The following is a 72,089-nucleotide window of genomic DNA, read 5'->3' as shown; positions in this document are numbered from 1 at the left end:
AAGTTTTTCCAAACAATATCTCCTTTTCCCTGGTTACGCCTGCGGGTTTGACTAATACCTGGAACAATCATTCCCATTCTATAAGGTTCTTATGCAATGCTAACGTTATTCCCTGCTCCAGGGAGTAGAAAGGACCTTAGATACGACTTGCAACCCTTAGCAACAGCTCCGAGCCAGAGAGCTAATGCTATGCTAGCAAGATCCTAAGTCAATAACATTGTGTACAGTTGGCAATCAGTAAAAATATTTGACAGTATGTTTAACTTCAAGACAAGCTAGCTATCCAGCCATGTCATTGTCCCTAAAACAATATAACGACTTTTACGAACAATGTTATCCGCGATGTGTAACGTTACTGTCGGCAGCAGCCTGAAGTAGCGACCTGAACAGCGAACGGGATGTGAGATAACGTTATTCGCTGTGAAACAAAGTCAGTTCAGAGGAGCAGTGTAACTTACTCCCTGCAGCGTGTGTTAGCGCCATCCGGTGGTGTTCAGAGGACGAGGCACTGAAGCACCACACAGTGTTGGAAATAACAGATTCACATTTACTTTTTGTTTTAATGTAGCGCATTCATTTAGAACAGTAAAAAGTCAGTTTCACTGGAACTCCTTTAGCAGGTGTCCTACATCACTTCTTTATGGACACCCTGCAGAATCGAGTATTCACCCAGACCATGGTATAGGCTAATAGTAGTTAATGAAACCGATAACCGATATTTGGAACCGATATGCATTTACAGTGAAAATGTTAATCTTTAAATCAAAATTAAGATTTTGGTATATGTTACAAACTCCAACACCAAACTTTGTTTAAATGCTTTAAGCAGTTATTTAATAAAGTAGAAACTTTCAACATAATCCCCAGTAACAGAGAGTCAGATAGAGTTGTGGTGTGGGGAGGGGGACATTAAGTCAGACTCAGTGGTGAGAGAAACCGAAGCAGAGGGACAGACACAGAGCTGTCGCCGAGCCAAAGTAGAACAATTTTTAATCCATTAACTTTATCGGTTATCAGGCAAATAAAACGCTGATACAGATCATCCGCAAACTGCCAAAAAACGTCCCAAAAATCGTCCAGGGCCGATAATCGTTCTATCCCTAGACATTTAATTTATGGGATTGTCCCGGTGCCGCTGGAGGTTCCGCCAGATGCCCCTAATTTTCATCCAGATGTCCGTCACGTTCTGCTTTCTTTGTGTTGGCATTCTAAGCTCCGGTCAATTCGGGAAACATCCTACGAGCTAGAACCGACAAATTGTACTTATAAATATTTTTTTGAGTAACGTTCTCATCACACACTCAACAGTAATTTTAATTCCAGAGCTCGCCTCCCTATGAGCACATGCGCCACCAAAACAATCTCCTTCCCTATTGTGCGTGCGTCCGGCGCTTAGCGTTACAGGTCTCAGATTGAGAACCCAGAAGCGGATAAGAATTCCTGTAAAACAGGGGAAAAGATGAGACGGGAGACGAGTGCTTCCATTCAGTACGGCTTCGCTCGGCAGAATCTTCATTTGCCAATATGTCAAAAACATCTCTTTTCCGTTTTTGTTTCTGTATTTTGCTTTTCCACATTTAGCATCAACACAGAGATCCAAAACATCAAAGATAACCAAAATACCTCAGCTAGTTAGCCTTCTCCTTAACTTTCAAATCAAACACAGATCCCGTTTCCAATTAAAATGATATGTACTACTACATTAATCCTCATTTAGTCCTTTAACTGAGCAAGTATTTCAATTTAGTTCACAACCACATCAAAGTAAACACCATTAAACATAGCATTTCTAGGTTCTTACCTAATTTAACCTCACTTCTTGTGCAAAATAAAGAAAACAGGCAGCGTTTTTTCAACTGCAACTCCGCTGTCTCGGTGCAGACAATCAGTTGTTGGTGTTGATATACGTTTTCTATTATTTTATATCTGGCCTAACACAACCGTTTGGTACGTTTTCTACTCCAGTCACACACTTTGCTGCTTAAAAAGTTGTGTTTAGTTTAGTTTGAATAACTTTATATGCCAAACAGCAAAGTGTGTGACTGGAGTAGAAAACTTACCCAACAGTTGTGTTAGGCCAGATATAAACTGATAGAAAACCAACGACTGATTTGTCTGCAAAACGCGTACACCGTCGGCATCATGTTGTGGTGACACAATTCGCTGTCTCGGTGCTGCAGTCGAAAAACGCTGCCTGTGGAAACCCAGCGTTACACATTGCCACTAACGGCTGTCAGTAGTGTACAATTGCGTTAGCTGAAAACTGGCAACCATAGCAACGTATAATTCCTCAAAGTCATCAGTTTCAATAATGTACATCAGATTACCACACCAATATATTGCATTTGAAACAAAGTGTTAGATCATGGAAAATAATAGGGGTGCACAATTCAGAAAATGTCACGATTCGATATTTTTTAGGCTCAAGATTCGATTCAAAATCGATTTTCAAGTTGTTGAGTAGACTAGAGAACTTTTCCCGCTTCGGTGCCCCTACAGGTTGGAAGCGGAATTGTCCATTACATTACATTACATTATGCAAGTTTGCTAGATCGGGTAACGGATCTGTAGTTCAACGGAACTGGACAATGTAATGTAATGGACAATTCCGCTTCCAACCTGTAGGGGGACTGAAGCGGGAAAAGTTCTATAGTGTTGCTTTAAAAGAAGTCCGCTAACAACGAGTGTCTGCGAGAGCGAAGCACAGCACCACACTGCCCCCTGCTGGCAGCACTGCACAGCAATGCCGTATTATGAAGAGCCTTGTACGCAGGCCCAGGGGCGATTTTAGCCCCTTTTTGATCCTGGCACCCCTAAAAAAATAATTGCTAAAAAAAGTCTGTGTTAATCTAGTGTGAGTTCTGCTCTGGGAATAAAACAGTATCGTTAAACCAAACCCAGAATCTGGATGCCTAGATCATTTAGAAAATAATTCTGAGCCATTGTTAGAAAATAGTGCTTGTCAGCCATTAGTCAAATTCAATCTAGTTTCCAAAAGTTATTGATACTGCCAGAGATGTATAATAACGAAGTAGAACTACTTCACTACTGTACTTAAGTACTAAAAGGCTGTATCTGTACTTATTTTTTTCCTTCTACTTCCATTTTTACTTCAGTACATATTTTCAATGAGTTTAATACTTTTACTCCGATACATTTCTTATGTGCTGCATCGTTACTCGTTACTCGTCACCAGGTTTGATGAAGCTGGCTCATCACTGAGCGAACCAAGCGATCAAGCCGTCTTATAAGAAGACCGCGCGTGCTACCGTTCTGCCTTTGGCTCTGCTGCCTGCCCGCTTTGAGAACACTTGAGCATTGTTAGTTTGTTTCGAGATGCAAGAACCAGAAACACCACCTTCAACACCTTTGACTTCGAGTGATCGTGGTGGTGAAGGTGAGCGTGAGGAAGGAAGCTGCCCCTGGCCCTGCTTCATTTGTCGGAGTGAAAGACAATTCATGTAGAATGAAGTGTCTACTCTGCCTCCCGAAAGATTGCGAAATAATGTCCTTCAAAAAATTCACCGCACCGTCAAATTTGAAGAAACATATCAAGGTAAGTACAAATATAATACACAAATGGGACACCAGCTGGAGCTATCAGTAAGCGCTAGCTAACTAGCTACCCGCGGTTCATGACATGCTGTGTTGTACATTCCCGTCCTTGTACTGCTGCTACAGCCAAAGGAACTGTGAGGGTCCTTTAGGCTAAACATTTGAAATAATATAAACAATATGATATTGATATAATATGAAACTTTTGACTGCTTTCTTTAGTAACTACATAACACTATACTTGTACTTTTACTTTCAATACTTGAGTAGTACATTTTTAAATAAACTACTTGAAATGGTTAAGTACAAAAAATGTTGAATACTTTAATACTTCCACTTAAGTGTGGTTCTTAAAGAGCACTTCAACTTCTACTCAAGTCACTTTTTTGATAGAGCACTTGTACTTTTACTCAAGTCTGGGTCTCTAGTATTTTATACACGTTTGGATACTGCATATTGGAAATGGTATATAACCATACAAATATAACCAGACAATCTGTATATTTAAACATAACATTTCAGGGGAAAAGACTCCTAATGTAAGTCATTAACTGGGAAAGTTCTGTGTCATGTTTTAATGTGTCAAATCATGCTTGATTTGACACGGTCACAGGCATTTTTGCTGTGCATACCCAACATTGGCACCAAACACTTCATTTTTCTTTATGTACAAAGCCTGTTATTTGAACAGACAACAGGCCCACCTGCCTCTAACTAAAGGAATTCACTGAGGGGGTTTCTCTCTGTCAAGGTTGCTGAAGTTTCTGCTGATATCAGCAGCTGAGCACCTGCAAACACAAAGACAAACTGTCCAGCTATCAGCTAGCACTCAACCTGGACCAAAAACACATCATCATCTGAAAGCATCCACAGCTGGCAGCGTCAACGAAGAACTGATCACGCAGAGTACACACTGGCACCTTGAACTGTCCAGGACACACCTCCACCCCAAGCAGAGAAACTATCAGCTACATTCTTCAGATTTTGTTTCAACATGCATCACCAATACAAAATCTTCAGATTTTCATCCTGGATCACTGCTGAAAACTGTAAAAAAAAAATAAAATTTTAATGTCATTTAATAATTGTAGCCAAAGAAAATTAAATGTTCACACATAAAGAGAAGAGTGCACACTGGATGAAATTAAGAAAGTAAAATGAGCACATAAGTTGAAGAAATGGACTCAAAATGCATCAGAACTGTGCTGGCATGGCTGTGGTAGGCGTGGTTCCCGTTATGCATTTATTGTAGGACTGTGCATTGGTAAAGAGATTTTGGACTGAGGTAATAGATGTTTTTAAAAATTATTCTGAATGTTCATATTCTTAAATGCCCTATTGTATGTATATTGGAGAGCAGATTGGAGAATATACAAGAAAGACCTGTACAATGGATAGTTTCGCTAGCTTTTTTATCTGTAATGAGGACTATACTCATGAACTGGAAAACACGCAAATTAGACTGCTATAATAAATATAACTCATTGAAGGAATTTCTTTGCTTTCTACGGAGAATGCAGCTGCAACCCTTGCAGATATGATTATGGGCTAGGCGCCCCTAGGACTCTTATTATTAGAGAATATATGAACAATAGAGCAACAACTTGACTGCGTAATGTTTGTGTTACATGAGTATTTCAGTATCTGGACCAATCCCCCTTCACTACCTCATAACTGTACTCAACTCTTTACATTTTTCCAGTTTGCACATGCATAACTTGCACTGTTAACATTTGCACTGTTTATTTTGGATAATGTAGATTTTACATTGTGTGCTGTCCACATTCAGTGGACAGCAAAGGAAGAATTTCATTGTACAAGGAAACATGTTTCTTTCCTGTGATATTATAATAAATAATAAGATAATGAAACTTTGAAACAATTATAACTATATATTTATGTTTCCAGTGGTGGCACCCTCTAGTGGCCGTTGTGGTGATGATGGAGCTAAGCAGGAAATAAGGTGACGAAGTATAAGTGCGCCAAATTTTTGCGTAAACACAGGACTTTCACCCAGGACTTTCACCCAGGAGACCGGGGTTTTGTGTCCCTTTTGAAAATAAAAATAAACAGCAAGTTTTTTTTAACTTTTTCGTAACAAACGGAGCCAAGTCACGTTCTACGTCACATGCGTTTCGAGGACTCCCTCGAAAACGAGATGCTTCATTTCAAGGGGTTATCCTCTTCAATAAACAATAAACAATAAGTGAAGTCGCATCTGATTTAAACCCAAACCACAATCTTTTTCTAAACTTAAAGGAATAATCCACCGTTTGTTGAAATAGGGTTATTCACAGTCTCCTCTATGTTTATATAAGTGGGCAAACGCATTTTGCTGCCCTGACTGAGATCCGTAGGGCTCGGCGGTGCTCCGTGGCAGGCAGCCCGCGGGGCTCTGCGGCCGGAGCAAAGTCACTGTTTCTGGGTTACTGGACGGGCAGTGGCCCGCCAAGCCCCACGGAGCTCAGTCAGGGCAGCGGCATTTGGTTGTCCAGCAACCCAGAAACAGTGACTTTGTGCCATCCTCAGAGCCCCGCGGGCTGCTGATATCTCTGTGCCTGTATAGTCCCAAATCAATATCTATCTAGGAAATTGTCTAGTCTTAATCTGCATTGCTATTTTTACTCATTGTTTATATGCAGGCCACAGGAAGTAATTAGGTTTTGTTTTTGTTGTTGTTGGGTCACTTTTACTAACGGCAACAAACGATTCCATTCCTTACACTAAGCTAAGCTAGCAGGGGCACCGCCAGACTAAGAGAATGCATGCACTGAGACAAAAAAGCGTTTGCCCACCTATAATAACAATATAACAATAACCCTATTTCAACAAACGGTGGCGTATTCCTTTAAGTAGTTTTTGTGCCTTAACCTGACCAAACTGCGACCGTTTCACAACATTTAGCACTGACGTTGTCCGGCTGAGATATGATGTCGTATTTCCTCCCATGGCCAGGGGTGTTAATTTATTAAACGCTTCTGTGGGTCGTATTAGAGCAGGGGTCTTCAACGTTTTAAAAGCCAAGGACCCCTTTACTGAGAGTGAGACGGAGCAGGGACCCCTACTACATATATTGTATGAAATGAAGTTACATATTAAACTGGGCCTACATTTACGTGTAGGGCGGCCTAAAGCTTTTATAAATACCTTTTTTTGCATAATACTAAGCTAGTAAAATAGCCTTATAAATGTTGCCATGATTTTATAAATCATGTTTTCATTTTAAAACATACATGTGGCACAGTGAAACCTCAGGATGAACTGTATCTGTGGATGGCTACCTTAGTGACAACTTTACCTATAGGCTAGTTCACCTGTCCTCAATGGAGATTTATATTTGCTAATAATATGTTGGATTCATGTTAAAACTTCAGACAGATTTAAATAAATTAACAATAATTTGGAGTCCCCCCGGCATTGACTCTGAGGACCCCCTGTTGAAGATCCCTAGATTAGGGGCAGGAACAAAGGACCGATCTAAACTTAACTACTTAAAGTTGGTGCCTTTAGATAATCAAGTAGTTTTGGTGCCCAAACTTAATCAAACTGCGACCGTTTCACAACGTTAACGAAATGTTTAAAACCGCCACCGTTGCGTTCCCTGGTTTAGATATGAGGTTGTATGTCTGCCACCGACCAGGCGCTTAGACCGGGCGCTAATTTATGAAATGCTCCTGTGGGTCATATTAGAGGGTGGGAATAAACGACTAATATCGTCGTATGGTTTGGAGGACTTGTCTGAATGTTTGAATTGAGTAAATCCTTTGCGGCCTATACAGTATCTGAAGTTACACTCATTAGACATGCTGAGTATCTATGGGTTTAGTCATCTCCAACAAACTTTACTTATCAAGCTAGTCATTGTCACCTCCTGATCCCCGTTTTGTTGTCTTACACAACAGAGTGGATATGACAGTGCAATAAATGTATAGTAGATTGTGATGTGTTTGGGTACACTGTTAAGATTAGTAAAGAAAGAAACACAGATGATTACTGAGTGTGACCTCTTGTAAACTTTTATTCAGCAGTATGTCTCTTCTTTTGGCCTTTCTTTTATCTGCTGATTGCATAAATTCTGCCAGACATAAACATAAAATAAAATGGAAGTGAAAGCTTAATTTTACAAGAACGGCTGCAAATCTTTCACCAATGGTTAAAAATATTGGGCCTCAAACAGGAATATTTTTTATATTCTTAATTTTATATTCTTCTTTAATTCAAAATTTTGTTCTGTGAGGATCATCAAATTCTCTCAGATAGACAAACGTGTTGTAAATTGCTTGTTTGAACCTGATGAATGGCACCTGTTCATGAGTTCAGTCAGATTTGATCTTTAGCAGAGTCAATGCCCCTAAATTGCTATTCAAGGATAAGTTTGTTCACAAAAATGTGACCGTGATGCACAGAAAGACACTTCTCTGTCAATTGGCAGACATGATGCACTTCACACTGATACAGTGAACTGTATATACAGTAAGTTTTAATGTAATCTAATCTACGTGGTTTGTAGCTGAACAAAGTGTTTTGTAATGTAATTTCGACTATCAAACCACTTTGTTTGTCTGTGACTTCATAAACGGTTACAAATCACTGTTGGAAAACAAATCTGTTTAACGATGTGGGGAGTACGTCTGCTGTTGCTCTCTAGTGGCCGTAGTAATTATGGCTTGAGCAAAAGAAGTCCATGATTGGAGGTTGTTCATTGTGAGTCAGTGCAATCTTTCTGGAGAGATTTGCAAAGCTAGCTATCTTCCTCCGACTGCGAAGACTATAAGTTTTGTGGTTATGTTGAGAAAACTTTGTTTAGTGCCATACTGTATATTAAGGAAAAGTTTTATACATACATGCAGATATTTAAAGACTAAACCATCCCTGAAACACTAGAGGAATGAGCTAAATCTCTTGAGTAAGTCACTGAAACTATTATTTATTATTATTATTTTATTTGAATTTTAATGAATATGCTCCTAGGTTTTTGATGTTTCAATGCTCAATCTGAGGCAGAAGCTCTTTGTTTCGAAGTGAATGTGTGAATGTGACTTGTTTGTTGGTATATCTGGAAGGTCAGGGTTGATGCAATTATTGAACTGTGTGTAAGTTCTCTGTTCAATTAGGGTGTAAAGTCCACACTAAACGATATGTTGAAACTAGTTAGTTTGATACTAAAGTTGTATTGATGTTTGGATGCACCATGGAGACGTGAGGTTCACTTTAGTTACACTGGCGTAAAGTCTACACTAGTCTATATCGACGACGTTCCACTTCCGGGATTGCTCCGGTGCCGCCGGAAATTCCACCGTATGCTCATATGTCCTGTACCTTCCTCTTTCTTTGTGTTGCCGTTCTAACCTCTGGTGGATTTGTGAGGACTATGTTAACTGCTCCTCAGATCTCTGCAGGGTAAATCCAGACAGCTAGCTAGACTATCTGTCCAATCTGAGTTTTCTCTTGCCCGACTAAAACAACCATGAATGTACACGCGCTCCACCAAAACAAGTTCATTCCCGAGGGTATTTTGCAGAGGCACCGTTGCTCTGTCCGGCGCTTAGCGCTGCCAAGACAATTGTGATTGGTTTAAAGAAATGCCAATAAACCAGAGCACGTTGTTCTCCCATCCCGGAAAGCTGTGTGGACTCACCAGACCTTCCTCCGCAGCACTGTGGACGAAAAGCTTGCAACACGAGACTAGTTTTTAACTAAAGTTGTGTTGATGTTTGGCTGCACCACGGAGATGTGCGTTTCATCTTAGTTACACTGCCGTAAAGTCCACACTAACCATTTTATTGTCTCAGAAAATGACATTTAACTTCCTGTGGCCAATCAGTGAAAAGCACTATTCTCGATGCAGTGTATATTATCATTATTAACGTGTTGGCTCACGTGCCCAATTGTCTTTGAAATTGTCTGCGAAGAGGTTAACAGCTAAAAATAGCTAATGTTGGTAACGTTAATGACCAAAACAAAAACAGACATGTACATAAACTAGGACAAAGCATTATGATTGGGTGATAATATACAACCTTCACCTACAGCTAACGTTGTAGCGAAAAATAGCATTAGTGACATCGAGTGGTAAAACATCGACCACAACATGGGGTAATATAACCATATCGTTAACGTTGCCCTATTATTGTTGGGCAGATGAAATTGTAAGTTATAACAGAGAACGTTCAGTTATATTTTCTTTAAAATGGAATCGTGTAGATCCAAAGAGTTTTTATTTTGGGGGCGGGGGGGGGGTCCAAGACCGTTATCTACCGGACCGAATTGCAACGTGGATTTCAGTGCCTTATTTAGATGCCACTTAAATGCGAGTGGGAAATGATGTGTCGTCTTTTTCAGCCCTTCTGAGTTTGCAGGTATGCTTTTGCGATGGGTTTGCGATGACGATAAAAAAAAAAGTTATATTGTGCAGCTCTATAAGGTAGTGAATGGGGAGAGATAAACGATCATTGGATCTCACTTGAATTGAGCCATATGATGTTCGTCATTTTGCGAGTCAAGAAAGTGTCAATCAAGAAATGAATCGACAGATTAATCAAGAATAAATATAATCGTTAGTTGCAGCCCTAAAAAGTAAAGATAAAGAGCAACACACTCTGGCATACAGGAGCTGTCTGCAGCTCTGCTGTCTGATGGGATCTGATGTATGAACTTGGACAAGCATTATGTCACAGATTTATCTCTGATGTACTCCTGGTCGTGCTTTTGGACTACAGATATCAACATGCATCACCAATATGGGACAAGGACTCTGTGATTAGTCCTTGTCTGTGACCCGTTTCTCTCACATGTCCAGACTGGGTGGCACTAAATGACGTCCTGATCCAGGATGAGTTGCAGGAAGGAACACATCAGTTTGAAGAGATATGACACTGGCATAATCATATTATTTGGATGTTTTTCATGGATGTATGATAAGACCTGGATACAGTGTTTAAGGCAGAGCCCTGTTCATTCTTATGAGAGTTTCTCAGTGGCGCATGAAGCCACAAAGTCCAACTGTCGCATATAAAATGACACAAATGATCGGCGCTGCTTCTACACTGAGCCGTCTACTTTCGGTTTAGCGCTCCACTAACTTGAATGGGGATTAAATGATTTAGTTGTGCAATTCTTCTTGACTTTCCAAAATATATCGGACCGGATTGATCAAATTATGATAGTGGAATGAAATGTATACACTGATTTAAAGTTGTCTCTTTCGCTATGTAAGTTTGTGGGATATAGTCTTTTTGGGCCAGAGGGCATCACGTGATGGACACGGAAGTTGTAATTCCAATGTTAAAGTCAGGCGCTTTTCTTGGGAGCCTGTTTTTTTCCAAAATACCACCATATGGGTTACCTTGAAAAACTGTAAACTGTTAATAAAACCCTGTTTGTCTTACATATAATCTGAGGGGAGGGTTTTTGAAGAGATATGGCTTTACTCTACTGTATTGTGAATCAAACCATAAGTTTTTTTTTTATTAAATACTCAACAAGACAGGAGGAAAGGTACACATACCTACACAACACTGAAGATAGACATTAGTAATAACGATGAAGAAATAGAAAGTATATCTGTGTTGGTGTTTATATCACTAATGTGAGAGCTCTGTGTCCCACATCAGCATCAAACAGTTGATCATGTCACATACTGTATGTAAAAGTTGATATGGCTGATGTGATCTACTGCAGTTTGTGAGGCTTATCAAAAAGGATATGATTGTTCATGATGTTCATTTTGCTGAACTTAAAGGAGAGAACTGTGTCAACTTTGGAATTTTTTTTTACAATGTTTGCTGTGAATCTGTTTGGTTTTTATTTATTTATTCATAAGAAATATATTAATGCAGATCTCCTTTTCTGTGTATCACAAAAGGTACGAGTGTTAACAACAGCCGTGTTTCCATCAACGTATTTTTATGCGCATTTTGAAGTATCGCATTGGAAAATGTTGATGGAAACGGCAAAATTCGATCTCTTGAGGTGGTTTTTTGTCTTTTTCGAAAAAGAGTTAATGCGCAAAATGGGAGATGGAAACAGCTTTGCCGAATAAGTTGTGACGTAGCGAACGTGTAAGTCACATGACTATAGTCGCGGTATCCATCGGATGGGGGAAGGATCGGGATACGGGTCCCCTCCAGTGCGCCGTAAACTTGTGGCACAAGGTGTGTGGTGGAGTTGTGGTGCGCTGTAGCCTGGGCCTCAGCCACGTCGGGTAAATTGACAAATTGGTTTAACAGCTTGAATCGTTTGGCCCTACACACCGTGTATACACAGCGGTGAACGGTTGTCTCGCTGACACCAAATGTCTCTGCCACAACCCTGGATTCTGCACAGGTGGCCAACTTGTACAAAGCTACCTCTCACCATTTAGTCAAGAGCTTCTAAACTCTTTGATTTAGCAAGCCGGTTTGCAATCTACAACCATGTGTAACCGCAAGCTGTGACCAAACTACTCTTTGCGCAGTCTTCGCTCTAAACCAGTTGATGGAAATGCTTCTAATTTGCGTTTTCTTTTTTTTTTTCTTAAAAGTTCGCTTAAAAATTCGCTTGAGAAAGTGGTTGGAAACATGGCTGTTGTTTGTATTGCAGTTTTTTATCCAAACTAGACAAACAATACCAGGTTTGCTTGTATCAACATTTGCACAATGTCTTTAAAAGCAGCTCAGCTGACAAAGAAATGCTTCCTCCAGGCTGTAAACCAGTTTGACCAGCTGTCGACATATGATCACTGCCTCGCATTTCTCCGCTGGCTTCCTCAAAGGTGCGTGATTGATTTTATGTTTTAAAATGCAAATGTTTACATCTTCAAAACTTCAGGACTCCAGTTATATTTCTGATGTGCTGGTTTCTGAGACCCAGATCATCAAAGCTCTTAACAAAACTTTAATAACTGAACCTTATATATACAGATTGACTTCTTTTCAGTGTCATTAAGTCAACTTCTTTTCCACTGCCACCAGCTGTCATGTCTGTATCGTACTGTAAATATGAAACTACAGCCAGCAGTTGTTTACTGTAGCTTATCTTAAAGACTGGCTGTTGTCTTAAATTTCATCTGCACCAAACCTCATTAAGTAAATTAGAAAAATGAATTTGACTGCAGTAAAATATCTTTAATTTTGTGTGTTTATGTTTTCCCTTTTTCATTACTGAAAAGCTAAATCTTTTATCAGCAACACTGATATCAAACTACTGAATCACTCCATCAGAAATCATCACTGCACAGTTTGATGTTCTCTCTCTGATCTGTGGACATTTACAGTGGTAAAAGATGGGCAACTCAGAGGAGGAAATGTTCTACCAATTAGATTACGACTACAACGACACTGATTTAGACTACCTGATTGAAGCACCTTGTTCATACCAGAACACGCACAGCGTTGAGCTGGTGGTCATACCGTATGTCCACATCATCATCTGCATCCTGGGCTTCGTAGGGAACAGCCTGGTGATCGTCACTTATGCCTTCTACAAGAGTACCAAGTCCATGACGGACGTCTACCTGCTGAACGTGGCCATCGCAGACCTGCTGTTCGTGGTGTCGCTGCCTCTTATCGTCTACAACGAGCTGTCGGCGTGGCCGATGGGGCCGGTGGCCTGCAAGCTCCTGCGCGGCTCCTACAGCGTGAACCTGTACAGCGGCATGCTGCTGCTCGCCTGCATCAGCGCCGACCGGTACATCGCCATCGTCCAGGCCCGCCGCAGCTTCAGACTGCGCTCGCTGGTGTACAGCCGCCTCATCTGCGCTGTCGTCTGGGCCTCCGCCTTACTGCTGTCCGTCCCAACCTTCTACTTCTACAGCTGGTACCAGCCGTCCTACAGCATGGACGCCTTCATAGAAGAGGAGGAGAGAAATCAGACCTCCGGGCCTACACAGTACATCTGCGAGTTCAGGTTCACAGACGAAACCACAGCGTTGAATACCAAGATGGCGGTCCCCAGCACCCAGCTGGCCGTGGGCTTCTTCCTGCCGCTGCTTGTCATGGTCTGCTGCTACACCGCAGTCATCGTCACCCTGCGTAAAGCCAGAAACTTCCAGCGGCACAAGGCGATGCGAGTGGTGCTGGCCGTGGTGGCGGTTTTCATCGTCTGCCACCTGCCCTACAACGTCACGCTGCTCTACGACACCGCCAACATGTTCGAGCTGCAGTCGTGCCAAGAGTCGGACATCCTGCAGGCGGCCAAGACAGTGACGAAGACCATCGCCTACCTGCACTGCTGCCTGAACCCGGTGTTGTACGCCTTCGTCGGGGTGAAGTTCAGGAACCACTTCAGGAGGATCTTCCAGGACCTGTGGTGTCTGGGGAAGAGCTACAGCGCCCCGCCGCTCGGTGAACCGATCCAGCAAAAAAACTGCTCGTCTTTCACCATGTGAGGACACCTGGCAGGTTCATGTGTTGACTAGAAACTTCCCTCCTTGGACCAAATATCCAGAAACTTTCCTCGTAGACCCAAAGGTCCAGAAACTTCCCTCCTAGATCCAAAAATCCTGAAAGTTCCCTCTTAGACCCAAAGATCCAGAAAGTTCCCTCCTAGACCCAAAGATCCAGAAACTTTCCTCCTAGACCCAAAGATCCAGAAACTTTCCTCCTAGACCCAAAGATCCTGAAAGTTTCCTCCTTCCTCCTAGACCCAAAGATTCAGAAAATTCCCTCCTAGACCAAACAATCCTGAAAGTTCTCTCCTGGATCCTGAAAGTTTCCTCTTAGACCCAACAATCTCTGCAGATCTCTGGAGGTCCAAACCTGCTCTATCTCTCTTTCAGTTAAGGGGTCCTGGGGTTAAAAAACATTGAAGACCCCTGATTTAGAGACTTTATTTTGGTTTCTGGTCAAAATTCTTCAGCCCCGAACATGAAGCTGTTTTATCTGCTGCGACTCTTCAGAAGCTTTTCTGTTTAAACCGAATCAGAAGATTTTCAGTATTAAAAACTGGTCGGCTTTAGATTTGCCAAATGTCAAATCAAATGTCAGATGAACTCTCTGTAACCTCCAGTAATGACTGTTAAGATTTTATTCTTCTGATGTTTCTTTTTGACCTTGCTTTAGACTTAGTTTCCTGTCATATTTAAGTTATATCCGTTTATTTTTTGTAACATTGAAAGCACAGTAGAGAAACTGATGAATGTAATATTGTTTATTTGTGCAGTAAAGATGTATATGAATACATTTTTTTATTGCAAGCTGTTCTTTTTATTGATTTATAAAGTCCAAAAATAAACAACAAAGGTAAATTGTTCTCTAAACTTGAGACCAACACTGTAATTCTGCGTGTCAACACCAGATGACAGCATCCTCAAAGATTGTGAAGAGGTCTCACTCTTCAGCTCTTTCAGGAAAACATGTTATCCTCCCAGATCACTGTTGTTTTAATTTGTGAAACCTAATTCACAGTTCATAATCTTCAGTGGTCTGAAGGAAATTGTTTGGCACAATTACTTGTTACGATGGAAATGTTCAGTGTAGGGGAGAGTGGGGTAAGATGAGCCAGTGGGTAAGTTGACCCACCCCGTTTCTAGGCAACTATGCACATTTGGTGTCAGGTGACCATACGTTCTGAAGGACTCCATCATTTCTATTTTGCTGAGAAGCACATGGGACAAGAGGTAAGTTGTTGTTTTTCACAAAAACACTTTTTTGCTTGTTAATTGCAGGTATACTAGCTATTGTGCCAAAGCAAATGTATCTAGGTCTAAAGTTCTGTATGGAACATGTTGGTGATTTGTCAACATATAAAACCATGTGAATCATTAAGCTAAAGGTTAGCCTGAATTGCTAAGCTAGGTCGTTTTTACCAAAATGGTGACTATGGGGCAAAGTGAGCCAGAGGATGTTACGAGAGCTACAGCCTTCAACAAAACTACAGTCGAGGGGATTCTTTGACAATCTGACCAAAAGTGATGGACAGGTGACAGAATTAATATATTCCATAATATTAATACAATTGAATGGCAACTATAGCAAGATACAAGAGTAAAGTACAAGAAATTGGCATTTGTATACTTATCAGCCACACTTACCAGGATATGTATTCAGGGCTGTTTAGTATGATTTTAGCATTGCTTTAAAAGCGTAACGATTCAGATTTCTTTCATCATGGCTCTTGTCTTTGTTTTATAGGTTTAAATTCCCTGAATGATGTGCTGAAGAAGCTTCCTAAACCTCAAAAGGTTGGAGAAACTGCAAAGAGGAAGTAACAACTCATATTTCTCTGCAACCTTGATGGATGGAATGTCCAGTTGTCATTTTCATTGTTCTGAGGTCTGGAAGTTCAAACTGTTCTTTTCTTCTCACAAGTTCAAAACTGTGGTTGGAAATTAGAACTGAGCACACTGGAGGGACGTTCTTTCTGCCAAACACTGTGTCTGTGTGTGTGTGTGTGTGTGTGTTTGGACATGACTTGATTAACAGCATAAGAAATACAACATAAAACCATTTGTCTTGCTCCTGAAAACTATGCTGGCAGTCCTTCACTTAGCATAAATGTTTTATAACTACTGTTCATCAATACAAAACATAAAAGATTAAAGGGAAAATTAAACTTTAATTGGTTTGTTTTGTGTTGTTTGAGGTAGCTTTATAAAAAATTAACATTGTTTGGAAAGGTATGTGTATTATTAAATTCTTTTTTTAAGAGCCAAGTTTTTTTTATACTTGCATTAAAACGTGAAAAAAAGGATGGTCAATTTACCCCCAGATGGCTCAATTTACCCACTGAGTGGGATCAACTTACCCCTAGCCTTTTATCTCAATCACTAACGTGAGAGCTTTGTGTCCCGCATCAGCATCAAACAGTTGATCATGTCACATACTGTATGTAAAAGATGATATGGCTGATGTGACCTACTGCAGTTTGTGAGGCTTATCAAAAAGGATACGATGTGTTCATTTTGCTGAACTTATGGGAGAGAACTGTGTCAACTTTGGAATTTTTACAATGTTTGCTGTGAATCTGTTTGGTTTTTATTTATATATAAGAAATATATTAATGTGTAATCTCCTTTTCTGTGTATCACAAAAGATACGAGTGTTAACAATAGCTGTCTTTCCATCAATGTATTTTTATGCGCATTTTGAAGTATAGCATTGAAAAATGTTGATGGAAACGGCAAAATTCGATCTCTTGAGGTGGTTTTTGCCTTTTTCGAAAAAGAGTTAATGCGCAAAATGGGAGATGGAAACCGCTTTGCCGAATAAGTTGTGACGTAGTGAACATGTAAGTCACATGACTATAGTCACGGTATCCATCGGATGGGGGAAGGATCGGGATATGGGTCCCATCCAGTGTGCACTTGTGGCACAAGGTGTGTGGTGGAGTTGCGGTGCGCTGTAGCCTGGGCCTCAGCCACGTCGGGTAAATTGACAAATTGGTTCAACAGCTTGAATGGTACGGCCCTGCACACCGCGTATACACAGCGGTGAACGGTTGTCTCGCTGACACCAAACGTCTCTGCCACAACCCCGTATCCTGCACAGTTGGCCAACTTGTACAATTCTACCTCTCTCCGTTTAGCCAAAGAACTTAGCTTCTAAACTCTTTGATTTAGCAAGCCGGTTTGCAATCTACAACCACGCGTAACGACACCTTGTGACGAAACAAGTTTATTTGCTCTAAACCAGTTGATGGAAATGCTTCTAATTCGCACCTTCTTTTTTTTTCCCTTTTGTGCAACATTTTAAAAGTTCGCTTAAAATTTGCTTGAGAAATTGGTTGGAAACATGGCTTTTGTTTGTATTGCAGTTTTTTATCCAAACTAGACAAACAATACCAGCTTTGCCTGTATCAAACAATGTGATTTGCAACTTGATTTAGGAATGCATGCCATTTGAAGCTTAGGTCATCCTGTAGGTCTCATCTTTCTTCAGTATGTGACAGATTCTAAAAAGTTAGACTATTTGTTTCTTTATAATAGGCATACATAAATCACAATCATACTAGGCTAAATATAGGCTACCATCTGAGCCTGCCCAGCGGTAGGAAAAAGACACAGAGATGTAAGACACCGGGTCTCCTTACAATGATTTTGGTACTCATCTGTAACCCCTCCCCCTTCCCTCAGGGCTCCTCCCACACACATACGTGCACAAGCACCACACGTCGCTGCTTCAGAGCAGAGCGGAGTAAGGACCGCAATTTCACTCATCAAAACTACATCATGGTCGTTTAATCCATTAGTCTTGGGAGCTGTAACTCAGTGAACTTGTTTCGGATGCGTTTTTGGGGCAACATTAACCAATGTCTGGTGCTCTTTGGATTCGGTGATCCATTTATTCCATGGACCCCTCGTGCGATCTAGCACCTTCCCAGGGTTGGGTCAGATTACTTTGAAATGTAATCCATTACTGACTACAAATTACATGGCAAGTTTTTTTAATCAGTAACGTAATCAGTTGGATTACCCAAAACATGTAACATAATCTAATTACTTCTATAAATATGCACCTTAAGTACTGATCTGTATTGAATTGGTCAATGAATTCTCATTTTATTTTTGTTTTTATTTCATTACATCTGTATGAACGTTACCTAACCTAACTAACAAGTCAAGTGATGTTACAATGAATCCCAGGATAACGTTAAGAGATCCATTAAAAAATCCAATATAACATTATGAGCGGTCGACAGAACGTTAAGCCTAACCATCGCTACCATGATCAATACTGATGTGGCAAATGCAAATTTAACCTTCACTTAATGGTGAAATAACTGAAACCATTAGTTTATCATCATTGGACCACCTGATAGCTAGCAATGTTTGAATGATGCCGAGCATGTTCCTGTAATGTTAAAAGGAACACGCCGACTTATTGGGACTTTAGCTTATTCACCGTAACCCCCAGAGTTAGACAAGTCGATACATACCCTTCTCATCTCCGTGCGTGCTGTAACACCCTAAAACTATCTCTAGTTTTCCCAGGCCAGTTGAGATGTAACTGGGGGGTGAAAGTCGTACAGGGAGGAGGAGGCGAAATGGCTCCGAGATGTCTCTTGTGTTTTTAGATTGCCTGTGAGAAATGCAGAGTCATGTTAAGCCAAGTGCGTGTGTGCTGTCACTCTGAAGATGTATTTAAGCTCAGTGTTCCTATTCACTCATTGAAGAAACTTTTCCACGCTGAGCTGATGTGCTTTTTGTGAAATCGTGTTCCTCCTGTATTTGCAAATACTGTATGTCTTATTACAAAAACCTAACTTGGTTTAGTCTTCGACTGTCTTATTTGTTTCACTTCTCTAAACTTTCAAAATTTTACTTCTGCAGCAAAAGAAACTTCCCCAACACATGATTAAAGTATTGTTTCAATTTCACAATGTCTTTAAAAGCAGCTCAGCTGCCAAAGAAATGCTTTCTCCAGGCTGTAAACCAGTTTGACGAGCTGTCGACATATGATCACTGCCTCGCATTTCTCCGCTGGCTTCCTCAAAAGGTGTGTGATTGATTTTATGTTTTAAAATGCAAATGTTTACATCTTCAAAACTTCAGGACTCCAGTTATATTTCTGATGTGCTGGTTTCTGAGACCCAGATCATGAAAACTCTTAACAAAACTTTAATAACTGAACCTTATGAAACTACAGCCAGCAGTTGTTTACTGTAGCTTATCTTAAAGACTGGCTGTTGTCTTTAATTTCACCTGCACCAAACCTCATTAAGTAAATTAGAAAAATAAATTTGACTGCAGTAAAATATCTTTAATCTTGTGTGTTTATGTTTTCCCTTAATATCAAACTACTGAATCACTCCATCAGAAATCATCACTGCACAGTTTGATGTTCTCTCTCTGATCAGTGGACGTTTACAGTGGAAGAAGATGGGCAACTCAGAGGAGGAAATGTTCTACCAATTAGATTATGACTACAACTACACTTATGTTGACTACCTGGATGAAACACTTCTTTCATACCAGAACATGCACAGCGTTGAGGCGTTGGTCATAGCGTTCGTCCACATCATCATCTGCATCCTGGGCTTCGTAGGGAACAGCCTGGTGATCGTCACTTATGCCTTCTACAAGAGTACCAAGTCCATGACGGACGTCTACCTGCTGAACGTGGCCATCGCAGACCTGCTGTTCGTGGTGTCGCTGCCTCTTATCGTCTACAACGAGCTGTCGCCGTGGCTGATGGGGCCGGTGGCCTGCAAGCTGCTGCGCGGCTCCTACAGCGTGAACCTGTACACCGGCATGCTGCTGCTCGCCTGCATCAGCGCCGACCACTACATCGCCATCGTCCAGACCCGCCGCAGCTTCAGAATGCGCTCGCTGGTATACAGCCGCCTCATCTGCGCTGTCGTCTGGGCCTCCGCCTTACTGCTGTCCGTCCCAACCTTCTACTTCTACAGCTGGTGCCAGCCGTCCTACAGCATGGACCCCTTCATAGAAGAGGAGGAGATAGACCAGACCTCCGGGCCTACACAGTACATCTGCGAGTTCAGGTTCACAGACGAAACCACAGCGTTGAATACCAAGATGGCGGTCCCCAGCACCCAGCTGGCCGTGGGCTTCTTCCTGCCGCTGCTTGTCATGGTCTGCTGCTACACCGCAGTCATCGTCACCCCTGCGTAAAGCCAGAAACTTCCAGCGCACAAGGCATGGCGCGAGTGGTGCTGGCCGTGGGGGCGGTTTTCATCGTCTGCCACCTGCCCTACAACGTCACGCTGCTCTACCGCACCGCCAACATGTTCGAGCTGCAGTCGCTGCCAAGAGTCGGACATCCTGCAGGCGGCCAAGACAGTGACGAAGACCATCGCCTACCTGCACTGCTGCCTGAACCCGGGTGTTGTAACGCCGTCGGGGTGAAGTTCAGGAACCACTTCAGGAGGATCTTCCAGGACCTGTGGTGTCTGGGGAAGAGCTACAGGCGCCCGCCTCGGTGAACCGATCCAGCAAAAAACCGCTCGTCTTTCACGCGTGAGGACACCTGGCAGGTTCATGTGTTGACTAGAAACTTCCCTCCTTGGACCAAATATCCAGAAACTTTCCTCGTAGACCCAAAGGTCCAGAAACTTCCCTCCTAGACCCAAAAATCCTGAAAGTTCCCTCTTAGACCCAAAGATCCAGAAAGTTCCCTCCTAGACCCAAAGATCCAGAAACTTTCCTCCTAGACCCAAAGATCCTGAAAGTTTCCTCCTTCCTCCTAGACCCAAAGATTCAGAAAATTCCCTCCTAGACCAAACAATCCTGAAAGTTCTCTCCTGGATCCTGAAAGTTTCCTCTTAGACCCAACAATCTCTGCAGATCTCTGGAGGTCCAAACCTGCTCTATCTCTCTTTCAGTTAGGGGTCCTGGGGTTAAAAAACATTGAAGACCCTTGATTTAGAGACTTTATTTTGGTTTCTGGTCAAAATTTCTGCCCCGAACATGAAGCTGTTTTATCTGCTGCGACTCTTCAGAAGCTTTTCTGTTTAAACCGAATCAGAAGATTTTCAGTATTAAAAACTGGTCGGCCTTTAGATTTGCCAAATGTCAAATCAAATGTCAGATGAACTCTCTGTAACCTCCAGTAATGACTGTTAAGATTTTATTCTTCTGATGTTTCTTTTGACCTTGCTTTAGACTTAGTTTCCTGTCATATTTAAGTTATATCCGTTTTTTTTGTAACATTGAAAGCACAGTAGAGAAACTGATGAATGTAATATTGTTTATTTGTGCAGTAAAGATGTATATGAATACATTTTTTATTGCAACGCTGTTCTTTTATTGATTTATAAAGTCCAAAAATAAACAAAAAGTAAATTGTTCTCTAAACTTGAGACCAACACTGTAATTCTGCGTGTCAACACCAGATGACAGCATCCCCAAAGATTGTGAAGATAGGTCTCACTCTTCAGCTCTTTCAGGAAAACATGTTATCCTCCCAGATCACTGTTGTTTTAATTTGTGAAACCTAATTCACAGTTCATAATCTTCAGTGGTCTGAAGCGAAAATTGTTTGGCACAATTACTTGTTACGATGGAAATGTTCAGTGTAGGGGAGTGGGGGTAAGATGAGCCAGTGGGTAAGTTGACCCACCCCCGTTTTCTAGGCAACTATGCACATTTGGTGTCAGGTGACCATACGTTCTGAAGGACTCCATCATTTCTATTTTGCTGAGAAGCACATGGGACAAGAGGTAAGTTGTTGTTTTTCACAAAAACACTTTTTGCTTGTTAATTGCAGGTATACTAGCTATTGTGCCAAAGCAAATGCATCTAGGTCTAAAGTTCTGTAGGAAAATTTTGGTGATTTGTCAACATATAAAACCATGTGAATCATTAAGCTAAAGGTTAGCCTGAATTGCTAAGCTAGCTCGTTTTTACCAAAATGGTGACTATGGGGCAAAGTGAGCCAGGGAGGATGTTACGAGAGCTACAGCCTTCAACAAAACTACAGTCGAGGGGATTCTTTGACAATCTGACCAAAAGTGATGGACAGGTGACAGAATTAATATATTCCATAATATTAATACAATTGAATGGCAACTATAGCAAGATACAAGAGTAAAGTACAAGAAATTGGCATTTGTATACTTATCAGCCACACTTACCAGGATATGTATTCAGGGCTGTTTAGTATGATTTTAGCATTGCTTTAAAAGCGTAACGATTCAGATTTCTTTCATCATGGCTCTTGTCTTTGTTTTATAGGTTTAAATTCCCTGAATGATGTGCTGAAGAAGCTTCCTAAACCTCAAAAGGTTGGAGAAACTGCAAAGAGGAAGTAACAACTCATATTTCTCTGCAACCTTGATGGATGGAATGTCCAGTTGTCATTTTCATTGTTCTGAGGTCTGGAAGTTCAAACTGTTCTTTTCTTCTCACAAGTTCAAAACTGTGGTTGGAAATTAGAACTGAGCACACTGGAGGGACGTTCTTTCTGCCAAACACTGTGTCTGTGTGTGTGTGTGTGTGTGTGTGTTTGGACATGACTTGATTAACAGCATAAGAAATACAACATAAAACCATTTGTCTTGCTCCTGAAAACTATGCTGGCAGTCCTTCACTTAGCATAAATGTTTTATAACTACTGTTCATCAATACAAAACATAAAAGATTAAAGGGAAAATTAAACTTTAATTGGTTTGTTTTGTGTTGTTTGAGGTAGCTTTATAAAAAATTAACATTGTTTGGAAAGGTATGTGTATTATTAAATTCTTTTTTTAAGAGCCAAGTTTTTTTTATACTTGCATTAAAACGTGAAAAAAAGGATGGTCAATTTACCCCCAGATGGCTCAATTTACCCACTGAGTGGGATCAACTTACCCCTAGCCTTTTATCTCAATCACTAACGTGAGAGCTTTGTGTCCCGCATCAGCATCAAACAGTTGATCATGTCACATACTGTATGTAAAAGATGATATGGCTGATGTGACCTACTGCAGTTTGTGAGGCTTATCAAAAGGATACGATGTGTTCATTTTGCTGAACTTATGGGAGAGAACTGTGTCAACTTTGGAATTTTTACAATGTTTGCTGTGAATCTGTTTGGTTTTTATTTATATATAAGAAATATATTAATGTGTAATCTCCTTTTCTGTGTATCACAAAGATACCAGTGTTAACAATAGCTGTCTTTCCATCAATGTATTTTTATGCGCATTTTGAAGTATAGCATTGAAAAATGTTGATGGAAACGGCAAATTCGATCTCTTGAGGTGGTTTTTGCCTTTTCGAAAAGAGTTAATGCGCAAAATGGGAGATGGAAACCGCTTTGCGCCAATAAGTTGTGGTGACGTAGTGAACATGTAAGTCACATGACTATAGTCACGGTATCCATCGGATGGGGAAGGATCGGGATATGGGTCCCATCCAGTGTGCACTTGTGGCACAAGGTGTGTGGTGGAGTTTGCGTGCGCTGTAGCCTGGCCCTCAGCCACGCGGGTAAATTGACAAATTGGTTCAACAGCTTGAATGGTAACGGCCCTGCACACCGCGTATACACAGCGGTGAACGATTGTCTCGCTGACACCAAACGTCTCTGCCACAACCCCGCATCCTCCGCACAGTTGGCCAACTTGTACAATTCTACCTCTCTCCGTTTAGCCAAAGAACTTAGCTTCTAAACTCTTTGATTTAGCAAGCCGGTTTGCAATCTACAACCACGCGTAACGACACCTTGTGACGAAACAAGTTTATTTGCTCTAAACCAGTTGATGGAAATGCTTCTAATTCGGCACCTTCTTTTTTTTTCCTTTTGTGCAACATTTTAAAAGTTCGCTTAAAATTTGCTTGAGAAATTGGTTGGAAACATGGCTTTTGTTTGTATTGCAGTTTTTTATCCAAACTAGACAAACAATACCAGCTTTGCCTGTATCAAACAATGTGATTTGCAACTTGATTTAGGAATGCATGCCATTTGAAGCTTAGGTCATCCTTTAGGTCTTATCTTTCTTCAGTATGTGACAGATTCTAAAAGTTAGACTATTTGTTTCTTTATAATAGGCATACATAAATCACAATCATACTAGGCTAAATATAGGCTACCATCTGAGCGCCTGGCCGGGTAGGAAAAGACACAGAGATGTAAGACACCGGTTCTCCTTACAATGATTTTGGTACTCATCTGTAACCCCTCCCCCTTCCCTCAGGGCTCCTCCCACACACATACGGGCACAAGCACCAACGCCGCTGCTTCAGAGCAGAGCGGAGGTAAGGACCGCAATTTCACTCATCAAAACTACATCATGGTCGTTTAATCCATTAGTCTTGGGAGCTGTAACTCAGTGAACTTGTTTGGATGCGTTTTTGGGGCAACATTAACCAATGTCTGGTGCTCTTTGGATTCGGTGATCCATTTATTCCATGGACCCTCGCGCGATCTAGCACCTTCCCAGGGTTGGGTCAGATTACTTTGAAATGTAATCCATTACTGACTACAAATTACATGGCAAGTTTTTTAATCAGTACCGTAATCAGTTGGATTACCCAAAACATGTAACATAATCTAATTACTTAACTATAAATATGCACCTTAAGTACTGATCTGTATTGAATTGGTCAATGAATTCTCATTTTATTTTTGTTTTTATTTCATTACATCTGTATGAACGTTACCTAACCTAACTAACAAGTCAAGTGATGTTACAATGAATCCCAGGATAACGTTAAGAGATCCATTAAAAAATCCAATATAACATTATGAGCGTCGACAGAAGCGTTAAGCCTAACCATCGCTACCATGATCAATACTGATGTGGCAAATGCAAATTTAACCTTCACTTAATGGTGAAATAACTGAAACCATTAGTTTATCATCATTGGACCACCTGATAGCTAGCAATGTTTGAATGATGCCGGCATGTTCCTGTAATGTTAAAAGGAACAACGAACTTATTGGGACTTTAGCTTATTCACCGTAACCCCCAGAGTTAGACAAGTGCGATATACATACCCTTCTCATCTCCGTGGGTTGCCCAAACACACAAAAAAATTTTCTCTTTTCCCCCCTTTCCTTTTCCTCTCCCACAACAAACAAAAAAAACTCTTTTTTCCGCCAGTTGAGATGTAACTGGGGGGTGAAAGTCGTACAGGGAGGAGGAGGCGAAATGGCTCCGAGATGTCTCTTGTGTTTTTAGATTGCCTGTGAGAAATGCAGAGTCATGTTAAGCCAAGTGCGTGTGTGCTGTCACTCTGAAGATGTATTTAAGCTCAGTGTTCCTATTCACTCATTGAAGAAACTTTTCCACGCTGAGCTGATGTGCTTTTTGTGAAATCGTGTTCCTCCTGTATTTGCAAATACTGTATGTCTTATTACAAAAACCTAACTTGGTTTAGTCTTCGACTGTCTTATTTGTTTCACTTCTCTAAACTTTCAAAATTTTACTTCTGCAGCAAAAGAAACTTCCCCAACACATGATTAAAGTATTGTTTCAATTTCACAATGTCTTTAAAAGCAGCTCAGCTGCCAAAGAAATGCTTTCTCCAGGCTGTAAACCAGTTTGACGAGCTGTCGACATATGATCACTGCCTCGCATTTCTCCGCTGGCTTCCTCAAAGGTGTGTGATTGATTTTATGTTTTAAAATGCAAATGTTTACATCTTCAAAACTTCAGGACTCCAGTTATATTTCTGATGTGCTGGTTTCTGAGACCCAGATCATGAAAACTCTTAACAAAACTTTAATAACTGAACCTTATGAAACTACAGCCAGCAGTTGTTTACTGTAGCTTATCTTAAAGACTGGCTGTTGTCTTTAATTTCACCTGCACCAAACCTCATTAAGTAAATTAGAAAAATAAATTTGACTGCAGTAAAATATCTTTAATCTTGTGTGTTTATGTTTTCCCTTAATATCAAACTACTGAATCACTCCATCAGAAATCATCACTGCACAGTTTGATGTTCTCTCTCTGATCAGTGGACGTTTACAGTGGAAGAAGATGGGCAACTCAGAGGAGGAAATGTTCTACCAATTAGATTATGACTGCAACTACACTTATGTTGACTACCTGGATGAAACACTTCTTTCATACCAGAACATGCACAGCGTTGAGGCGTTGGTCATAGCGTTCGTCCACATCATCATCTGCATCCTGGGCTTCGTAGGGAACAGCCTGGTGATCGTCACTTATGCCTTCTACAAGAGTACCAAGTCCATGACGGACGTCTACCTGCTGAACGTGGCCATCGCAGACCTGCTGTTCGTGGTGTCGCCCTCTTATCGCTTCACAACGAGCTGTCGCCGTGGCTGATGGGCGGGGGCCCGTGTTGCCTGCGCGCTGTTCCTACAGCGTGAACCTGTACACCTGCATGCTGCTGCTCGCCTGCATCAGCGCCGACCACTACATCGCCATCGTCCAGACCCGCCGCAGCTTCAGAATGCGCTCGCTGGTATACAGCCGCCTCATCTGCATCGTCGTCTGGGCCTCCGCCTTACTGCTGTCCGTCCCAACCTTCTACTTCTACAGCTGGTGCCAGCCGTCCTACAGCATGGACCCCTTCATAGAAGAGGAGGAGATAGACCAGACCTCCGGGCCTACACAGTACATCTGCGAGTTCAGGTTCACAGACGAAACCACAGTGTTGAATACCAAGATGGTGGTCTCCAGCACCCAGCTGGCCGTGGGCTTCTTCCTGCCGCTGCTTGTCATGGTCTGCTGCTACACCGCAGTCATCGTCACCCTGCGTAAAGCCAGAAACTTCCAGCAGCACAAGGCGATGCGAGTGGTGCTGGCCGTGGTGGCGGTTTTCATCGTCTGCCACCTGCCCTACAACGTCACGCTGCTCTACGACACCGCCAACATGTTCGAGCTGCAGTCGCCAAGAGTCGGACATCCTGCAGGCGGCCAAGACAGTGACGAAGACCATCGCCTACCTGCACTGCTGCCTGAACCCGGTGCTGTACGCCTTCGTCGGGGTGAAGTTCAGGAACCACTTCAGGAGGATCTTCCAGGACCTGTGGTGTCTGGGGAAGAGCTACAGCGCCCTGCCGCTCGGTGAACGGATCCAGCAACAAAACGGCTCGTCTTTCATCATGTGAGGACACCTGGCAGGTTCATGTGTTGAATAGAAACTTCCGTCCTTGAACCAAATATCCAGAAACTTTCCTCGTAGACCCAAAGGTCCAGAAACTTCCCTCCTAGACCCAAAAATCTAGAAACTTTCCTCATAGACCCAAAGATCCTGAAAGTTCCCTCCTAGACCCAAAGATCCAGAAAGTTTCCTCCTACACCTAAAGATCCCATAAGCATGGGAAATGGGGGTGCTGCAGCACCCCCTGGTGGTGAAGCTTTAAAACTGCGACGACAATAAAATGATAGCTTATAAATATCTCTGGTTGTTGTTTCTGTTCCACAACCTTTTGTATATCATGTTTGGGGTGTGGCATGAAGAGAGGGATCATTTTAGTTATTTTAAAATTATTTAATTTATGTGTGTTCTTAAAGAACTTGCTCGCTTTGTATCAGTTCTACATCCACAAAAAAGAGGGCTCTTCACCGAGCTGATCCACTTGGGCCTCTGTTTACCAGTGGCTACTGCTGGCTCCGAAAGGTCTTTCTCAGCTCTTCGCCGCCTGAAAACCTGGCTCCGTAGCATTATTACTCAGAGTAGACTTTCACACATGGCACTGCTTCACGTCCACAAAGACATTTTGGATGATCTGGATATTCAGGGTCTCATGGCAGAGTTTATCAGCCGAACTCCAAATCTACGTTTGGTGTACCGAAATCATTGTAAGGTAGAGACACGGTGTCTTACATCTCTGCGTCTTTTTCCTACCGCTGTGCAGGCTCAGATGGTAGCCTATATTTAGCCTAGTATGATTGTGATTTATGTATGCCTATTATAAAGAAACAAATAGTCTTACGTTTTAGAATCTGTCACATGCTGTCGGAGAAGAAAGATTTTGCATAGTCTGTTACTTTGTGGCACTTAGGCCTTTTTTTGGCTGTTATGCGGTTTATGAACACTTAATCTACTTGTGGTTGTTTTAACATAAAAACATACATTGTCATCTAGAAAACCGATCTTGGTGCATCAAGTTCGTTTTAACAGACATTTTGATTATGCATGTATTGCTAATAATATAATTTACATTGGGGCTTATTACTGCATTAACTAATGGTAAAATAGACACCTTAGTTAACTGTGATTAACATTTAGTTAAGGCATCAACTAATGGTAACTAATGCATAAATTAATACCTTAGTTAACATAAGCATTGTTAATAAAGGTTTATTAGACAATTTATTCAACTCTTAATAACGGTTAGTTAATGCTTATTAATGCATTAACTAATGCTAATTAATGTACCCTTCTTGTAAAGTGTTACCTAAATAATATTTTAGTTTATATGCACGCATTCACACAGATATTTAGATAGGCCTACTTTTTATATCGCTAGTTTTTGGAGTTTTCTGTGCAGTAGGCCCGATGTTGGCATATAGTTTGCACGTACCGTCAGCTCAGCTGGACTTCATGGAGGGGAGTGCTTTTTAAAAAGAGACAGAGGTAGAGTGGTCTGCAGAATACAGAGCCTGAGTAACATAGTATCTTTAGACTCTATGTGGACCGTGGACCCCACGTAGTCACTACTAAATGGTTTAGGGCCAAAATACATTTCTGATCTGCTACTACACTATGATCCACCCAGACCTCTCAGGTCGTCTGGGACAGGTCTACTTGTTATCCCCAGAGGCAGAACTAAACAGGGGGAAGCAGCGTTCAGTTTTTATGCTCCACATATCTGGAACAAACTCCCAGAAAACTGCAGGTCCGCTGCAACTCTCACTTCTTTTAAATCCAGGCTGAAGAACTATCTTTTTAATGTTGCCTTTCTTTAAATAACCTATTTTTAACTGCTCTCTTTAAAATTCTTATACTACACTGTACATTTTATTCTTGTCTTTTAATGATTTTAAATTGTTTTTAATTATTTTCTAATTGCTCTTTACATTTTATTTTTTGTCTTTTAATGCTTTGAAATTGTTTTTAATTGTTTTCTAACTGTTTTTTAATGTTTCATGTAAAGCACTTTGAATTGCCTTGTTGCTGAAATGTGCTCTACAAATAAAGCTGCCTTGCCTTGCCTACACCACATGCATGTTTAACTTTTAAACATGATTTATAAAATCATGCCAACAATTACTAGGCTATTTTAATAGCGTATTATTCTATGCAAAAAAAGGTATGTATAAAGGCTTTAGGCCACCCTACACGTTATTGTGGGCCCAGTTTAATATGCAACTTAATTTTGTACAATATATATAGTAGGGGATCCCTGGTCTCTCTCTTTCTCTTTCAGTTAAGGGGTCAAAAAACATTGAAGACCCCTGATTTAGAGACTTTATTTTGGTTTCACGCAATTCACGCAAATTCAAGCTAGCAACAATAACCCTTAAAAACTCTTAAAACAACTATACAATATCAGTCCTTTTAAATCAATATGCTGACAGACATAACATCATAGCAAACAAAAATATAAACAAAATAATACCACAATAAATGCGTTAAGTTTGGCTAATAAAATGAGGCAAAAGAAATTACAACTAAAATCTTTTTTTTTTAAATTGTAAAACTGAAATCTGAATTTGTGACCATTGAAAATAAATAATCAAATTCAGCTTTTAAAATGGCAAATCACAAAATTAATATTTTGTTTTCAAAGAAGTGCATTCAAAGTAAAATAGTAAGTCATTGAATAAGTATTTAAATACATGTGTCTCTGATTTGCTTCCGTACGGTTGCTGCATGAAACTAAAATGAATAGGATGTAAAGATGCATCATCTTTCAAAGTTGGTTGAAAAGTTAAGTGTGCATGTAGAAGGCACATTTTTATATAAAACATTTGTTTGTTTTTTGGTGTTAATGTTGTAATATGTATGATGAAGGAGGAACAATGTTCTCACAGCGTGAAAGGTCCTGGGTTAGGACTCCATCAAGTATACAGAGTTGTTTCTGTGTGGAGTTTAAAGGTTCTCCCTGTTTTTCCTTTCACCATCTTCAGACAGGTGAAGTTGTAAAACTAAGAGCGTTTTCACACCTGTAGTTTGTTTGCTTTGGTCCGAATCAGTGGATGAGTTTGTAACCTTGGAGCGATGCCCCCTTGGTCCTGTTTCAGTTCACACAGAGAAAAATCAAAGCGAACCAGAATGCGTCACTACAAACCACGCAACGTTCACTCCTCTTAAGGCCCGGACACACAGAGCCGATAATCTGCCGTGTGACAGTCTGGAGAGGTCGGTGACTCGAGTCTGTTCGGTGTGTTCTGTGCCGTCGTCCGTCCGAGGGGCCGTCGGCGTTCATTTTGGCCGATTTGACATGTTGAATCAGCGGGGCGGGCACTGCCGGCAGTCGGACTTAAATGACCCATCTGATTGGTGGAGAGCTAACCAGGAAACGGGGAGCGGGATGAGCGTGACTAGAGTCTCTCTAAATCTGACCAAAATCTTTTAAACTGACCTTCAGATTCAGCAACTGCACGGCCTGTTTCTCTCTTCAAACGTTTTCAGAAACACGTTTCGGTTAACTATTTTAGTACAATATGAGATTGTATTCTGAACGAGCCGCCATGACAGTCTGGCTTTGAATTTTCGGAGAAACCAGACCCCCGTGACGTGTTCGTCCAATCAGCTGCCGGTTTTCATTTTTGGGCGACAATACTTATTAGCGCCGCCTGCTGTTATGGAGACGTATTACGTCACACTGCTTTGGTGTGTTCGGAGGCACTTTTTTGACCAACTCGGGGAGACTGATCGGTCCGACTGCCTTTTCTGCCGACGGTCGGTCGTCTGGTTGGTGTGTCTGCAGCTTTATTGGTCAGATGATTCAGGGGCGGGAGCAAGAAACCAAATACAGGAAGAAGCTTCTGTGTGCATGTTTCTTGCATCCCCAAGGTCAAACCAGCTCATTTCATCTAACCCAGTGGTTCCCATCCTTTTTTCCTTTGCGCCACCCCTACTCATGTCTAAGAAAAGCTGAGCCCCCCCCCCGAAACCAAAGTTGAGGTAACTCTCGAGATAAAATAGTGATGCTGTGGCGGCAGGAAAAATGAGGATACAGCAAAATATATAGTTGTCATACAGACTTTTGTATCCATTATATATTCTAGTGTATTATCATAATTTGTTTAACATGTGCAAATATTTTATTTTTTACCTCAACCTCAAACCAGATAAAGACTTGCGCCCCCCCCCTGTGATCTTTTCCGCCCCCCCTTGTGGTGCCCGGACCCCAGGTTGGGAACCACTGATTTAAATAATCAGACATTGTTTTGCCAGTGATGTTACTACGTCTGCTCTGCTCACGGAGACTTGGCTCTGCTCCGACGGCGTCTGTCTCCAACTTTAGCAGCGGCCGGTTTGACCACGGAGATGCGAGTGTGTCAGAAACATTGCGAGTTGCTACAGCCATTTACAGTAGCTCAGACTTGCGGAGTACACATAGTTGGGGCGGTTTCGTGATCGGATCGTTCCACAGTTCGTTTGAAAGCGTACTCCTCATCAAGGGGGTCTCGGTACGCGTTTGGTCCGCTTTTGGCGCTCATCAGAGTGCGTTTGCTGCATTCACACTTTAAATGAACCGCACCAAACGACCTTTAGTGCGATTTAACTGAACTAAATGAGGCAGGTGTGAAAGCCCCTTAATTGCGTTTCGAAGTCAGGGCAAGTGTGAATGTCAGTGTATTAGCCCTGACGCAGGATTTTTCATATTAGGTATCCTGGATCTTTGCCTCCAATAATTTTTGACACTTCAGTCACAGAGCAGTTTATATATGTTAAAACAACACAAACTCAATGGTAGGATATATCCTCAGCCACTTATAGGGAGAATAATGTGATGTTAGGCAGGTGCAAAGTAAGAAAAACCATGATTTATTTTGACCAAGAAAGTTATCGTCCTTTAATGTCAATATAAAGCCACTGGTGGCCAGAAGCTATATAAAGAAGACTACTGTTTTATGCAGTAATATAGATTCACAACAAATGGTATAAGCTGCTCAGTGACTGGATGTCTGTGATGAGATAAACAAATAACTTTACAGCAGATGCATATTTGAAAATTAGTGCAATTTGCTTTATAACCTGATTCTTGTAGTTTGATTTAGTGAACAGACAAATCAGATTCAATGCCATCAATACAACATTCACGGCAGAATGCTCAGTCCTTTGTGTTGGCCAGCAGATCATCCAGGATACGCTCACACATGTACAGGCAGCGAGGCACATGGAAGAAGCCTAAAGAAGAGAAGAGAAACACACAAATATCTTACTAACCCGGCAAAGTTAAATATTACAGTATGAATACTGGAAACTACGCCGGCATACATATCCCACAATGCAATGCGGTAGTAACGACAACATTCATAGCAGATGAACGGACAGAAACCAAGGCAGCTCTGTAATGTCAATAACGCTCTAAATTAAATTTCTACATATTTAAACGAAAGTTGGTCTAGTTAGTCGCCTCTTTCAGTAATTTAAGCGCAATCTGGCGATGCCGCTAGAGCAGAGGTCAGCAGGGATTACCATGGTTACGCATCTTCAACGGCAGGAAGGCTCTCAGAATGTGATGTTGAAAATGACAGCTTAGCGCGTCCGAAGAGATACACACTACTGTTTATTTACACAAAAGTACTGTATGTTGAACAGTAGTTTATATGTTGAGTAGTAGTGCAGAGCATGCGATTTCGGACACAACCAAGGGCGACATCATCATCATTTGTTTGGTAATACTGTATGCATCACTAAAACACAGCATGTGTTTGTAGCTGTTGGGGAGTAGTACAGCATGTCTGAAAACAATGTTTAAAGCCTTTAGTGCCTCCAGAGGGAGCTGTGTGAAGTCTGATAAATGGTCTCAAGTGATGTCATGGTGCATTCAGGTGCACCTCGTTAAAACGAGAAACTCCAGCTGTTTTTGTAGAATACCCTTTTGCAATCTAGTGTTTCTTTTTGACACTAAGAAGAAATGGACTGGTAAAGTAAGTTATTGGTATTACATTTTAAATAAATTATTAAAACAGCAAAAAAGCCAGTAAAAGCCCAAACTGATACCCAAAATTATACCCAACCGTTGTCCGTGTCGGTTGAGGCTGAAGACTACAAGTTTGAAAAGTAAAGAAATGTGAAGGACCGGAGTTAGAAAGAAGTGAAACCTCTGTAGCCCGCTGCTCCTCTCTGCTGCAGGCTTCATTAGCCTGACAATGGATGACTTGAGGCAATATATCAGACTCCCCCCCTCCCCCTCTCTGGTAGCCTGGTCCTACATTTCATTTGTACAGAGAGTCTGGCCACTCTCCATTGACAATTGTTAACTTCCTTGAAGGCGGATACTCTGTTGAAGTTTAAAACTATTGGATCTGCCCAGAGCCACTCTGGATCTGCCATAACCAATCGCTAACGTTTGGTCGTGACGTATGTCATGCGCTTGTGCAACAAGAGAGGAGACCGACAAGGCTTCCTCAGCATTAGCATTAGCTAGCGTTAGCCTTAGCCAACTCCCCTACCACTAACGGAGCGAGCTGGAAAATCAAACTTTTCCTGAACCCCGTGGGGAGGAGGGCCACGACATCATGGCCACCAACACAACTCAGCAAAGATTGTTCTTGCTTCGGTCTTTATCTTCTGGATATTCGGCAGCGTTGCCACAACGGACCGAATGGCTTCGCTCGCATCTTTCTCCACCGCCATTACGGAACTACAACTCAAACTAGCGCACAACCTCAACGTCATCGTTCTCAGCCCCTCCCTCTGTTCGCTGATTGGACCGCAAAATATTTGGCTGGAGAAAACCCAAGAATATACCGCAAATCCAGACGTACTACTGAAGGAAAATGAAAATTGAGCGAAAGTAACTAGGAGGGTGGAGCCAGGCTACCCCTCTGGATCTCCCTCTTTAACTTATATAGTAGTACTCCCCAAAACCTGTAAACAGACTTTGATGAGTAAAATCAGTGGAGTTCCCCTTAAGAGTCTTGGTTTCATGCAGAGCTCCAACCTATCATCACTACTACGAGAACATCACCTGTGCCTTGCTGTTATTGGTGGCCATCTGTTGTCTTTTTACATTTACATTAGTCTTTATTGTCTATCCTCCGCTAGCATTACATTTGACAGGTTTTTCGGTTGCTTTAGCATTCAGTTAATTCTCCATTGCAATAATGTTCTTACCTTTAAAGGGGCCTCCTTTAAAATCCAGAGTCACTTTCCCTTCTTGTGTCAAATAGCCAAACCACTCACCGTTCTTAGCATCAGGAAACTGTAGACACACACACACACACACACGCACACACACACACCGCACACACACGCACGCACACACACAATTAGGCCTAACTCGTATGAAAAATAAAGAATTCTGTATATTCACCAAAACATACATCTAAAAAACTTCAAAAGGTTCCATCCCACATAAAGTATATGTGATCTTTTAATGTGTATTTCCTAAAATGTTGAATGTTGACCTTAAAATAGGTAATGGAAAATGTAAACTCACATGGTTAAAGGTGTATTCATACACTTGAGAGAATGTCTCCAGCAGCTCTGGCTTCTTGGTCTGACTGTAGGCCATCAGGAAGGCGATGAGCGCCTCACAGTGGGGCCACCACAGCTTCATACTCCACTCCAGCTGCTCAAACACACACACAGGATCACACAGCTGGATTGGATGCATTTTATATGAATTTGAAGATATAAATGTAATTACATCAGCCATGCAGCAGGGGGCGGTGTGGGTAAAGAAGTTATAGTTAGTGCAAGGCAGTGAAAAAAAAGGTTTTTTTATTTATTATTTTTTTTTTTTTTTTAAACGCAAGGGCTGCCCATTATGGATTTTTATTTATTTAATTTATTTATTTAAATCACATAATTGCAATTATTTCTGTCAATATTGAAATCAGGATAATTTCACACGATTACTCATTGACTTTTGGAAAGTTATTGCATTTATTGAACAGTTAAACACATCAACAGTGTAAACACCTTCAACTGCGACATTTACCTTTAACACTTTTACCGGTTGAACTTTTTGAATTCCCGTTCAGAACACAAGACAAAATAAGAGCTCACTTGCAAAATGTAATAACCGTTTTTCTCGATTACAATGTTTTTGTGATTGTTAGGAGCCGAAATCGCCCTATTGAACGCTAGCCAGGAGTGGAAAATTTGTATAATAAATGAGGACTGTAGCGACAACGAGTAACTGTCAGTTTGTCAGGGACACAAAGATATTTTAGTTGTTTTCTATTTTTTTACTTTCATTTTGGCTTTTAATTCTGGTGATTAGGTTCTTTAGCCTATTTTCTGTTTACACTTGCCATCTGAGGAAAAAACGTTAATGTCAACATGCAACAGCATCCACTGTCTGATATAATATAAGGCTCGATGGTTCTCTCCACAAGAATAAAGTTATTTGCATGTACTGTCTATGTGACCTGAGTTACCACCTGAGTACGCTGAGTCTCAAATACCACTTGAGCTGTAAAATCTTGAAAAATATCCCTTTTAAAGTACATTTAGAACATCGCAAATTAGATTAATTGTGAGGTAACTATGGACAATCATGTGATAAACTGTGATTAAATATTTTAAATAGTTTGACAGCTTTACTATGGTATAAACTACCGGTCAAAAGTTTGGGGTCAATTAGAAATTTCCATTCCACTCCATTACAGACAGAATACCAGCTGAGATCAGTTGCATTGTTTTTTTAATCAGGTCAGCAGTTTTCAGATTACATTATGTGCTTACATAATTTGTATGGTATGGTATTTGTCTGTGTTGTGATTTTTGTGAATTGAGTTTTAAGTGTCTGTATATTCTCTGTTGTATGTATATTATTATCGGGCCCCCTCTGAAAAGCTTTTAGTAGCTTATTTGAAATTGTGTTTTTACCCTCTGAGGTCTAAGGGTATTTTCACATATCTTCTTAGGGCATTTTCACACTGACAGCCTTTAGTTCGGTTGAATCGAAACTAGAGTTTGTTTGCCCCGCTTGGTGCGGTTTGTTTGGGCAGGTGAGAACGTGGCAATCGAACTCTGGTGCGCACCAAAAGTGCTGCGGAGATAATCGCCGTCACTCTCTCACTTCTCCCTCGCTCACCAGCTCCCCACACACACATCACACATACACACACGCACAAGTATAAACATCAGGCCACTTGTATGCGTACGCGGAAGAACTCTGCGTGGAGCCTTCCGGCAGCAAAAACACCGCTGGCTAAACTATTTAAAAATGCCATCTGTCTAGCAGCAATGCAGTGATCAGTGACGATTCTTTCCCGACCAGTCAGCAGCCTGCAGGTTTTCAAGTCACCTACCTTTTCGCCTGCGCGCTTGCGGAACCTCGACTGAGGTGGTACTAAAAAAAAAGTATCTGTTAGCAGGTACCAGGTACTTTTTTTCGTAATGGAAAACCAAAAAAGACGAGCAGAGTCGAGGCGAGTCGAGCAGGTACCATGTAATGGAAAAGCGCCATATATGTACACCGCAAGTCTGATCTAATGTCTCCTGTAGTCAGGTGTGTTTAGCAATCTGCGATGCAGCAGAGCAGCAAACTGTAGCAGCTTGCAGTTTCTCTCATAGAAACAGACTGCGTCAAGCTCGCTGTCTATCACTCGTATCTCCGTGGTCAAACCAGCGACCGCTAAAATTGGAGACAGACGCCGGCAGAGCAGAGCGAAGTCTCGGTGACCAGAGCAGATGTAGTAACGTCTCAAAACGTCTTGCAAAACAATGTCTGATAATTTTAATGAAATGAGCTGGTTTGACCACTAGACCAGGACCTTCTTCCTGTATTTACTTTCTTGCTCCCTCCCCCAGACACATCCAACCAATAAGAGGGCTGGACGTTCTTGCCTGATTTGTAATCATGCATTTTGGTACGCTTGGATTTTTCCAGGTGTGAAACCAAACCGACTGAGGGCAAATCGCTCCAAGTTTACTAACTCACCAACTGATTCGGACCAAAGCAAACGAACTACAGGTGTGAAAATGCGCTTAAATTTACCTTTTTAAAAATGTATTTGCATGAAACCTATCCTGTGTTTCATACCAAAATGTTCAGAACAAACTCAGCTTTCGGTCTATGGATGCCCACATTTTTTTCTACGCTAAAGCTAAAATATTCGTGTTTGCTTTTTGAAAGTCCTCAAATCTCGAAAACAAACCTTAATATGTGATGGTTTCGGTGCTTGACATGAGTTTAACAAAGTCTAAGGCTCACAAAGTACTGTAATATATGATTAAAATAGTAAATGTTTGTAATATCGCTTCTTGAGTAGGAGTATTGTCAATAAACCTGTTTGAGTCGTGATTCACTCGTATCTTTTACCCGAGTCATTAAATTAACCCATGAGTCGCGAGTCTCTAGTATCATTAACTCGGATGAATTGAGTCCTACTACAATTCAACCAAACCTCTTGCAACATTAGCTACTACTAGTCCTAGCCATCTTAGCTGGCAAAAGCTTTATAACTTACAATTTCGTAGGCAACCACAACTCCACGAGTCAACTCAAGTGACTGTGTGAGCAGAGAAACAGTCCGAGACAGGTTATAGGAACTTCCTGACCCGCAGACTCAGAGCAGGAAGCTCGCAAACAATGATGCACACGAGAACTCATGAGTCATCGACAACTCATGAGTCATCGAGTCAATCAATCGTGCATATCAGCCAGCTCTGAGTGGTTCTGTAGCAAACGAGTGAGTGAAGTCTCTCCTCGAGCTCAGGGTAAAGCAAATCCACAACAAAAGCCATTCTTTCACTTCTGAAATAACATACAATGTTCTGCACGTAGCTAGCTAGGCCTACTGTAGGTTTTGGTGTATAAATGTATTACCGGTATGTTAAAATGCAATTAGGTCGAGCAGACAGTCCGAAACATTGCAAGCTTGCCTCGGCTCGCCTATCAATACTGACTCAAGTGACTCAAGTGACTCAAGTGACTCGCACAACCCGCATCAGTTTAGTGAGTGACTCAGAATAACCCGAATCCTCAGAGGTTTAATGATACGATGATGGACGTGTGAATAAATAAATAAATGCACCTGTGTGGGGCAGTGACCATCCACATCCAGGAAGTAGAAGAGGCCTCGTTTTTTTCATCACTGATAATCACTAGACTTCTCATACATACTTCGCAAACTGACCTGGAGCAGGAACCAGCCGGCCTCCAGGGCGTGGCCTGAGTCAGCACGGGTCAGCACGAAGGGCAGGACCAAAGGAAAATGGAAAAATGTTGGCAACAAAGAAGAGGAAAAGAGCTCAACCCCAAGCCTCCCCACACACTCACTGTGCTCAGGCCCATAGCAATGATTACATAACGGTCTTATTGTCCATTTCAAAAATAAATAAAAGCGGTCTCTTTGTTTAACTAACATAGCTAAATTCTTAAGGCGTATGACCGGTAATTGTTGATGTTGTTTAGATATGGCAAATTGTAATTATATAGTTTAAGTTTAATTTTATTTCCGTGTCATGCCAAACATTTGGCCCATCCCACATGGGATTAGAACACACCACAAACGTATTCCGGTCCCCACACACACACACACACACACACACACACACACACACACACACACACACACACACACACACACACACACACACACACACACACACACACACACACACACACACACACACACACACACACACACACACACACACACACACACACACACACACACACACACAATCTCGGTAAAGAGCTTTTTTCCCCTCTTCTCCCAGGCTTTCTCAAGATAACTGGCTAATTTATATGTTTCACATGTGAACAACCATCTCAGTCTTTTATCATCCATATTTACCAAATCAATCTCTGCTTTTATCTTACTAATCAAAAAGAAATCACGCTGTTCACAATAAAAAGGACAGTAGAAAACAAAATGAACCTCATTTCCTATATCATTCAAACAACACACATATAAATGATTATTGGTTGGATTATATATTTTTATTCCAATTGTTAGACATGTCCATAACAACAGAAATGATAAGGGGGGATAAAGTTAGAAAATATATTATATGATAATAAAGAGGCGTTTACTTCATAGGCTCTGTATTTAAGTTTTATATTATCTGGGTCACATGTTGTATTGTATTGTTTAAGTAATAGATTAAAACTTTTTTTTTATTTGACTGAAAGAGACAATTATATTGTTAATCGCAATTATTTCTGAAAAAATGTATTGTAAAGCAAAATTTGAAATTGTTACAACTCTAGCTGCGTTTCCTATCATCTGGCTGACTGATAGATTAGTTAGTCAACTTTTTAATTCATCAGGACTCAGCCTACCAGGGTGAGCTAGAGGTCGCCCCAATAAAGTTTGAATTATTATATATTATAGTATATTGGATTGTTTGTCTCAGCTTCGTGCCGTTTCTCATCACTTCTAAAGTTGACTCTTTTTCTTTTCTTTGACTTAGGGTTGGGCGGTAATACGGTATACCGCGGGGTCTTAAAAATAACAACGTATCAGTTTCAATACCGTCATTAAAAAAAATGCAATGCACTTACATAGGAGACCAGGATTAAATATTAAATATCATTTATGTAATTATGTTTGGTTGTCATCACGTGACAGTGTGGAGGAGAAAGTAGTTTTTTTGTAAGTTGTTGTTATGATATTATTGTTTCAGTATTAGTGTTTGGTGTTCAGTTTCTGAACGGTGCACAAGCCAACAGTTTGGTGACGCCATCTGAGCCTTACATTATAATTTTTTTAATTAGTCTCGGTAATACCGTATACCGCGGTAAAATAGGGAGGTTTGACGGTATCAAAATTTGGATACTGCCCAAACCTACTTTGAATCTGTTCATTTCGTTTCAGTTCATCAGCGTGGATGGATGCTGTGGATAAATGGTCACCGGCTGAAACATCAGGAGTCAAGTGTTTACCTGGGTTCTGCAGTCGGCCCTGGCAACCCGGCAGCTCTGCTCCCTCTGGTGACACATTCTCTAAAATAGCTGTGCCGTCTCTCTGTACCAAGTCACAAGAGAAGAAAAAGGAAATGTAATCAAATTCAAAAACAGGACACCCAGGTACATCCGCTAATTTTCGGCCCATTTCTGGCGCGAGGCTGTGATCAGTGTTTCCCAAAAAGCCCACGATGACGTCCTCAAATGTCTTGTTTTGTCCACAACTCAAAGATATTCAGTTCACTGTCACTGAGGAGAGAAGAAACTAGAACAATATTCACATTTAACAAGCTGCAATCAAAGAATTGTGTACCGTATTTTTCATAAAAATGACTCAAAGCAATTCATCGATTAACAAAATAGTTGCCGGTTAATTTATTAGTTTGCAACTAATCGATTATTCTTGCAGCTGTACTGAATACCTTTCAGTTTGTGGACAAAACAAGACATTTGAGCATGTCACCTTGAGCTGTGTTTGAAACCGTTCCCTATCACGGAAACAGTGCACTGTATAGTGTGTTCGCCATTTTGTAATGGTGTTCGAATTCTCCACGGTTAATTTTAATTCACTATATAGTCCACTATAAAATACCCACAATGCACTGCTAATGTGAGTGTACATACGATGTAGCCTACATTTTACTCCAGTATACCACAATGCAACATGGCCTTTTCCCCCCCGAGGAGAAGAAAAAGCAGAAGCACCCGCAAAAAACGGAAAAGGAGCAGCCCTGGCATCGGTCAAGATCTGTGTCCGTACCTGGATGTGTTGTAGAATCAGCTGCACGCACCAGCTGGCCAGCTCTCCGTACTTGTGAACGACCTCTTGACCCCGGCCGTCAGTCAGCTGTTGCACCAGACACAGCAGCATCATGGGAACGGCCATGCTGTTGCTGGGAACATCTCCAGGAAGCTGGGGCCTGCCCAGGCCTGACGAGTCCTCCTTCACCCAGTAGATCAACTGCTCCATCATCTGCTCAGCCTCCAGCTAGCAACACAACAGAGCAGAGGCCTGCCAGTCGGAGTGATGGTGTGAGAATGTGTGGGGGCGGTTATCGAAGGGTCCAACACGCTCAGGCATGTTTTACAAAGAAAAGAAACCTTCCGTATTACTCAGCCACATGCAAGTTGAATGAACTGTGTGAACTGTATATGTCCACAGTCTCGCATTGCCAGCTCTATCTCCACATGTTGAGTAAACGCATACATTCTGTGATAGGAGAAAAAAAAACATTGTTTGCATTTCTTTAGTATCACATTGCCAGACCTTCCTCCACAGCGCCGAAAAGGAGGGTCTGGGAGATGTTGTAGATGGGAGAAAAACGTGCTCTGGTTTATTGGCATTTCTTTAAATCGTTTTGGGCGGCGCTAAGCGCCGGACGGAGCAATGGTGCCGCTGCAAAATAGCCTCGGGAAGGAACTTGTTTTGGTGGAACATGTGTATGTTCAAAATGTACACCTCCCACTGCCTCAGCAGAGCAACAAACATCACCAAGGACAGCTCCCACCCTGGCTTTGATCTGTTTTACCTGTTGCCCTCAGGGAGGCGCTACAGGTGCATCAGAACAAGGACTAACAGACTCTAGAACAGTTTCTTTCCAAAACCATAACCACCTTGAACTCACACATGCACTGACTTCACAGTCTAACCCCCCAACCCCCGGACTTTCTTCTACCCACCCACTGTGCAATATTTAATTTAATACCGATCACCACTATTGGACAATATTCAAATAATGTGCAATAACCCACACTGCAAATCACACTGTACATAAAACCATTTTTTTTTTTTTTTACATGTATATAGCGTCTCAAAACTGTGTACCTTACCCCCCTGTTTTGCACTACTTATTTTATTCCATGTTGTTATACTTATTTTACTTACTTATGTACATGTTGGCACTGGAAAAGGAGTTGCTTTTAACCTCATTGTACATGTGTATAGTGACAATAAAAGGCATTCTATTCTATTCTAAAAGTTGTTTTAGTCGTGCAACAGAAAACTCAGATTGGACAGATAGTCTAGCTAGCTGTGTGGATTTACCCTGCAGAGATCTGAGGAGCAGTTAACCATAGTCCTCACAAATCCACCGGAGTTTAGAACGACAACACAAAGAAAGAGGAAGGTGAGGGACATCCTGCCAAAATGAGGGACATCTGGCGGAATTTCCGACAGCACCGGAGCAATCCCGGAAATGAAACATCGTCGATAGACTAGCATTTCTTTAAACCAATCACAATCGTCTTGGGCGGCGCTAAGCTCCGGACGCAGCGACGGTGGCTCTGCTAAATAGTCTCGGGAAGGAACTTGTTTTGGTGAACATTTGCACCCCGCCAAAGAAAACGCCACATACAATATTAAATGAAGCTAACTGTTGACACAATACAGTAACGTGAGCTATTTAAATGAGCTTGTGGAAAACTCCCTGCTGGACTGATGAGCCGACGTCACTCCTTGGACTCACGCATTTGCGCAACTTCGCTATTTCCTTTTGTAGTTTGCTGCAGACACGAGTACAGCTGCTCCTAAAGTTGCACGTTACTTATATAGCATTCTGTTGTTATTGAGAACGTAAGTGCACAATTGTATGTCCATGCCGGTGTTGTATGTACCTTTGTTTTTGTAGCTAACATAACAGTATTTTCTTTGCTATAGTTCAGGATTGCATGCTTATGTTTACTGTAATGCTAGGAGCTTACTGCAAATATGTTATTCAGAAACAATAGTTAATACCTTGATTCATGGATGCATGTTAGCACAGTGTTGTACATTCGTTAATTACAATCCTGCTGAGGATTAGTTCAGCTGTTGCACTCGCGATGGTGTTGCTGGTTTAATTGTTGAAGCGCATTTCACCGTGCCATTCGTGCCGCTGGTCTATCACATGACTATAGCACCTGTATGTAGCTGTTATGTTCATTTGTGGTCTTAGGGCGCCATCTAGTGGCCAATAGATGTAACGGCACAGTGAAACTCAGCGTATTCTCTACTACATTGGAATTTCTTGATTTCCATTACTATCCAGTATTATTTGGTTGTTTACACAGCAGCTATTTATTGCATAGCAATTATGTATACTGCAGTGAGTTGTTGCTTACTGATCTGTAATCTGTATATATTTGTATTCGTTATGTACAGGTTATATTTACATATTCTGTATTCCTTTACTTTACAGAAAACCACACACCCACATACAAACACATACTATCACAAGCAACAAGCACTGTATTCACCTGCTGGAATTGGATGTCAATAAATCTGTTGAACTATACCAAAGGTTGCAGCGACTCTCTTACCGGAGTACATAGCCAGCTCGGGTAGCACCAGCACATAACGTACACGGACTTCACAGAGCTGATACATGGTTAAACCGCATTAGCTCTTACCAGTGTATCTCCGTGTGTACTTCGTCCACAGCAATCCCACCAATCAGTCCCAAAACCTCCCAGTTAGAGAGGAAATGCCCTAAACACATTCTTTGCATAGCTTAACAATCATTCCCCAAATGAACCAAGCAGGCCTGACTTGTTGCACGACCCATCTTCAGCGTGTAACTTGATTGTTTGAGAACGGCTACACACAGAGAATGGAAGGCGAAGGACATCCGTCGTGTAATGTACTTCAGTTGATCCAGACTAATGTTCACAATAACACACACAATGTTAGCCCTAACTCCCTAATAACACATTTAAAGTAAGTATTTTTTAAACAATGCAAGGACATGTCACCTAAACTTTGAGGACCTGGGATATTCATACCATATTTCATCTACCAATTTCTATCCTATGTATAATATACCGGTGGTTCTCAAACCTTTTACACCGTGTACCACTTCAGAAAATATTAGGCTCTCTAAATGCGCTGACACACCAACCCGATTATTGGCTGTCGGACAGTCTGGCGAGGTCAGGGACTCGAATCTGTTCGGTATGTTCCATGCCGTTGTCCGTCGGAGGAGCCGTCGGCCTTCATTTGGGCCGATTTGACATGTTGAAATTGGCCAATCAATGACCAATCTGATTGGTGGAGTGCCCTTGACTAGCGAATCAGTACACTTATGTCAAAACACTTACCGGCAATGACGAGCGGACGTAAATCTTTTAAACTGACCTTTGTCGATCAAAAAAACCAGACAGATTCAGCAACTGCACAGCCTATTTCTCGCTTAAAATGTTTTCAGAAACACGTTTCGGTGAACTATTTTCGTGAAATACAAGATTCGTATTCCGAACAAGACGCCATTATGGTAGGCTTTGAAATTCGGGAGAAGCCAGGCGTTCGTCATTTCCGGTTTTCAGTTTTGAAATGCAGATTAGCGCCACCTGCCGTTATGGAGACGTATTACGTCTCACGCACGCGCAGAACGTACGCTGAAGTCGGTGCTGCTTCGGTGTGTTCCGAGGCACTTTTTGGACCGATGGGAGCCGACTGATCAGTCCGACTGCCTTTTCTGCCGACAGTCGACCGTTAAAATAGAGTAGCATAGTCCTACTCTGTTCAGCTACGGACAGTTCATGCAGGACGCAGGTTTAGTCCTAAAAATCTATTTTTAATAGGGCTAATCGAAATATTCTCCTCCTCATCCACACTTCTCTTACTAATAGTTCCCATTTGGAGTCACCGTTGCAGAGTTTTTGAACCAGTGATTTAGATAGTTATAGATAGATGGATAGACACACTTTATTTATCCCAAATTGGGAAATTTGAAGATACAAGCTGCAAGTTACTTGGACATACACACATACTCACTAACTATGTAACGTTAGCTGATATCCAAACAAAACATATTACAAGTAAGGAAACACTTATTCTAAATGACTTTTAACTGATCATAGTTTAAGTATTGTTATTCGGCCCTATCTTACACCTGGCGCAGCGCAAAGCCCGACGCGAGTGTCTTTGCTAGTTTAAGACCAGTGCCCACGTCGTTTAAATAGCAAATGCACCTGCGCCTATCTGTGTGCCCATGGGCGTGCTGGTCTTACAGGGAGGTGTGTTCAGGTGCATTCTTGGCGTATTGCTATCTTGAGGCAGCGGAAAGTGATTGCGCCATTGACCAACAGCGCCTGGCTTTTAAAGGGAATGGGAGATGACACTGATTGGTTTATTGCATGTTCCACCCAAAACACACCTATGAATTAATTAAGACACTAAGTACAACCCTTCTGAATCATGCGCCCGGCGCCCGCCGTTAAACTTTAAAGTGGATTTGTTCACGTCCTTAACGCACCTGCACCAGGCACTTCACGCCGTGCGCTTAGGTCGTTAAAATAGGGCCCGAAATGTTGTAGTATTTCTATAGTATTATGTTTTGAAATTAATTTATTCCATCCGCGTACCACTAGAGGGAGCTTGCGTACCACCAGTGGTACTTGTACCACAGTTTGAGAACCAGTTTAACATACAATCTAGTTTAAATAATGCTGAGCACCTGGGTAGCTCAACTGGTAGAGCGGGCGCCCATATATAGCGGTTTACTCCTCGACGCAGTGGCCCTGGGTTCGACTCCGACCTGCGTTTGCTGCATGTCATTCCCCCTCTCTATCTCCTTTCAAGTCTAAACTGTCCTATACAAATCAAGGCCTAAAATGCCCCAAAAATAATCTTAATAGTTTAAATTGTGCTTTCGTACCTGCATGTCCTTGTCATCAAGGACCCTGCTCAGTTCATCCATGGCCATGATGTAGAAACACTCGCTGAATATAGTCCTCTGGATTTTGACTGCTTTACCAGCTCGTGTTAGGCAGAAGGCACACTTCCACTGGCCGCTGGAGACACGGGCAAACTTTCTCAGGAACGCTCCTCCTAAGATGCAGAATAGAACAATATAACATTATCCTATAATTAGACACATCAATATGAGCAATGAGTAGAACTATAAATCCCTTATTTAGACATGAATACATGTTGGCTTCATCTACCTGTTAAAGTATAGTTGTCATTCAGACACACGTAGGCATAACATGTAACTGTTTGCTTAATGGCTGCAAATAAAGATTCTTTTCACAGTCAATCTGTCGATTATTTTCTTGATTAACCGATTAGTTGTTTGGGTCTATATAAAGATGTCAGAAAAATGTTGAGATGACGTCCTTAAATGTCTTGTTTTGTCCACAACTCAAAGAAACTAGAAAAATATTTACATTTAAGAAGTTGGAATCAGATTTCTTTTAACTTTTTTCATTTAAAAAATGACTTAAATCGATGAATCCATTATCAAAATAGTTGCTGATTAATTTAATAGTTGACAACTAACTGATTCATCTTTGCAGCTCTAGTTCTTCATGGCTTTATTTCGACATAACGGGAAATGTAAAAGCCACAATGCCGGCTCCTTTTTGCTGCTAGAGAACAGTGGTTAGTTTAAATAGTAATGGTATGAAGGAAGAACAGTGTTTTTTTTGTCCATTCAACCAGGTGATCTACCACGGCACCCGTTAAGTTCATGTCGTATGACCTACAATTTTGTATATGCACTTATATTTGTTTTTGTGATAATATATTTTAAAGCAGGGGCAGGACTTAATAAGCATTGTGCTTCTGCCTGCTCCTTCTCAAACTCATCCTCACTCACACACACACACACACACACACACACACACACACACACACACACACACACACACACACACACACACACACACACACACACACACACACACACACACACACACACACACACACACACACACACACACACTTGTGTTTTACGTTATTCTTTTCTCTCTTTTGAAGTTAGGTTGATTATTCGAGATGAATCAATAAATAAATGGGAAATTGCACAGTTCAAGGTGTTTTCAATGTTGTTTGTTTAACTGTTTCTCATTTTTTTTAGTTCAATAAATGCAACATCTTTCCAAAAGCCAACGAGTAATCTTGTAAATATTCATGATTTTAATCTTGACCAAAATTATTTTTATTCTCCATAATCGAGCAGTCCTAGTTTTAAACTCAAAGAACCCATGACTCTTGGTGGGCACATCCTACTGTTATTGTACCGTAAAACCGTTCCAAACCTTCCTAACTAGAGTTACAAAGAAATGGTGCTCGAGCTAAAAGCATGGCTGTTTTTCTTAGTTCTTATAATATAAAGATAACATTTTGCTGATCCAAGGTTTCCTCCTAAGAGTGACTAACTTACTGCACATGTTGTGCACTTCACTGAGCCTTGGTGATGATTAAACATAAAAGCACAGAGCAAACACTATCATGACCGTCATTAATCACCTAAGTCTACAAAAGAAAGAACACTGCGCTGCACCATCTGTTGCAAAGATTCCCCTGTGGATGTATAACAAAATTTGAGGTCACATCGAACAAATGTTAACGTTAACAACAGCTGAACATCCAGACTTTTAGCGTGAAAATATACAAATATATAAATCTGAATCAGCTGCGAAGAACTAATTTGCACTCGTATTTTGCTAAGTTTTAAATGCACAGTCTTACAAATGTTTCCAAGGGATGGATTATGATGACTGGCAATTTGTAAAAAAATTTGAGATAATAATATATTGGACAATAGGAAGTATTTTCTGAGAAAAATAGATGAAATTTAACATGGGACAAAATAACAATACATCGACATATCGACATATCGTCCTTCGTGCGATCCGGGAATCGATGCGCTGACACCAAATGTCGATATTTTAATTGATAAAATAAGGCGCTGTAAATAATTTCCCTGCTCCCCACGTTGCTACTTCATGGCTCCTCGAGGTGGCGCTCAACACATGAACGAGGGATACTTGAACATAAGTTAAGAAGAGGATTTCAACGGGAGTTGAGGAAAATAACTGATGCCCCAGCCACGTTTAAGAGAGGGTGAGATTAAATAAATGGACGTTGCTGGAGATTAAATAAAAAAAATGATGCTGCAATGCAGTGAGTGGGACGTGATCGGGATATGATGGGAGTATTTTCGTGGGCTCGGGATGGGAGCGACAATTGATACCCGTTTCTGGACCCATAGTTGCTTTATAGTTGAAAAACTTATGCTGCAGAATTGTGCTGTTTTCTAACAGTTTGTACTTGCAGTGAATTAAGAGAGAAAACTGGCCCTTCACACTGGACAGACTTTCTTGACTTGCAAAATTATCTTTTACACTGACGAACATTATATGTGTAATTCATGGCTCAATTCAAATGGGATCAAAATATATTCAATATATTCAAAATAATTTGTCTTTCCTCGTTCGCTACCGTTCATATTTTTTCCAAATTAAGGTCCCATGGTGGTCCAGTGGAAGGGGAGGGACTTCACCTCTCTATGGTCTCTTTCTTTCTTACGATTGTACTTTCTGTGTTGTTGTTCTGTATTTGTGTTTGTAATCTGACTCGATGACATTGTAAGTGAGGGTCGCCCTCAATGATCTCTCGAGGATAAATAAAGGCTGAATGAATTTATTCTTAGATAGACCGATATCCTGATGTATCATTATGGGATTGTCTAGCAATATATTGCTTATCGCAGAACTGCTGTATCATGAATTATCTGTATAGGAAGTCATGTATTGTGTATCGTATTGTCAAGTACCCTGTAATTCCTACTGCTGTCTCCAAGTCTATTTTTTGTCTGTTGTGCAAAATAAAGTGCTAATAAAGTAATAAAGTGCGATCTCCACAGACGGCCGTTCAATTGACTCAAATCTCCCGCAATGTGTATGTTGTGAACCTATGAACTATTATTATTAGTCCATCAGTGATGCAGCCGAGGAGAGAACCGGAAACCTGCTCTTTCGACACTTCAGTAGTGCTAATACTAACAGGTTAGCTGAATCAAGCTTTACATTCACACACACACACACACACACACACACACACACACACACACACACACACACACACACACACACACACACACACACACACACACACACACACACACACACACACACACACACACACACACACACACACACACACACACACACACACACACACACACACACACACACACACACACCAGCTTTGGCTGCTTCGAGGATTTCAGGCCTGCGGAAGCGATCCATGGTTCGGTACAGGCGACAATACATCCACACCTGTGAAAAAAATTAGCCAAAATAATCATGTGATGACCACATTACATACAATGGATTACTTGTTTTACACTGCCAGCATAATTACTAGGGGTGTCACGATTCTCCAAATCCATGGTTCCATTTGACTTTCGATTTTAAGGTCACAATTTATCGATTTTTATTTTTTTACAGGGATAGCAATGCCACAATAAGAGCCACTAGATGGCAGAAAGGTACTTTACAGCAACTGTTTAAGTTTCTCAAAATTACAGAAATATTATTGAATGCACCATTAGTTTAACAAGATGTACATGAACACACTATGTAGTCCCGTTGGAGCACACATTCTTTACCTTCGTCGTTAGAATGTGTTTCCATTACTCACTCACGGGGAAGGCAAAATGACTTCAGTAAAAGCAGGAGGATTTTAGTTTGTTGTTTCTCCATCATCTCTGACTCCGGCAGTGGCCATGCTGTCTGGAAAAGAGCAGCTGCAGGCTACCGCGAAGCTAACTAAAATATCGGTGGAATCACCAATCCTACTTCTGATCTCGATAGTCGAAAATCGAAAGCTCAGCTCGAATCGATTTTGGATTTTAAATCAAAACGGTGACACCCCTAATAATGACAGAGACTTACCTGTCTACCCTGCAGCCAGACGTACTTCAGCTCATCATAAACCTTCCCATCTCGCCCAATACAAGTAAAGAAGCCTCTGAAACACAAAAGCAGAGATCCACTTTCAGCAAAGAGGCAATCGTGCACACTACAAACAGCTGTACACAACTGCTTGGCATTCAAGTTGGTGGTATTCCTCAAAAGCCATGAACCAGCAAGTTTTTTTTATTTCCAAAGGCATGTAAAAAAAGTGTAATACAGTACCCATGTATAGTGTCATGAGAGTATTTGAGCCAGAAGTCCACTGCGCTGTCCAGTTCTTTACGAATCCGCTCTCGATACTCCTCCAGCTTCACCACAGACATGGCTCCTTTCAAAGCCAACATGGAAATGTTTTTTTTTCACACAATAAAATGAGCTACTACTGCGGTTGTTGTTTTGTAGCGTCACCTAAGACTATTATAAAAGACTCACAGTAACTTAAACAGGTGAATGATAAAATATTCACCCTGTACAGTTTAACTTAATAACTTAGTAACTTAATTATTGAGATGAAAACCGTTTTTGATACCAGGCTGTAGACATGTTTAACTCTGCTGTATAGTCGGGCATCTTAACATGGGAGTTTATGGGGAATGATTCCCTTTGGGATCCAGCCTTAACCCTTGTATTTTTTTGACTTTTGTCACTAATTTTGCCACGTTTTTGTCTCTTCAGTGGGTTTTTTCTCCAACATTTTTGTAGCATTTTTTCAACGCTTTTTTTCCCCTTCCACCAATATATACCAACAACAACTTATTACCACTAGTTTTACACTCATTTTTGGAATTTATGGTCAATACACCCCATGTAGCTAGTGATGGGACGTTTGACACCGAGGCACCGAAGCTTGTATCACTCCCGCAAAGCACACTGGTTCGAAACCCAGTGTTGGAGCTTGTATCGAATTGAAATAAGCACGTGACTGATGACGTCCGAAGCTTCGAACGTCACTGAGACTCCGGATGGGTTTGCTGGATTCATGTCGCTGCGTGCGTACCAATTGCCCGTTAGAATTTACTGGAACATCGCGGGTTTATGAGTGTGGCTTGCAATTTATTTGATTAGCCTATTAATAGAAATTAGCCTATACTTACATACACCTGTATGTAATTCTACATAGCGGTAGAACGTGGCATTGTTGCTGCAGTTTATTGAATCCATATTTAGCCTAATTAAACATAGGCCTACTTACATTCAAATCCTGATCACAGTAGTTTATATATAGTTTATATATTATAATGTTATATCCAAACATTCAAACATAGGTTTTATATTTTTAATTCCGTCATGTCATGTTCATGTCATTTAACCCTTGTGTTGACTCCGGGTCACATTGAACCGTTTTCAATTTTTGGTTTATATCAGAAAATATGGGGCATAGAAAGCGCTGAAAATGTGTAGAAGAAAAAATTAACAATTTAAAACGTTGGAAAAAGCTTAAACAAACTGTGAAAAAAAGGCATCAAAAACGTCGGGAAAAAGGGTTTCTTTCAAGGTTGACGGGAAGAAAACACAAGGGTTAATTCAAGTTCAGTCATGTCGTGCCATATGCATGTGTCCATTCTGTCTCTCCTACGTTCGTGTTGAAAGCTTCATTTGGCTGTGTCGAGTTCATAGCCGCTGTCATTTCTGCTGCCTGGACACTAGATGTCACTGTGTTGTCTTCGATGCTTTGATGCTTCGGATCATTTTGCAATACAATCAGGAAGAAGCTTCAGAGGCTTCACAAGGCTTCGTTCGCCCATCACTACATGTAGCCTATATTAATTTATCTAACTTTTGAGTTAAAAAAAAGAAGCATGTCAAAGTGAAGTCACAATAATTTTATAAAATTAAATAAAAGTAGTAAACTGATCTTTAATTTTACTTTTAAAGAGCGTTTCATGGAACCTTCCGTGTTACTTTTGGCCAATTTGGTTGAAAGAAACCCAAATGTTCTGATACAGAAACTCTGAAAATGGGTCTCATTTGACCGGAAGACAACAGGAGGGCTCGAGGAACTACAGTTTTTGGCACGTGATGTCGCCGCTTGGGCTAAACGCACAAACCACAAATGTGTTATCTTGGCAGCTTTCGCCGTCAAAAGCCCATATTTTGGTTTTTGAAAACTAGAATCCGCCCAAGACTTGTTGTTCCTTAGTCTCGTTAAAAAAAAACGATAGAGTGAAAAAAAAAAAAAAATCCTGTGCTGTGACTGTGAGTCTTCATGATGCAGCGCAGTCTCTCACGAATCGGGGATGTTTAGTGGTTCCGTCCAGACTGGGCAAAAAGCATGCACGTAAAACTGCTCTTACCTTCGGGTCCCAATACAGACAGACGGTGTAGAAAGAGAGTCCTGGTCCTGGTCCGTGTCCTGCAGCAGCCGTCTCTGACTGTCACATGACCGCTGCTGATACAGCGGCTCTGGAGAAGGAAGTAGAAAGCGGATCACAGCCTGATCACAGCGGAGTTTAATTATACATCCATGGTTTAACCCTTGACTGTAGACAACTCGTACTGAAGTAGTCACTGCTATCAAAAGGCTGGAATTTGCACACGTGGCATAAAACGTAGACTAGGCCCTATACTTTATTTGTTTTAAAGATCCTGTAGGAATCAGGATAGAGGGGAACAGATTGTGCAAAGTGGGAAATGAAAGAGCACATAAACATCGCTCTCTTTCTCTCTCTCTCTGTTTTTGACCCTTATCAAAAGGTCTATATTAGAAATATGGGTTTCTTTTTAACCAAATTACCCCCAAAATAGCATGGATGGTTCCCTACAACGCTCTTCGCAAGTCCAATTAATGATCACCATACTTTCATTAGATTTTGAGTGTTTTCTTCAATTTTATAGCATTTGAAAAAAAATGTAAACGGTTTCTAAACTGTATTCGGACTAAACTTTGACATACACCAGTCTGTGATTATCCATCAACATACATTACTCTAACATTAGTCAAAAGAATTCATAATTTCTGCTTTTTTTGACTCAAAAACTTGGTATAATTTCCTTTAACCCTTGTGTTGTCCTTCGGGTCCCAGTGACCCGAAGGACAACACAAGGATTATGTACTTCCCTTTACTTTGTTGAGAATTGCTCTCCAAACAAGGGTTAATACAGCACCTTAGTTATTGTTTGTACAGCATTTTGGTCAGCTTAAACTGTGTTTAAATGTGTTCTAGAAATAAACTTTACTTACTTACTTTACAAGAAACAGGGTTTAGAGAGCAATTCTCAACAAAGTAAAGGGAAGTACATAATCCTTGTGTGGTCCTTCGGGTCACTGGGACCCGAAGGACCACACAAGGGTTAAAAGAGGTGTATTGACCATGAATTCCAAAAATAAGTGTAACAGTAGTGGTAATAAGTTGGTGAGTGGCGCGTATACAGTAGTGGTGGTGGTGGACAAAAGCGTCAACAGTCAAAAAGAAAGGGACAAAAACATTGAAAAAAGTGTTACTTTTCTATTTTGACCTGAGAGGACAACAAGTGCATTGTTGACGTGAAGACAACACAAGGATACACACACACACACACACACACACACACAGTTTGACCCACAACCTGACACAGGAGAAGAAAAAGAGAAGAAATCAAACAATAAACAAAGATTTTTAAAATATCAGAAAAGAAGAGAGAAATGTGCACACTTTAATATCTGTAAGGTGTCCGAGCATAATGATAAATCGTTATGAAGTGAATACATTAAACAGATATGTTCATCTGGACAAACATCACCACAACATGGTTTACAGAAAGTATTGTAATGATGTGATTGGGTTATAAATAAAAAAAAATAAAAAATACATCCATTCATATAGAAACAGTTGCATTTCTGTGTTTTAGTGCCTCGTCCCAAGCAGAGAGGAGCCCAGTGAGGGTGCTGTGTCTCCCACAAACTTCAGGAGAAAAAAACTAAATTCTTAGGACAATACATTTGGTTGCCAATTATTTACAGCCATCACAGGCATCACATTTTAAAGATGAAGAAGACACTTTCAAATCGTATCTTATCTTATTTCTGCATAAATAATCATCAGAAGTGGTCTCTAATTAAAATAAATCACACAGTTATATTAAAATAGAAACTACAGTATCGCTCGGCAACATTACAGTGCAGTTTATCTGGAAGCCCAACAGAGGGTAGTCTGGGACCACAAATGGCCACAATGAGACTAAACATGTGGACGTCTATCCATTTCAATCCTCTCTGAATGATATTTCTAGATAGATAGATAGATAGATAGATGATACTTTATTCATCACCGCGGAGAAATTCAAGTGTCCAGCAGCTCACGCATAAACACACATTCCCATACACAACACAGTTCCCCATAATAAATAAATGAATAAATACAATGCAAATGCATACACGAGAGTTAAAAACAGGATAAGAGCGGCATAATTATATTATATTTGGGTTCAGTTCTTATCTGGTCTGGTATATGGTTTATAGTGTGTATATATTATTTGTTTTGTATGAGTAAGCACATTGCGACCATTGGATAATCCAAAGCAAAATTCCTCGTCTGTGTCCCCACACCTGGCAAATAAAGCTGATTCTGATTCTAAAAAAGCTTGATGGCTGTGGGGACAAAGGATCTCCTGAACCTCTCTCTGTCCTACAGTGCAGCGAGAGCAGTCGCTCACTGTAACTGCTCCTCTGCCCAGCCAGGAGGAGGTGGTTGTCATTACCCATTATGGCGTACAGTTTGTTACACACACGCCCCTCCACCACAGTTCTTAAAGTGATGGTTCGGAGTAATTTCACCCTAGAGTCCTTTGCACCATGACCTCGAGCCAAACACCCCCCCCCCCCAGAAGCTTTTTTCAGCTGGTTCGAACATTGGGAGAGTTAGCTAGAGTAGCGTTATCAGCTGAATAGCTTAGCGCAGGGGCTAATGGACCCAGGTTTGTATCTCATAAATGACCCCACTAATAATGCCCGAAATGATACCAAACGTCTACACTAGTACAAATAGGTTATGCTCTCATAAAACGATCGATTGGAAAGTTTGGAAGTACACCAGAAGTTTATGTAAATAACACTTGCCTGTTGGCTTCTGCTTAATTTAATGATTAAATAAGGTAATGTCTCCAAACTTACCTCAATTATAACTTGTCTCCTGCTAGTTATACTACAGCACTTACTTAAAAAAAAAAAAAAAAGTTAAATTAATAAACATTTTTGTTGTATCTCTTTTCGGTGTTGTAATTTGTAGACGGCCCTAAGCACTCGTCTTACTGCCGGCAGCAGCAACAACAACAGCAGAGAGCAGAAGCCAGCAGGCAAGTGTTATTTACATAAACTTCTGGTGTACTTACAAACTTTCCAATCCATTGTTTTATGAATGCATAACCTATATGTACTAGTGTAGAAGTTTGGTATCATTTCGGGCATTATTATTGGGGTCATTTACGAGATACAAACCTGGGTCCATTAGCCCCGCGCTAAGCTATTTAGCTGATAACGCTACTCTACGCTAACTCTCCCAATGTTCAACCCAGCTGAAAAAAGCTTCTGGGGGGGTGTTTGGCTCGAGGTCATGGTGCAAAGGACCCTAGGGTGAAATTACTCCGAACCATCACTTTAATGAGTCCAGTCTTCTTCCAGTCATGTTGCCTCCCCAACAAACTGCACCATAAAACAGGACATTCGCCACCACAGTCTGATAAAACATGTAGGGTAGGCATAATTTACAGGGGGTAACCCCTCCCAATAATTGAAACTGACTTCTGCAACAAACAATAACAACAAACCAAATATTTATATTCAAATCAATATGGGGGTGCACAGCTATTTACAGACCAGTCAAAGTTAGATCTACCACACTGTCTGCAACCAACATCTATTAAGGTCTGTCTGATTCTAGAGGCAGAAAGTTTGCTTTTCAGTTGGATGCTCAAATTCCAAAATACAAATCAGTTTAAAAGCATAGCTGCAACTCCACAGTGCTTTGCAGTAAGCAATATTTTTTCCCCACTATGGCCACATCAAGACCTGCCCTTCAATAGCTACTATTGGCCGAGGTCCATGCTTGCGAGTAACGTAACCTGATTTGTACAGGTCCTATCCCCTGACCAATCAGCTTTCCCCAACTCGAGGTAAAATGCCTAACCCCAACCAATGGCCCACTATGGCCACGCCATAGATTGGTCATTTTGCATGCAGTTAGGTCTGGCTACACCACAGATGCATTCTGGGATAGGAGAAAAAAATGCTTTGGGCGCCCCAAAACGATTGTGATTGGTTTAAAGAAATGCAAACAACCCAGAGGTGTTTTTTTGTCCTATCCCAGAATGTATCTGTGGTGTAGCCAGACCTTCCTCCACAGCACTGTGGCGATAGATCTGACAATGCGAGAATATTCTGCAGCTAACAACATCTGCAGGTTTCCCTTTGTTGCCTCCCTAAAGACGCTGTGAAAAACAGGGAGGGAAGTTTAACACTTTCAAATGAATACTCTTTTTGGGTGTAATTAGCCAACTGCCTAGGTGTAAATGATGAGGAGAGAGAAGAGGAAGAGCAGGAGACATCCATCATCGTAGCTCGGGGATCAGCGTTAGCCTGGCAGCATCTGCCTCCACCGTGAGCCATATTCTCCATGGGAGGGGGAAAACCTGATTACCCAAAATGAGAGCAGTGTAAGTGAACTGGCTGGTTGTCAACAGGACAGAGAAAATGCCGCCAGAGTGTGTTGGGACTGAATGTTTGGATGTAAACACTTTTGAGTGCTAGCAGCCGGTCTGGGCCGCGAGAAAGCTCTAGAAAATCATTAATCTGTCGAGTGTTGCTGCTAATTGGCTGCTCTGTTGGTTTCAGCAGGGTCTGCTGACTACACGTACCGGCTTAGCTTTAGCAAACGAACGGGGGGGGGGGCGCAGATCAACGGCAAATGGGATGTTGAAAAGTGGGCCTGTCCCCAGTGGAAATTACACCCTAGGCAGTAGTTGAGGATATAATGGTTTCACAGGCGTAGATTACGGGGGAATGCAATAACTGTTCAATACAACAATAAAGTGAACAAAACAGGAGAATACTTAAAGGAACACACCAACTTATTGGGACTTTAGCTTATTCACCGTAACCCCCAGAGTAAGACAAGTCGATACATACCCTTCGTGTACGTGTGTGTTCGATCTGCGGGTTCCACCGGTAGCTTAGCCTAGCACATCAGAACCTGTATCCAATCCTGCTCCCACTAAGTTTCACAATAACGCCAACATCTTCCTATTTACATGTTGATTTAGAGTATAGTCGCAGCGCAAAGAACAAGGGTCAATGAGACACAGCCATCTTCTAACCCTCTAACAAACTGGAAACTATATTCTCAGAAGGTGAAGCACTGCTACTTCTGCTACTTGGGCGGAGTGATATGCTCGCGCAAGCCTTTCTGAGAATATAGTCCCGGTTTGTTTACGGTTAGAAGATGGCTGTGTCTCATGTTACGTTGTTTTTTGTACACGCTGTGACTTGCAAATCACAACATGTAAATATGAACATGTTATTTTGTCACTTATTGGGAGCAGTAGGCTAGTTGGAACCAGTTACCTGCAGGTTCTGTGCTGGGCTGCTACTGGTGGAGCCGTCAGACAGCGTTACAACATGCACAGAGATGAGAAGGGTGTGTATGGACTTATCTAACTCTGGGAGATACAGTGAATAAGCTAAAGTCCCAATAAGTTGGCGTGTTCCTTTAATAATAATAATTTCCTTTATGTAAATAACGACATTTCCAGCATACATTTATGAAAAAGGCACAAATTGTTGCATAACAATTTACCACAATGTCCCCCCACCACCCACACACACACACACACACTCTGTACTGCACAATCCAATCCAATCCAATCCACTTTATTTCTATAGCACATTTTACAAACACAAAGTTTCCAAAGTGCTGCACAGAAGACTCACAATGGATTTGTTCCCAGTTTTTTTAGCAGACTGCTAAGAAAAGCTGCAAACTAAAGTAAAACCAATGACAGTATATGAAAAATAAACCATTAAATTGCACTTTCTGGAGAGTTTTGTGCAAAGAAATGGAGAAATAGAGTCTTACATGATATGTGCAGAACTGCAAGGTTAAGAGCCTATACTTTGCATTGTTGTAGTCTCAACAGGTATTAGGGCATTTAGCATGTTAGGATATAAGAAGTGACCCATACAATGTGCCAAACATAATGTGCCACATGAAGAGACAGTGCAGCATATGACAGTAGCAACAGCTGAGAAGATTTGGGTCTGTGGTGATCAGGTCCACCTCACACAAACTTCCTTCTCCCATTCTCTCTCTTTACTAGCACACGCACACGCGCGCGCGCACGCGCGCGCGCACGCACGCACGCACGCACACACACACACACACACACACACACACACACACACACACACACACACACACACACGGCACCGAGTGGGGCTCTCCGATGCTCAGAGCGGAGTCGTGGCCGGAGATGCGACAGCGGGGACTGGTTCAACGGCTTGGTCAGCGACATGAACTTCGTAGCGGCCGGTTGAGCTTCCGAGCACCGGGCTTCCACAGCTGTGAACGGGGTTTTTAGCTTTAGGAGAAGGCAGTTGATCTGTTAATCCTACAGATGGAGACACTTCGGCGTTATGTAGTTGACCAGCAGTGGTGACCTATGGTGGTGTGTCTGCAGTTCTGGGCGGGTTGTTGCCGTGTTCCAATTGTTCTCATGTCAGCACCGCCGAGACAAAATAGACATGGCATTTCAAAAATCTTTCATTTATTGTCAGAATTATCATGTTTTCAAAAGCATCACTTTCATCAAATTGTATGTGACATATTTCCAGTAGGCAACTGACAGCAGGCACATCCGGACACAAATGAGCAGGCTTATGTGTCGGGGCTGAGCCCCGGAGAGGCCCGGCCCAATTTAACAACTGGCTACTGTATATTGGCCTATATGGGCCAGAATCAGCCTTTTGGGTTGTGGGGGGCGCATATCATAGTGAGGGGCGAGGGGGGTTGAGCGTCAAAGACTTTCAATGCATTCAGATAAACTTTTATGCAAGTTATGGTGGAAATACCCTTATTCATCCTATGTGAAGAAAAAAAAAACACAGTTGACAATTCAAAATATATCAAAATTATAATGGAAAGTTTGTTGTTGCGTGTCATTGCGCATTTTTAAGTGGTTATATGGAAATCCTAGACTACACCAGTTTACAAATGGTCCGCTAGAGTCTGTGATCAAAACTCCGCACTAGCAACGGTCTTAGCGACGACGTTCTCCTAATACATTCATGCGTAGAGTGCCGCGATTGACCAATCAGAATCAAGCATTCGACAAGGCCGTGTAATCATTGTGATTCCTATTTCCATTGATACTTGCACATCAATGACTAAACAAGCATATCTATGTTTATCCTTCGTCCATTACTTCCTGTATATTTTTATCATTTGACAACATATTAGGGGGAGAGCGCGAACGCAGTCCCCCACTACCACAAATTTTGCAGTCGAGATTCCCGCATTTGGGGAATTCGCAAAGTTCAGAAAGCCGCTGTGCAATGGCTATGCCTCCCTTTGGGTGAACCACCTTGTTGATCATGGTATCTCCCCTGCCAGGTAAGTATGATTATTGTTATTAGAGACGGCGGAGTCTTTCACAGACACACCATGATGACTAATGGTGCCGAATATGGAACTTAACCAGAAATTAAAACCAGAGATTTTATAGTGAGAGTATAAGAAACGACAAGACGTTAATAAGGAGGAAACACTTTTGTTCTAAGTTTCACAATGATTATTTATGTTTTACCGGAGAAAATGGGGCGCAATTCCCATCATGCAATGCCGCATTTCCACATGCAAAGCCAACGTTGAGTCACAATTATTCTGTTTTTTACTCCGACAAATGAGTTTACAGCCGGGTAACAGCACAGCAGCACGTTTAAATAAGACACAGCTAAATCATACTGTAATGGACGCTTGTTTGATACACATTTTAAATTCAGATAAGGGAATATTTAAACTGTTTTGTTCCACACATTGACGTTTTAACAACCCCAATTTCTTTGTGTGACGGGGACGAGGCTCGAGCGCAGCTCTTCACGTTTCCTTCCAGTTCACACGAGATTCACGTATTTTACAAATCTAAGACTAGCCTACAGGTACAGAAATAAACTATATATATATATATATATATAAAAAGGTATATAATAAGATTTTCATCATGCATAATTTACTTTGTAATATTCATGTTAGACCAGTGAGGTATTTCTTCTAATTATCAACTAGCTAACGTTAAACACAGCACAACCATTAGCTTAATCTGACCGGCAGCATGTTAGCAACCTTTTGCAGGTGAATTATTAAACTACCTCACGTTAGAGCCAACAATGAGTGGATCTTATTTGGAGAAATTTGCCTAGTAAAATGTGCGCAGTGACAGCTTATGTAATGGATTTGGCCTTTGGTTTTCTGTGTTGCTTCGATGTGTTGGCTCACTGTATTAATTCTGTCTGTCAACCCAAACATTTAAAGGCATGTGTAATTGGGATGGACAAGGAAGACCGCATACCATGATAATGGCCAGGATGAAGAGGAAACCTTAACATTAGTCCTCGCTCCAATTACAGACTGTTTGGGATTTATTCTGTGGAGGGAGGCAGTTGACAACAAGCAGCAGCATCAGCGGCCATTTTTGAGCAGCTAAACCTTGTTTTTTTGTGCTGTGATTATCTTAATCGTTAATTGTGTAATGTTGTTAAGTTAAGATGACGTAGAAGTCTCCCAAGTCTCTGTTCTCTTTACTGGAGCTGGTACCTTGATGTACAAAGCACATTTAGCTTGTCAGTATGTCTATAGGGTCTATCCACACAGTGGTGTAGTCTAATATATTGTAGTGGGTATACTGTACCATATATACAGTGGCACTCATAAGTTTATGAACCCATGCTAAAGTTGACTAAAAAGAGGAATAAAAAAAATTATCTTTTGGAAATTGATCTTAATGCTTTAATTAAAAACATTAGGAAAAATCCAATCTTTAAGGCCACCAATTTTCTTTGTGAATGAATAATGTATCATAAATAAATGTTCTTCCTTTAAAATACAGGAGGCATAAGTCAGTCCACCCCTATGTTAAATTCCCATAAAGGCAGGCAGATGTTTATTTTGAAAGGCCAGTTATTTCATGGATCCAGGATACTATGCATCCTGATAAAGTTCCCTTGGCCTTTGGAATTAAAATAGCACCCCACATCATCACATACCCTTCACCATACCCCCACATCATCACATACCCTTCACCCTACCCCCACATCATCACATACCCTTCACCATACCCCCAACATCATCACATACCCTTCACCATACCTAGAGATTGGCATGGGGTACTTTCCATAAAATCATCTCTCAATGCAAATCAAACCAGCCATTAGGCTAACTGAAATAAAACCATGCCAATCTCTAGGTATGGTGAAGGGTATGTGATGATGGACTTTTCCTCATTTTTTTTTTATTAAGGCATTAAGATCAATTTCCAAAAGATAATTAGTTTTATTCCTCTTTTTAGTCAACTTTAGCATGGGTTCATAAACTTATGAGTGCTTATTTATTTATTCTCACACACACACACACACACACACACACACACACACACACACACACACACACACACACACACACACACACACACACACACACACACACACACACACACACACACACACACACACACACACAACACACCAAACAACACACACACACACACACACACACACACACACACACACACACACACACACACACACACACACACACACACACACACACACACACACACACACACACACACACCCACCAGGGGTAATTACATCGACTTTGTAAGCGAAGCCAAAACATCTGCAGTATAGGTCATACTCAATCAATCAATCTATAATCTTTGTATAGCACTTTTCATACAAATATATGTTATATATGTTATAAACTATAAAAACAAAGACAATGTCACCTCTACACACAAACAAAACAGAGAAACATTCTTACATTTTATTAGCATCTGATAGTTTTAATTAAATTAAAAGCAATATTTACAAGATTTGACTGATACAATCTCAAATGTTATTCTCAATCAACAACTTTTGTTCAGCAACAAAAGAAGCAATTAATTTGAAAAAAAAAAAAAAACCTGAAAAGAACATAAAAGGTTTATACCTCCAGAAGCTACAGTACGTTGGCACAAAGTTCTGAGCAGTGTGTGTGTGTGTGAGTGCGTGTGTGTGTGAGTGCGTGTGTGCGCGCGCGTGTATCTCTGTGTAGTTTGTAGTTTCAGGCTCTGTAGTTCTAGCTGTTAGCCTGGTTGACACCAGACCCTTCTCAGTTGTATCAAGCTTCATTCGCAGCTCATTTCCAAAGGGGAGTCACCAACGGACGCCGCTCAAATGCCTCTGGCTGCAACTGGATAGTCCTTCAACCAATCAGAACAACGATCCGGGTGACGTAGCAGCGACAGCAGCATCAACGGGCCGCTGCGCTTCGGTGGCCGCCATGTTGAATGTAAACAAAAAGCTGCTCGCTGTCGCTGCGCTATCATCATTGTGTAAAGCCCGCCTCAACGGTTGTGATTGGTATAAAGCCCGCCTCAACGGTTGTGATTGGTATAAAGCCCGCCTCAACGGTTGTGATTGGTGCCTCGATTTTGAAAAATTGGAAATGGGCTTGAATGGGCTCTGGGCCAGACCGACTTGCAGAGCAAATCTCAAATTTGCCAGAAGTTCGTCAGGGTCTTCCCAGGCTACCTAGCTGTAGTTCCTCAGGTACACCAGTCTGTGAGGCTGGAACTTCTCCCGACACAGGGGGCACTCTGCCTGTGGGATGTAATACACCAAACACACATGGCACATTTGCATTCACACAGACAGTTGTGGGAATACAAAACTTCACTGCATTAGGACATAAAAATGTAACAATTTATCCAAACTATAAAGACTATTCAGAAACAAAATATTCAGTGAGCAGGACCAGTGATTTCTTGGTTGTTGACTGTTTAATGGTTTTTGGTTCATCTGTTCGGATTATTTTGTTATTGTTCAAAAGGGTTGATTTGTTCATGCCGACCGAGCTGAACATGGAGGCTGATGAAATATAAAAAAGAGGGGGGGTAGGACCAGAAAAGTTCTCAACCTTATCCTACCCCTTTCGGACAAGAACATTTTTATTTCAGTTGCTTATATGTTGCTGAGGATCCTGTCTGTAATTTCTTTTTTATTGCTTGAAAGTTTTACTTTTTACTTCGCGTTTAAAAAAAAAATAAAAAATAAATGTTTTTGACTCTACTGGGCTTTTGCCTCATGAAGGTCTGGTGCAGGCCAGCTGACAGTCTTGCCTGGGCCCGGGACGAGATCTTAGATGGCCCCCCCCCCTCGCGGCCAGATCTCTCCTTTTCCCTTGCTCTTCCTCTCCTCACATCTCTCACTGAAATTAAGTGTGTAATCAGTCTCTGATCCATCCTGCTCAGACTCTCCGACAGGGCAGCGAGCCCCCCCGCATCACTCTCTCTCTCTCTCTCTCTCTCTCTGTCTCTCTCTCTCTCTCTCTCACGGGTAGCCTGACTCTGTCCCTCCGTTGCGAGGCAGCGGGCCCCTCCCGCATCACTCTCTCTGTCACCTGACTGCAGCTGGATCTCTCTCTGTCTCATCCTTACCGATGGAGCTACCAAACTCAACTGTTTCTGTCAAAGAGAACGTGTTGTCTCAGGCTTTTATACGAGCTAATGGACGTTAACATTAGAGCTGGCCTGTTACGTTACGTTACATGGCTCGTAAACGTTGGCTGCGCTGTTTCCTACCTCGCTCTACGTTGACAGTTCCAGCTTCACCGTCACCACCTTTTTTTTAATATTTGTTTAGAAAATCTCTAAGGCCTCTATTTCCTTCTTCTCTTTTCTTTCCTTTTCCGAGCTCAGGACTTGTGCTGACCGGACATTTTGAGCGTACTGAACTTCAAATCAAGTGACAACATCAAATTTTGATCAGTGGCCAAACCATTTTTATGTTGGGGTGGGGGGGTTCTTGACCACCATTTCCAGGACAATTAGGAAGAAAACAAATAAAACGCTTTTATTTAATTCAAATATTATGCTACATATTTTTTTCCACAAATAGGCCTATTTAAAAAAAAGATTTTTAATTCTTCCATAATTTAATGAGGGCCCAGTTCTGGGCCCCCCCCTACTGTGGGCCCGGGACAACAGACCCGTTTGTCCCCCCCTATCGGCGGGCGTGGTCTGGTGGGGTGAAAATATTTCCTGTTGAGTTAAAATAAAACATTTCGGGAGCTATAATCTGGTGGGTACAGCCACTAACCCAGGGTTTCTGCAGGTTTCCACAAGTCAAATTTAAGACTTTTTAAAGGCCTTTTTAAGACCTTTTATGAATGAAATTTAAGACCTTTATCACGACATAAAAGGACAACGAAATGCAGAGTCACAAAATACCTGCAAAGTTAATAAAACTATATATAATCTGTACATATACAGCAAATTATATTTGGACCACCGAAAGAAAGAACTACAACATCACAGAATAAAAAACACATTTCAGTGAGCATTAGAAGTAGCTTTACACGGATGTAGGAAAATTTAAGACCCGTTTAAAATTATTGAAGACCTAGAACACCATACTTTTGCGAATTAAAACTTTTTATAGCCTGACGTTGTCATACTCAGATTTAGTCAGAATATGAGTCTGATACTGCTCCACTGGGCTGAGATTATGGGGCTTGTTTCAACCGAACCAGGAAAGAAGTCAGGCTCGTTCGAGATGAGCCAGGTCTGCGCAGAATTGATCACCGGCGATCGCCGCCCAATGCATGCCGGTTAGATTTGTGTCCGGCTTGATCCCGACTTGCTCTGACGTCATGCCAGCATGGGCAACGATAATCTCACGAGATCAGAATCAACTCAACATGATGACGTTTTATATAAACTTTTTATTGATTGTGAATTGGAGGGATTTTAACTGCCATTTGTCTGATTTAAAAGGCTTATTCTGTACAGAACACATGCTGTGAGGCTGATAGTGATGTTTAGAAGTCAGAGAGACTAAATCTGTTCAGATTACCAATCATCTACAGTGTGTTGTTAATTAAAATCAGCAACAGATCGCATGTAGATAATTTTGACAGCTACTCTGTCATAATTAAAACAACTGGAGACTGCGTAGGAGCTGATATATGGGTCTGATAACATTTTATTAAATCGGACCACAGTGTTTCTGTGACTTCCTGTTCAGCCTGAAGGCTGCTGGAAACGGCTGGAACTTGAGAGCAGATTTTTGTCACCGCCCCCGGCTGCTCCCGCCTGCTCTCGTCCACTTTACAGGCAAGGCGCAGTTCATCTCGAACCAGCCTAATGCCTCTGCACTCAATTGGATAGACCTACAACCAATCAGAGCGCCCCATCGTCTTAGTGACCATCGGGGCCAGCTGATAAATTAAACTTTTGCCGAATCCCGTAGGAAGGACGGCAAAAACATCTTTCCAATCGAGAAATGCCTTGATCGCGGTTCTCTGTTCCTCTTTTAAAATGAACGCGCTGTCGATATCTTCTATAACAGACGCGATGGCTGAAGCTACACATCTCAATTCTCCAGCGGCAGCCATCTTTGTTGTAAATTCAACCCAAGCGCTCTTTGGTGACGTGGTTGATTACGTTACGGTTGACCATCTGTCCATCATCGTATAACGCCCGCCCTGATAATTTGATTGGCTAGAGTTTAAGACCCGCGGAAACCCTGTAAACCTGCACAAATAAGACAAAAAGAAAGCCTGTAATTCTCAAAGCACCAACAAAAAGATGAAATGCATTCGACTGAGTTTGAAAAAAAAAAAATGTAACCTTGATTTACAAGGCTGTTGCTGCCGTTTCATCCTTGTTGTTTAATTATGCATAAATTATCCTTAATGTCATCTCCTGTTACCAACAATAAGAAAGAGAAATCTCTTTGGAAATTCTCCCTCAAAACAGGATGCCTTTTAAAAATGTAAAATGACACAAAAAGGATCAATAAGTAACAACAAATTAAAATATTAAAACCTCCAGCATGGCTAGTGATAGAAATGGTTTGGGGGTGGGGGGGGATATTTAATAGATGTAGACAGATAGCCTTTATTGTTTTTTTAATTCACGAACAATTAATCATGTAGTAGAGTTTTAGAGACGGAGGTTGCGTGTGATACAGTGGCGTAAGCCTGACCTTGGTGTTGCACCACTCGGTGATGCACTCCCAGCAGAAGAGGTGTCCACAGGGGGTGGAGGTGGCGTGTCTCCTCTCCTCCAGGCAGAGCATACAGCTGGCTGCCCTGGGGCCCGAGCTCTGTGTGCGCTGAGGACTGCAGACACACAGATCAAAGATATTTAAAAGAGAGTTAACACATTTCATTCTTTTACTGCTACACAATGCTTTCGTTACAAGACGTACAGTAGTTCTCTCAGTGGCTTGGTTTGCACCGCTGGTTAGTGATTAACACGAGTAAAATCAGCATCTCCATAGATGGGGTCTGAGTAGGGTTGGGCATCGTTTGGATTTTTACGATTCCGATGCCCGACCGGTACTTTTAAAACGAATCAGACCCCTAAACCGATTCTTGAAAAACTGAAATATGACATCAAAGAAAAGGCTTTTACTTCAGTTTTGGTGAGCCCAGAGGGAAAATATGGCATTTTTAAAGTAGCCTAAACTTACGGTAGCTAGCTAACGGTAGACTACAGAGAAAGTGTGATATTTTTACGTCCGTTTCGGAGCGACCGAGGGAAAATATTTCAGTCAACACATTAAGTGGAACTTAAATGAGGAACTATTCGTTAGCCTAACAGGCTAACTATTCGTTTCACGTTCTAATCCGGTCCGATTCCTACCGTTTGTGTAGGAACCGGTTCCATAGTGAAACCGGGTTTCGGTACCCAACCCTAGGTCTAAGTGGACAGAGCTGTGTCCTTTGGTCGGGACCCGGTCGGTCCTGTACCTGAGGTTCCTGTAGAGCTTCCACTCCTGCCTGGCGCGCTGTTTCTGCCTGAAGTTGTTGAGCTGCAGACACACCGTGATGAATAGCTGGAGGAGGGACGCGGCCCCCAGCAGCCTGTAGCTGCTCTGGATGGTCCCGTCATCGCCGTTGAGCCCCATCACGCGCAGCTACACGGGACATTAGTGGAGATGGAAATGTAAACCCTGATTTACATCGTACAGCCGGTGGTTCAGCTTTGTCAACTTCAATGATACACATGTTGCAGAAAAAAAAAAAAGAGTAACTACTGTAGAGATCATATGTTCCTTAAACAGTAGTTAAATAGCAGTTTTTATAAAGGAGGATTTACATACACAAATGTTGGGAGATCATTTGGTAGGGCTGGACGATTAATCGAAAATGTGTCGAAATCGAAATTCTGAAGCTGTTATCGACGTATGTTTCCCATGATGATAATTTATTCCTGTTGATAGGCCTACTTTCTCCTTAAAAACATTCTACCGTGTACACACGAACACTGGCATACACACAAGACACCAGGCACTACCTTCTGTTTACTGATAGCTACATTTAACTCAGACTAATTAATTAGCTAGTTAGTGGCGATTTTTTGGCAGCGAGTAGGGCTGCTCGATTATGGAAAAAAATAATAATCACGATTATTTTGGTCAATATTGAAATGGTCAATACATGATTATTTAACACGATTACTCATTAACATTTGGATATAATGGATAGTGTCCAGGGGTATAATCTCTTATCTCACAGAAAGAGTCTTTGGATCAGAATAAAATCTGTTTCACTACTGTTACAGATATCACACATAACGTTACACAGCTAATGAACAGTTCCACAGACATAACACAATGTGCATCTCACATCACACGTTCACTCACTATGACCACTACTACTGGCATTACTAAACATTGTGCCAAAATATCAACAATAATGTCGCCGTCAGTGGGCTTATTTGCTAGCTAACCTTAGGAAAAATCCAGCACATAGACGGTACCTTAGAGTAACGTTACGTGAAACCGGTGATTTAACGTCCCTGCTCATTTACATACAGTTTAACAACCAAACTAAATGATGAGGAAACATTACTATGTTTTTTCATGTTGGTTTTGAGCAGTATGCCTATGTACACCCACTAAGCTGGAAAAAGTTTTAAACAGTAAGTGAATACAGCGTGTCGGGGGAACACAACGTCTATAGACAGTATACTACAGCGGGGGGGCAAAGGCAGAGGGACCGCAGGATTAGCTAACGTTGAAAGTTCCCAGACAACTGAGTTGGTTTAGCCTTTTTTTGCTCACCAAACGCTGCTGCCATCTTTACTCGCGCTGAGTTTTTAAATTATTGTCCGTTATTGGCTGAACGCTGGAACACGGTTTGTTATGTTTGGTGGTGCAGGTTGGCCACTTTGTTTTTGTTGGCGTGTGTGGAGCCTGGGCTGTCTACAGAGACCGCTTTTTTTTTTTACAGTGTGTTCAGGGGACAGGCAGCTTGCAGATAGTGAGGAGATGTTTTCTGTATGTGATAAAAAAAAATGTTGTAGCCTAAAAAAACGCGTGACATCGCTTAGAGCACCTTTAACACTTCCATTTTTGAAAGCATTCTTAGTTTACAGCATTTTTTCACACCTGCCTAAAACTCTTACACAGTACTGTATGACAAATAAAATAAAAATCACCTACATAGCTGATCCCGGCCGCCCTCTTGGACAGGTGATAGAACGAGCCGCTGATGTAGAACAGAGCCACGTGGAGGCGGTGCAGGAGGGTCAGGCCCTGATGGAGGACAAACACGGCCGGCAGGCACGCTCTCCTCTGGGGCTCCGACAGCAGCGCCACTGCCCTCCGCGTCCGCCCCCTCAGCCAGGACTCCAGGCTCCACGGCCAGGATGCCGCCTGGCGCTGCCTGGCGCCCCCGCCGCCCTCCTGCTCACATCCCAGCTCGTTCTCCAGGCACACCAGGACCTTGTCCAGGAGGTAGGGAAAGAAGGAGTGGCACAGGACAAAGAGGCCTCGTCTGGTCCGAGAGGGGATTCGACTTTTCGTGGGATCCACCTGGACGATGTTGACATACTCCTCGCCCAGGGTTTGGTAACCTTGGGAGGAGAATGACACAAAGGATTGTTAATAACTCATAACATACATGAAGTTAGATTTTATGTTGTTTTGGTTGGAAATAGTCTGGATCAACAGAGGTACATTTCCAAGATAATTACCTGACATTCAGTCCCTCACTGCTCTCTCTGTGTGTTGCTGCTCTCAAACTCTGTTACCTTCGGGAAACGACAACAGACTTTTGATCTAGCTTGCTACACGCTAAAAATGGCAAGTTTTGAAGAACCTTTGATGGTGCAACAAGTCAGGTCTGCTTGGTTATTTCAGGGAACGATTGGTAAGATTTACAAAGAATATGTTTAGGGCATTTCCTCTCTAACTGGGATGTTTTCGGACCGATTGGTGGGATTGCTGCACACTGATAAGAGCTAATGAGGTTTAACCATGTATCAGCTGATTTAAATAGCTCACATTACTGTATTTTGTCAACAGTTAACTTCGTTTAATATTGTATGAGGTGATTTCTTTTGCAGAGTGCAAATGTTCCACCAAAACAAGTTCCTTCCTGAGACTATTTAGCAGAGCCACCGTCGCTGCGTATGGAGCTTAGCACTGCCCAAGACAATTGTGATTAGTTAAAGAAATGCTAACGAACCAGAGCGTTTGTCACTTAGAAATTTCCATTTCACTCCATTACAGACAGAATACCAGCTGAGATCAGTTGCATTGTTTTTTTTAATCAGGGCAGCAGTTTTCAGATGACATTATGTGTTTACATAATTGCAAAAGGGTTCTCAACCGTTGTAGAAAGAAGTGGCTGATCTTTAATGCAATATCTACATTGCCCATTATCAGCAACTATTCATCCAATGCTCCAAAGGCACATTCTGTTTACTAATCTGATATCATTTTAAAAGGCTAACTGAGAAAACATTGGAGAACCCTTCTTCAATTATGTAAGCATATCATGTAATCTGAAAACTGCTGCCCTGATTAGAAAAAACAATGCAACTGATCTCAGCTGGTATTCTGTCTATAATGGAGTGGAATGGACATTTCTAAGTGACCCCAAACTTTTGACTGGTAGTGTATGTGTGGAGTAGCCAGACCTTACTCCACAGCGCTGTGGAGATAGAGCTGGCAATGCTAGAACTAGGTCAGCAACTACCTGTGAATGTTGTTAAACCATAGTATGCGAGGTCTGACAGCAGCTCTATCTCTTTCCTCCAGTCCAGCCATCTTTTAGATCCTACAGAGAGAAACAAAAAACTTCAGTAGAGAGCAAGTGCTGCATATCCTTCACGGACCAGAGACATACAGCTTCAGATATGAATTCACATTTGCTTTATCACTCTGACATACAAAAGGGAGGTTTTATTTTGATGATAACACTTCATCGTTGCTTTATAACAGTAGTTAGTGACTATTGAATTGAATAAACTAACTGTTACTCATGAAAAGTAGTGAGACTGAGCAGAGGTACTGTATTTAGGTTTGGGTATCACAATCCACACCAGCACAGAGCTTGTTAACTATGTTGGCAACGTTAGCAATGTGTGAACAAATGCTGAAACTTCACATTTCAGACAAGGAAACTAACTGATCAGATAGTAACGTTAATCGATGTATTTAAATGCAGTGGTGTAGTCTACGTGATACGCAGGTATATGCAGTATACCCACTAAGAAAGCTCCAGGATTTCCATATACCCACTTAAAAATGCCCAATGACACATAACAACATACTTTCTATTATATTTTTGATATATTTCGAATTTACATCTGTTATTCTTCAAATTGGTGCATACAAGTGTATTTGAATGCAGGAAAAGAAGTCTCTGATGCTCAAAATAACCCTGGGGGGAGGACATGCTGCCCCCACTCCCCTCCCAAAAGGCAGATTCTGGCCCATATGTATAGGCCAATATATTTATATATAGTACAGTATACCCACTACAATACATTAGACTACACCACTGATTAAATGTATGGCGAACTGATTAAGGGATGGAAAGTGTCCCAATTATGTTCTGTAATCAGTAACATGAACTAAAAGGAGGTTTGCAACTATACAGATAAGAGACTGCACCAAGTTTGCTCTGAAGCCAACGTTACATGTTAAAGTGAAGAACGCTAACGTTCACCTACATATTAAAAGTGAAGAAAGCTAACGTTAACCTACATGTTAAAGTGAAGAAAGCTGACGTTCACCTACATATTAAAAGTGAAGAAAGCTAACGTTAACCTACATGTTAAAGTGAAGAAAGCTGACGTTAACATACGTATTATTGTGAAGAAAGCTGACGTTAACCTACATGTTAAAGTGAAGAAAGCTGACGTTAACCTACATGTTAAAGTGAAGAAAGCTGACGTTAACCTACATGTTAAAGTGAAGAAAGCTGACGTTCACCTACATATTAAAAGTGAAGAAAGCTAACGTTAACCTACATGTTAAAGTGAAGAAAGCTGACGTTAACATACGTATTATTGTGAAGAAAGCTGACGTTAACCTACATGTTAAAGTGAAGAAAGCTGACGTTAACCTACATGTTAAAGTGAAGAAAGCTGACGTTAACCTACATGTTAAAGTGAAGAAAGCTGACGTTCACCTACATATTAAAAGTGAAGAAAGCTAACGTTAACCTACATGTTAAAGTGAAGAAAGCTGACGTTAACATACGTATTATTGTGAAGAAAGCTGACGTTAACCTACATGTTAAAGTGAAGAAAGCTAACGTTAACCTACATGTTAAAGTGAAGAAAGCTAACGTTAGCGAAGGTTTTGCTAGGGTTACGAAGCGGTAACGTTAATAATTTCCAGGTGTGTTCAAACACACCTGAAAACAAACTCACCAGCAAGTGTTTGGAAAGCTTCGTTGGCGTTGTTTCTCAGGAAGGTTTGATAATATTCGTCCTTTTGACTGGACCGAATCAACTGGGACTGGTTTGCAGGAGCTAGCGGCATGGTTATTGTAAGTTAAATACAGAGCTGACAGCAATTTTACAGCAGGTTAGTAGCCTGCAAACTGCCGAATGCTCAGACTAGCAAACATTCAAGATGTCATTTATCTGCAGAAAATACATAGTCTGGTGTCCGTGGTATGACACTCGTTGCCTTTATTCTGCATGGTGTCTTGTATTCCTTAGTAATGATTTGTACTGTACAGTTTACAGTTTAATGTAAATCCAGGAAACAAACAGGAAGTTGATGCCGTGAATACAAACCCGATAATGAACCTCTTAACCCACAGCGACACTCCGTGGCCGGATGAGGAATTACAAGATCACTTTCAACTAGAACGTTATTTTCTTTAGTTTGCAGGACTTATTAAACTCCCTCCTATAACTTTTGCATTTCTAAAGAGGATATTTGAAAAGGAATTTAATTTTAATCTTATCTCTTTTGATGTGTTTACTTATTAATACATATTCAAATGGCTAATTGTTTTGTACTGCCTTCAGAGCAATGTTGGGTGTTTT

General features: G+C 41.4%; 3 protein-coding genes, 1 non-coding gene and 2 pseudogenes across 7 annotated transcripts; 3 read left to right on the top strand and 3 right to left on the bottom strand.

Annotated features, from left to right (window-relative positions):
• The first annotated feature begins 12,255 nt into the window (after positions 1 to 12,255).
• Positions 12,256 to 14,685, top strand: LOC120559361 (C-C chemokine receptor type 6-like). Of its 2 annotated transcripts, none has more exons than XR_005639240.1 (2): positions 12,256 to 12,307; positions 12,756 to 12,826. XR_005639240.1 is itself a non-coding variant. In XM_039801025.1 (2 exons), the coding sequence occupies exon 2, from the start codon at positions 12,818 to 12,820 to the stop codon at positions 13,919 to 13,921; it is 1,104 nt and encodes a 367-aa protein (XP_039656959.1). In that variant the 5' UTR covers positions 12,283 to 12,307; positions 12,809 to 12,817; the 3' UTR covers positions 13,922 to 14,685. The 2 variants fall into 2 exon arrangements, 1 of the variants encoding a protein (XP_039656959.1); XM_039801025.1 differs by having other exon boundaries at positions 12,283 to 12,307; positions 12,809 to 14,685.
• Positions 14,686 to 19,351: 4,666 nt separating this feature from the next.
• On the top strand, positions 19,352 to 20,415 carry LOC120559041 (annotated as a pseudogene).
• Positions 20,416 to 25,407: 4,992 nt separating this feature from the next.
• Positions 25,408 to 28,652, top strand: LOC120559360 (annotated as a pseudogene).
• A 3,158-nt stretch (positions 28,653 to 31,810) lies between these two features.
• LOC120559359 (renin binding protein) lies at positions 31,811 to 52,001 on the bottom strand. The gene is given in 11 exon segments (XM_039801024.1): positions 31,811 to 32,194; positions 34,130 to 34,217; positions 34,455 to 34,586; positions 38,005 to 38,141; positions 39,861 to 39,942; positions 40,642 to 40,869; positions 45,515 to 45,687; positions 48,848 to 48,923; positions 49,542 to 49,617; positions 49,785 to 49,890; positions 51,857 to 52,001. Coding segments are annotated over 10 exon segments (1,170 nt in total). The 5' UTR covers positions 49,886 to 49,890; positions 51,857 to 52,001; the 3' UTR covers positions 31,811 to 32,117.
• A 6,984-nt stretch (positions 52,002 to 58,985) lies between these two features.
• LOC120559924 lies at positions 58,986 to 59,148 on the bottom strand. Its single transcript, XR_005639379.1, has one exon. It is a non-coding gene; the product is annotated as a U1 spliceosomal RNA (small nuclear RNA).
• Positions 59,149 to 62,189: 3,041 nt separating this feature from the next.
• Positions 62,190 to 71,817, bottom strand: pex10 (peroxisomal biogenesis factor 10). 3 transcript variants are annotated; one of them, XM_039801914.1, is made up of 6 exons: positions 71,463 to 71,817; positions 69,779 to 69,859; positions 68,239 to 68,651; positions 66,542 to 66,708; positions 65,773 to 65,908; positions 62,190 to 62,385 (listed from the first exon to the last, which is right to left on the bottom strand). In XM_039801914.1, the coding sequence occupies exons 1-6, from the start codon at positions 71,572 to 71,574 to the stop codon at positions 62,317 to 62,319; spliced, it is 978 nt and encodes a 325-aa protein (XP_039657848.1). In that variant the 5' UTR covers positions 71,575 to 71,817; the 3' UTR covers positions 62,190 to 62,316. The 3 variants fall into 3 exon arrangements, with proteins under 3 accessions (XP_039657848.1, XP_039657849.1, XP_039657847.1); XM_039801915.1 differs by lacking the exon at positions 62,190 to 62,385 and adding an exon at positions 68,772 to 68,828 and having other exon boundaries at positions 65,165 to 65,908; positions 71,463 to 71,480; XM_039801913.1 differs by lacking the exon at positions 62,190 to 62,385 and having other exon boundaries at positions 65,169 to 65,908.
• Between the last annotated feature and the right edge of the window lie 272 nt (positions 71,818 to 72,089).

This window comes from Perca fluviatilis, chromosome 5 (assembly GCF_010015445.1).
Source record: "Perca fluviatilis chromosome 5, GENO_Pfluv_1.0, whole genome shotgun sequence".
Lineage (NCBI taxonomy): Eukaryota > Metazoa > Chordata > Actinopteri > Perciformes > Percidae > Perca > Perca fluviatilis.
The sequence above is the reverse complement of the archived record's forward strand: the minus strand, read 5'-3'. Positions and strand labels throughout refer to the sequence as shown.

Coding starts and splice junctions, on each gene's coding strand:
- pex10 (XM_039801913.1), bottom strand. CDS start 71,574: ATGCCGCTAGCTCCTGCAAACCAGTCCCAGTTGATTCGGTCCAGTCAA. Junction 68,652..69,778: donor TGGTTTAACAACATTCACAG/GTAGTTGCTGAC, acceptor TCTCCTCCCAAG/GTTACCAAACCCTGGGCGAG. Junction 65,909..66,541: donor AAGCTCTACAGGAACCTCAG/GTACAGGACCGA, acceptor GTGTGTCTGCAG/TCCTCAGCGCACACAGAGCT.
- LOC120559361 (XM_039801025.1), top strand. CDS start 12,818: ATGGGCAACTCAGAGGAGGAAATGTTCTACCAATTAGATTACGACTAC.